Consider the following 66,641-nt stretch of genomic DNA (forward strand, 5'->3'; position numbering starts at 1 on the left):
AATGGGGAGAGATTGAAGGAGAAGAAATAAGATTAGGTGCGGTTGAGAAAGGATATGCTTGAAGGTGATAATGGAGTCGATGCTGGGCCAGATCTCCGGTAGGATTGCCACCGGAAGAGCCACCGGAGAAGATGAAGAAGGAGACAAGATCCAGATTCTCTCTCTCTCTCTCTCTCTCTCTCTCTCTCTCTCTCTCTCTCTCTCTCTCGCTCTCTCTCTCTCTGTTTTTCTCTTCTTTTCTCAGATCTGAGATTTCAGATCTCAGATCTGAAATCTAGCGATGATCAGCTGGCTTGGAGGTGGGAGAGATGGGTTTGGGAGAAGAGAAGACGATGGTCGGTCGGAGCTTGTGGTGGATTCGCAAAGATCTGAAATAGAATGGGTTTGGATGGAGATTAAGAGAGAGGGGTTTCCATGGGGATCAAAATAGCAAAGGTTTGAGGGTGAGGGTGGAAGAGGGTTAACAGCTTTAATGGAGATTTCGGTCGGAGCTTGTGGGCTTGCCGGATTCCGGCCGGAGGTGTGAAGATGGCAGCTCCCTCCCTCTTTTTTTCTCTCTCGCTCTGCACATTTCCATTTCTCAGCGAAAATGAAAATTTTTCTCTTTTCTGCCATTTTTATACTAAAAAGGAAACTACCGATTTTTCATCTCTTTTTCTCCCACGGACAACCCCCTTTTCAGATGTTTCACCCTCCTTCTGGTTCGCATTGCGCTCGCTCTCTTGGCTCGTTCACTGAGCAAACGCGCCCGGATCTCGACGAAATTTTACGGACACCTATGCGAGACCTTAAGCTATCCCAGGGTTCAATTTGGGACCCCAGCTCACTGATTTGACGAGGTTTTGCACAAACAACACAAACTTGGGTCTGGTCAAAATGGGGTGTCTACAGTACTTCAGATTTGAAGAAATTTTATTTTAATATCTAAATTAGTTGACGATGGATGGATACTTTTTTTTAGTTAGTGTATTCTGGGTGGACCTTTGTATAAGTAAGCCAAAAATACCTTCATATATTCATTTATTGACAGAAATGAAATAATAACACAAATATAATAGTGTGAAGGAGCATACCCCAATCACAATTATTAAAACCATATTACAATAACTCCATTCTACAAAAGGACATGAAGGAGAAACATGAGACATGCATTACAAAGTAGATATTATTTGTAGAGACCTTAACTCTGTAAGATCTGCAGAAAGCTGAGAGACAACAGAGATTACTTTATTAATAACACTAAACTTCTGTTAAAAGTTGAGTGTAGATCTCTGGGTTCGATAATCGTGGGGTTGGGATCGCAACAATTGGGTTCAATTTCTTTATAACCCCACCAAACTTGTCGGCGAGATCAATTTTTGTCTCCTTTGGTAATTGCCAGTTGAATGAATGCAAGAGCGAACCCAATACATAGTTTAGCGACCTTTCAGCCAAAGGTATCCCTGGACATATCCTCCTCCCTGACCCAAATGGGAAATAACGGAAATCGTTGCCCCTATAATCCCATTTGTTTCCTGTGGTATTCAAGAACCTATCTGGATCAAACTCCAAAGGGTTGTCCCAAACTGAAGGATCCCTTTGTATTGCCCATACATTGACGTAGATACCGGAACCTTTGGGGATTGTGTACCCACCGACGATACATGACTCACTGGGAGTGTGTGGGATCAAGAACACATTGGGTGGGTGCAAACGGAGTGTTTCTTTCACCACTGCATCTAGATAAGGCAAATTCGCAGCATGATAATCTTCTAGGATGTTATCCTTCCCCACCACCGCATCTAATTCCTCTTGAACTTTCTTCATTGTCTCCGGCCTGTGCATCATCTCAGCCATGGCCCATTCCAATGTGGTTGAGCTAGTGTCGACCCCACCCGCTACCATGTCCTGCGCCAACAAACAGAATCATAAGCTTAAACTTAAGTAGGTGGTGAATTACATGCATGTTTAACAGTGAATTCATGTGAATTGTACTTGTATCAAGAGGAACTATATGTTATTGGGACCTACTTCAACAAAACAAGGTTGGGAAATAATTGAACTAGTTATCACTTATTAAATAATCCAAACCATTCATTTGTTTGTTCCCACCCATACTTGGGCGGGTGACACCCTAAAAGTCTTTCTAATTGCAAAAATCCTAATTAAGACTTGCGGCCTATAAAATGGACTGTTCAAAAAATAAGTCATACTTGTCAAAAAAACCTATAGATCAGTGTTAAGATTGTCCTGTAGAAAGACACAATATAATTCCTCTAAACCATAGAGGGTGTCAGCATTTTCTAAAGGAAATTACCAGCAAAAGGGCCTTGACATGGGTCATGGTCAAGGGAGTTTTGGGATCTGCTTTCTCCTTGAGCTTCAGTAGGATATCCAGGAAATCCTTTATTTCATTCTCCTCGCCTGGCGCTGCATCCAATTTCATCCGTTTCTCTAAGATCGACACGAAGATACGATCAAACCATGACATTAGCCTTCTTGTTTGGCGTTGCACGCCTTGTACATCGAAGCGAGTTAGAATAGGAAAAAGATCAGAAATATTGGGTTGGCCTACAACTACAGTCATTTCACCCATCACCTGCCGAAATTCCGATGCAACCTTAGAGGCTTCTTCCCCCTTGAGGGAAGCACCCCATAGCGTGCTCGTCATAGTGTTGAAAATTGTTTCAGTTATCTTCTCGCCGATATCCACCTGGGTTCCAATTCTAGCATACAAGTCCCCCAATGTCTGGAGAACTTGCTTTCGTCTAAGGGCACGGCCCGCGTCAAGGCTCGCATTGTTAAGAAGCTCTTGGATGCATACCCTACGGAGCATGCGCCAAACGGGCCCATACGGGCTCCACACGATGTCCGAGCCACCGTAGGTGGCAATGAGTGCACTAACTATCACATCATGGTTAGCAAATGTTGAGTCATGGTCCTTAAGGACCTCTTTTGCCATTGATGGGGAACTCAATATGATCATGACTTTGCGTCCGAGTCGGAGCTTGAAGATGGGGCCATAGATCCCTGATAATTTGACGAAATAACGGTGAAGATCTGGTTGAAGAAACGGAAGATTACCGAGCAAGGGCAATCCTCTTGGTCCCGGCGGCAATTGCACCGAACCCTTTCTCGATTTCTTAATCACCCAAATGAACCAAGAAATTATAACGATTGCAACCGTGAACACAATGGCTGCGTCTTTCTGATTGCTCCCTTCCATAGTTTTTTTACTGATAAATCAAAATATCAATGCAACTTCAAAACTTCGTTCTGGTTGAGTATGATTATGTAGATAGATGGCCCCTATTTATACTGCCAGCCACCTAAATAAACACAATATGCTTTGCAAAACTAGAAGCTAAGGAAAGTCTGGTGTGAGTTTATGACCATACCAAAAAATGAACAGCATTCAATATTAGTCTACTGGTCAAAATAACTACGCCAGTACTCCAAGAAATTAATCACGGTTGAATCTGTCAAGAGTCCCATTATCAATCCTTGTTCTTCTTACTGTTGGAGAACGTTCATACATGAAAATTATCTCCCTTGTGCTTCTTACCCTTGTCTTTCATGTACTACTCAATTACTTTTAAACCTCATGATAAAAAAATGAGTATAGTTTCAAAGTTTCTCGTTGTGGAATACTTCTTTTATTTCCATTGGTGGAAGAGCATTTATCTTACCATTACGCCTATGAAATATGAACGAAAGATCAAAATTTAGACGTATTCAATGGCCAAAAACACACTGTAGATTTGATTTTATATGCCTTCCAACACCGGTTCTATGGGTGGACGATTAAGATAGAAAAGGTCGGGCCCTATATGTAAAAGTGGACTTGCCTTTTTTGTAACAATGAAGTTTCGTACATATTTATATGAGGAAAGCCAATGGGGGCGCCCTTTCAGCTGATTTTGGCAAGGGCGCCCTTGAATTTAGCATGCCTCTATTTATACTTATAAATGGAGGCTAGATTAGGTTATAACCTTAATCATAATTCAACAAGGCATCCACATCATTACAAAGTAGGCTCCTCATGGATTCCATATCTCAATAGTAGGGGTGTCAACGGTTTTCCGACCCGGGTAGAACTCACCCTTAAAAGCTAACCGTTAAGGGGATGCGCCTAGAGTCCTTACATGGACTCCACATTAGTTACATCAGTTTCTCTTTTCAGATGTAGGATCGTTGGTTCCGCATGGAAACCCAACAATCTCCTCCTCCATGCGGGAGCAACATAGGAACTAAGAGAATTTCCCCGAGGGTTTTTTTGTCACGCCCCGACCCCACTGTGTAAATATTTTCCGATTCTAGGTCTTACACCCGCCTCGGCCTTCTTTTCCAACAGCACTAACTATGCCTGACTCACTCCGTAGGGACCTGCCCCTTGGAGATGTTGAAAACGCATCTACACGGGTAGGAGAGTTCGCATATATAGCCTAGGAAAACTCTCTCCCTTTCCGATGTGAGATGTTACAATCCATCCTCCTTAGGGCCCAACGTCCTCGCTGGCACACCACACTGCGGGAGGTACAAATTTGATACCATTCTGTCACGCCCCGACCCCACTGTGTAAATATTGTTTGGTTCCGGTCTTCCCACCCTCCTCGGTTTTGTTTTCCAACAGCACTAACTGTGCCTGACCCAATCCGCAGGGCCCACCCCTTGGAGATGCTAAAAACGCGTTTACACTGGGAGAAGAAGAGTTCGCATATATAGCCCATGAATTTTCTCTCTCTTTCCCATGTGGGATCATCTGGACTAGGGGCATTTGGCTTCGGATGAGAGCTAACCGTGCTGGTATGGGACGGTACGGTGAGCTCGCATGCACCAAAAGTATTTGGTCCAACACGTGACTTAGTTTTGCTAGTATGAGACATCAGAGTATGCTCATGTACACTCAAAGTATCTGGTTTAACATGTGAGCTTGTTGTGCTGGTGTGAGATAATATGATTAGTTCGTGTGTTCTAAGGAAGGAACTCGAAAGTTTAGAGTGGGGTTTCTTGGAGACGTATTGTATTTCACATTTGATTTTATGTTCTTATCCATACTTGTGTATTTATCAATAAGAAAAAGAGGAGAATGTTCAATTGATCAGAGTAGTGCAGTGGAAACCTGAACAATCAAGTTTAGAGAGGCAAACCGTTCATTTGTTGAGATTGATCAGTAGGGTAGCCATTCCGAGAGGAAAGAGGGAAGGCACTAGGTATGTAAATTTCGAGGACAAGGGGAGGATGTAATACCCGGCCCCACAGGGTCCATACACTCACATAGAAATTTCAAAGTTATAAATTGGTGTCTTTATTAAAATGCAAGCATGTGACTTTAAATGTTTCTTCATGAATGTGCCAAATACTTTGATTTTTAACCAAAAGTAAAGGAGAAAGAGAGGGGACTTCTTGGAAGATGGTAAAGAAAAGGGCATAAGATAGAATTATAGAAAGAGGAAAAAATAGAAAGAAGAGAGATATTTGGTGTATCGCCACACAATTTTTAAAAGATGTAAATCGGTTTTTGCGTTGAGAATTAGAGGTAGATTATATTTTTCCACACAAGGGTAGAAACTTTAGAATTTTAACCAATGAGGTGAGGAATTGGCAAGGGAATAAGAGAGAAAAGTTTGGAGATCGAAACTAAATGAGAGAGAGAGAAGTTCAAGGAAATAAATGCTATTTAATAGGGGAGGAGATTTCTTTCCCTCTTAAATTCGTTAGAGAGAGAGACTGGTTGGACGTAAGGGTGTCAATTTTGGCTCGGGCTCGGAAGCTCGCTCGAGCTCGGCTCGAATCCTTAACGAGCCGAGCCCGATTTAGGCCAGGCTCGGCTCGTTAAGAATTTAATATATTTAAATATATATATATATATATATATATATATATATATATATATATATATATTAATATATACACTAAAAGGGTTGTCCAGGGAGTGAAAGGGGGAGGCAAAATATGTCACTTCATTTTAGGAACCCCATTTGTTACTTGGACCACCCCCCATAGTGTAAAAAAAGTAGTGAAATTACACTATATAGGGCTGTCCAGGGAAGATGAGGGGTGTGAACTTATATAACCCAAGCTCGGTAAGGCTCGCGAGCCTGGCCGAGCCTGACCGAGCCGAGCCTGGTTCAAGCCCGAGCCGAGCTTTTGAGCTTAACGAGCCGAACCGAGCCTGGCCAAGCTCGGCTCGGCTCGGCTCGTTTACACCCCTAGTTGGACGTTTTTGGAGAGAGAGATTTTAGGGGGCAACACATTTTAGGACAAAATGTGTGAAGTGAACCCAATTTTCTTTCCCGCTTAACCTGATGACGGTTTCTTGTAGGATAAAACAACTCATGCGCGGTTAATGTGAACTCTCGAAACCAGTGGCCTAGTAAACATGCCTGATGTGTCATGATTACTTGTAAGAACGAAAAAAGGAGAAATGGAGAATGATGAGAGAAACTATTGGAGAAAAGGTACATTTGGTGGTGAGAAAAAAAGAAATTGATTTGCATCAAGGCGTGATATCACTCTCCTTAAGACAAATTTCGCCCCCACCAGAAGTGTGCAAAGGGGATCCGCGAATTGCATCCATGATACAATAAAACATTGTAGGAAAATCTTTAAAACATTTGACGATGTTTCACACAAGCGGAATCAAACCCGAAAAGCCCTTTGAGAACTTCAAGCCTTAGATAAATTTCTAATTACTGTTTCTGCAGAATAACAGTAACCAGAACTAAAATAATGAACAGAATGTGAAAACGACTGTTGGGATCTTTGAATGAGAGTAGAAGTAATCTAGAATTGTTTTAATAATTTCACAGTAGAATAATTTTGCTTTTATATCTAGAAAAAGAATTTATGCTCTTTCTATAGAGCCTCTGGTGAGTTTTTCCTCTACAAAGCACCTTTCCTGATCGGTTTGAATTATGACCGTCAGATCACACCAATTCACATTCAACGGTTCAGATCAATCCTGAAGTGATTGTTAGGTTATGAAAATATCTGTGACCGTTGGTCGGGGGGGGGGGGGGGGGGGCAAAACGAGAAGGAAAAACCTCAAAAATTGGCTAAAGAAAAGCTAGTTGTTTGAGTCTCAACGGCTCTTTTTTCGAGGAGACACGGTCGACAGGGTGAGTCGGTTGACCACCCCATATTGCTGGAACCTTTTAATTATGTTTATCTTCTTCTTTTTTTGGTTTTCGACGAACCGCGGCCGACCGGCCCTACCATGTTGGAAATTATGGAATTTTCAGAACCAATCAGCAGTTCTGGAATTTTCAGAACCAATTTGATCGGTCGGCCCATGAATGCTGAACTTTTCCTTTTTCGAAACACTTTGAGAAAACATTTTCAAAACACTGTTTGTGATTTGACCCAAAACACTAGATTTTGATTAATCTCTAAGAGAAGCCAATTCTTAAAAAAATCCATGTTCAGAAAAGAAGAACTTAAATTGAAAATAATGTAAATATTCGCTAATGGGACAGTTCACAGAATGAAAGGTTCAAAATTGTGTTCAATAAGAAATTGATCGTTTGACTTAAACGTGTTCTATCAGTAAAACGATGTGAATATTTGCGATTGCAAATAACGGTCATTGTCACTTGAATTTGATTCGATGCACAGATTTTTCTTGTCCAAGGCTAGCAGAAGGGCGGTTGCCGGTCCTAATGGCCTCCATTTCGAGTTTGAGTACATTAGCTTGGGTTCAAGGTTGGAGAGGGCAGTAATAACAGTTCCATTACAGTCCCTCAATAGATCCACAAGATTAGCGAGCAAGACATCAACATTGGGCTTTAGCTTAGAGGGAGACAGTTTGATCCAGTAGGGTGTTGGTTTCTTAATATTAGGGAAGAGGGTGCATTGGAAGTTGCCAAGGATCTCTCTACTCATGGCATATTCTACTACTTTATTCTGAAGAACAGATAGAAAGATAGATAAATCTCTGCTGATTATAGATTTGAGGAGGGCTTGCTTACGTTTTGGTTTGGCTTCAAATATCCTGCGATTTCAATCACACCAGATGTAGTTTGGAGCTGATGCAAAAGCACATTTGATTTTGGTGGAGATTTTTCCTTCTCCATGGAAGTTCTTGTTGGAAAATATATTGTTGTGGAGATGGGGAGAATAGAGAAGAAAAGAGATGCTTCAAGGCGCGATGTCGCTTTCCTTTAGACAAGTTTCGCCCCCACCAGTTGTGTACAAAGGGAATCCGTGAATTTCCTCCAAGATAAAATGAAGCCTTATAGGAATATCCTACAAATGTTTGATGACATTTTGCACAAGCAGAATCAAACCCAAAACACCTTCCAAGAACTTCAAGCCTTATAGAAAATCACCAAAACTGTTTCCTGCAGTTTTTAGTGTACTGTTTTATGAACAAATTAACTAGAAAACAAGAGAGCGGGAGATTGCTAGAGAGAAGAAGAAAGTACAGCAATAACTGTTTTTCCATTATTGCGAAGACAGATTTCTGCTATTTTTATAGAGCACTAGATGTCTATTCACTAAGAGAAGCATTTCTTCAAGACATCCCTTGGATTGGTTTGAATAATGACCATTCGATCACAACTATTGATAATTTAAGTGTTTTGGATCATCCACGAAGTGTCCCTTGTGTTTGAAAAACATCCATGACTGTTGGGAAGCAAAAGACATAAAGAAAGGTTGAAAAACGGAAGTGAAAAGCCATGTCTATTTTCTCCCAACGGATAGTTTTTCGAACATCCGCGGTCAACCAGGCTACCGCGGTCGTCCGCCCACACCTTTCTGGAAATTGTCTACATTTCCATAAACCAATCCGTGCTCGCCCAGGAACCCCCGATCGACCGGCCCTGTCTGAAATTTGTTTTTATATTTAAAATATAACTTGATAAAATCACTTTAACTTTACAATACCATTTTGAAAATCTCTAACAGTTCTTAAAGTATATGATTAGCTTCTTGGAATTGGCCTTCAAGGGGTTTTCACATGAAGGGGACTCTCCAAAGGATAAACTCCAAATCCAAGAAGAGTGGGAATATTTAAAAAGTTACAGAACAAACAAGGGTGTTAACTCTAAGGCCTAAAACTGTGAGGGTGTTTGATGTAGTTATTTTTCCCTGGATCCTTTGTGTTGGGTAAAAACATAGCGTCCGTGAGATAAGTTTTGGTTTCTCTAGGTGATCCGACTGTAGTGGTGGTGATACGCGTCGAGAGCATCAATTAATACATCGTAAACATGCAATCTGCCTATGTAAGTCTGAAAAGGCATCAACTTGGATGTGCCTTTGAGGATCTAACGATTCTAACCATTATTTGTAGTTTTAGAAACAAATGAAAGATATAAGTAGGTTGGAAGGACCTTCGAATCAATTAAGCAAAGATGAGCCTCTGACTATAACAGTCAGAACTTGTGAAACAAATGCTTCTTATTATACTGAGTTACAATTACAGTATTGTAACTGGAATTGTGGCTCTTGTTACAGGGTAACTTTAGATCAATAGATTTAGCTCCAATCTTCACAACACCTCTCTGGTTCTAGAAGTGCTATGGCATATTAGATCAAAATTGTAGGCCTCAAGGCAAAGATCCTACAGGAAGATCATGCTTATTGGCAAATATTAAGCAAACTCCACTCACAGTACACCTTAGTGCAAAGGAAAAATATTTACTGTTATTTCTCCTCGTGCTCTACTCCTGACAGTTGATAAGTTGAATTTGAATTTTGATTGGTTCTGAGTTTGAATCGGATCTGAATTTCTTAAACCAAGTGTTTGTTCAAGCCTATGTTTCTGGAGCAAATTCAGCATATAGGATTCATAAAATTCCAAGCTTTTAGGTTAACTGGTCTTGCTGTTTGGAACAGTATCCTGATGTTTCGAAATAAATTCTCGTTCTCTGAGTTCAACTAGTCCAATCAAGACAGATATTAGTGGCATTCATAAAATTCTGTACTGACGCTAGAACTGGTATGCATCAACAAGCCCTTAGATGATTTGACCAATTATAGGCATGTTTGTAAGTGTTTTCTAAGGCCCTGTTTGTTTTGGATTGTGAGAACCGATTGTGAGTCCAAAACTGATTATGCACTCAAATTTACTTTTAATCAGTTTTGAACTCACAATCAGTACTCAAAATTCAAAAGAAACATGATCTTAATTTTGAGTCTAATAATCGGTTTTGTGCTTGCAATCAGTTCTCAAAATCCAAAACAAAAAAAAAATTAAATAGCTACCCATGAGAGAATAGTCATTTTCTCCTACGCAGCATTTCCACGAGCACTAGCAATGAAAGGGTAGGGTCAGTTTCACCTAAGCAGCACTCCAATGCGGACTACTAATGTGAGAGCAATAATCTCCTAATGGCCACTCACATGAGCACTAGCAATAGACAGAGATTGTCATCATCGCCAGGATATGTAGGAGCCTCTTTTTCTTGCATCAATTGATTACTAAGCTGAAGTGCCCTTCTAGTGAATTAATGGCTTGGTTTAAGTGCCCTCTAGTGCGCACTTATGAAACATACGGGATTATGTAAAGGTGAGTTTTTTTTTAAATGAGGTCAAAAATGAGGCCCACCTTGTTTGAAGATCTAAACCACTCATGGTTTTGGCCCCAACTTAAATAGGTCATGCCCCAAAAATGATTGCCATCGGATGTTCCTAACTATAGGATCTGTAGAAAGACAACACATTATAGAAATATCAACACATAAACGAATATCTCCTCTAAATGGGAGAAGATCCTCTTTGAAAAGCAGTTTGGTCCAAGGTTGCCAAGGCGGGAATCGAAAGCGGGAATCGAAGACTCCTGGGATGGTTGAAAGCGGGAATCGTGGGTTTGCCAGAGAGTCGACGGAGATTCGCCGGGGAATCGTCGGGGATTTGCCGGGGAATCGCCGGGGATTCACCTGGGAATCGCTGGGAGTCATTGGGGAGTTGAGATTCGGTGGGGATTCGCAGGGAATCACCTGGGAATCGGGGTTCCTATAAAGTGGGAATCGGGGTTTTCATAAATTGGGAATCAGGGTTCCTAAAATTGGAAATCGGGGTTCTGACGGAATCGATTCGGGATTCCCCAGAATCGGGGAATCGAATCAAATCACGAATCCGATTCGCGAATCCCCACCCTCAGGTACGAATCCTGCTTCCCTGGTTTGGTCCCATCCGCTAGAGCTTGAAGAATTCCCAAGGGACGAAAACCATGCACCACCTGTGTCCGCATTCCCGAAGGCACCCTCTCTTTCAAGAGTATTCATGACATGTCAAGAGATATATTTTACATCCCAGAGAGGCTATAATTGGAGATACCATTGTTTCTACCGATAAACTCAGACTTTCGGTTAGCCCGGCTCCAACTCTTCGATATATTTCTTGCCGTTCTGTGGAGGGATGGCAGATTAGAAACCTCTAGATATCGGAGGGTTAGGATCACCCTATGACGATGATTTTTAGGGTACAACTAATTTATGTTGGGGCCCAATAAATAAATGGCTTGAATCTTCAAACTAGGTCGGTCCTACAAGTTTTTTTGAAGATACGTGCAGCTATATAAGAATATAATATAAAAACTCTGAAAATGTTGACGTCCAAAAGAGAGGTATTTCCTATGTGAGGAATGCTAAACTCAGGGCGCGCTTGCGAAAGGGGGATGAAAGGTCGTCCCCAATGGTTGCACCTCACTAAAATGCAATAACAGTTGCAGCTCTTATATTTAATATTCCCGGTGGCATTCTTTTATATAAAATAATAGACCATAATAAGTAGAAAATAAGTCTACCATCCGATTTATCTTGCAATCTCATTATCCCTTAAATTACATTTCTTTTAGGGAGAGAGAGTGGGAAGAGAGAGATGAATGGTCCTGCACTTCTTATCACTTGAGGGAGATGAATTGATTGTCTTGCACCCTTTTGGTAAGAAACATACTTGGTAAGACTTCTTCACTCTCTTCTCTCAAAGCTCTGCAAAGGAAGCACGTTTTTGGTCTAATTTTTAGAGATACGATAGTTATCCATGATAGCCTCAATTCTGCGTAAGTGAAATTTCATCTTCCCCCTGGAATTTCAGTTGCTTTAGTTTTTTAGAATAAATGACTAATAAGGATTGTTAAGATCTGGGACAAGAGTCCACCAAATATTGGATAAGTATTTATTTGGGGTTTAAGGATAAGAGCTTATTTGGGATAAATCCTATCCTAAAATCAAAACAAGCCCTTAGAGGCTAGCTGTTTGAATGTATGGAAAAAATTTCCAATAATCTTTCTTTCCATATATAGAAAATGAATTTTCCAGTATTTGGTAAACTTATTTTCCATGGAATTTTTTCCAAAATAAAAACTTCTTCCTGTTTTCAAGGAAAAATTCAAATCTAATAGACAATGAAAATTTTTCCACAATTTTTCCCTATATCCAAGCACCCCATTAAAGAATGGCTGTCTTTCAAATAGTTTATTTGTCTTTTTCTTCATTTTCATTGAAAAGACCAGTAGAGGAGGGGTGAAGATGGAGACAAAATGGGTGGAAATGTCATTTCAATGAACTCTCTGTGGAAAATCATTTCACTAAACTTTCTATTGGAATAAAATTAGATTAGCATTTATCGTGGTATAACCGTTTAGCATTGTTTGGCACAAAGGCAGAAGACTGGGCTGCGCTAAAGAAGAACTCGCCTAAAGATATCATCATCTGCCACCCATTTTAGAAGATCAAGATGCACACCTTTCTTTCGTTTTCCACCATCAAACTGATGGCTGCTTAAAATCAAAGCCTATATATTATAAAACTTCATATAGAAAGTAACATGAAGAACCCGCGTTTTTCCGAACGTAAAGACTCAGAAAGAGTCACGCGTAGTGGAAAACGATATTCACGGTTCCATGTATATAGTGTGAAAGAGTAGACTTCCATGACTACATATAGGGTTTAGTTAGTGGGAATTAAGACTTCGAGAAATGATAGAATGAAGGGCTCCCTTACAAAAATCAGCTTCAAGGGCGCCCCTATTAGTTAATTTTTGAAAAATGTGGCCCCGAAAAAAGTAGATGGCGCCTAAAAGAGTGGAAACCGTGGGGACTTTGCATAAATCAACCAGTAAAGGTGCCGCCCTTGAAGCTGATTTTTGCAAGGGCGCCCTTCATTCTATCATTCCTCTAAACGTATCTTGCACTTGTAGGTTAGAAAAAAGGACAAGTTCATAAGGTGGTGTCATATGTGGAGCCAAAATTCAAGAAAGAGACTACTAACCACATGACTCTTAAAAATTTGACGAGCCCACATGTTTTGACCCTGACTATGTCTTTCATATTTAAAATTAAATACTTAGACCACATCATTTATTAGACATGGCTTTCTTCTCATACTATAAATAGGGGTCACCTCTTTTTGACAACCATGCACAATCTGGTGAGCTCTTCTCATAATTTGAAGAATTACGAGACCAATCTTTTCCCATTTCACTAGAGAAAATATGTCTTCCATTTTGCTGCAGACAGATGGAGTCCTCTTGTTCTCAATTGCAATTGTTACAATTTCCTGGCTTACATGGATGATCATGAAGTCCAGAAAGGGTTCAGCATTCCCGTTTCCGCCGGGCCCACGAGGCTTACCTTTGATTGGCAACCTTCCATTTATCGAACCCGAACTCCACCGCTATTTCACCAAATTAAGGGAGATCTATGGACCCATCTTCAAGCTCCGAATGGGCAAGAAGATGTTCATCGTATTGGGTTCCCCGTCCATGGCTAAGGAGGTCCTCAAAGACCATGACACCACCTTCGCCAACCATTATGTAATGTCCGCAGCAACACTTGCAACATATGGGGGCTCAGACATAGTGTGGAGCCCCTATGGTTCAAAATGGCGTATGCTTCGAAGGGTTTGCATCCAAGAACTTCTCAACGCTGGGAGCCTCGATGCTAGCAGTGGCTTCCGACGAGAGCAGGTTAACCAGATGTTGAGCGATCTCTATACCAAAATCGGAACTCCGGTCGATATTGGTGAGAAGTTAACTCAAACAATCTTCAACAGCATGACCAACACTCTATGGGGTAGCACCCTCAAGGGAGATGCAGATACTGGAGTCGCAGCGGAGTTCCGTCAGGTTGTTGGGGAAATCGGGAGCTTAATGGGACAACCCAACATTTCTGATCTGTTTCCAGTTCTGCAAAGGTTCGATATACAGGGCGTGGAGCGTAAAATGAAGGGTGCCATCTCTTGGTTCGATCGAATCTTTGACACTATCTTAGATCAACGATTGAAAAAAGACAAAGATGCCGAGGAGGAAAATGAGGATAGCAACAACAAAGATCGCAAGGATTTCCTTGATATCCTTCTGAAGATCAAGGAGCAAGCAGACCCCAGAACGCCCTTGACCATGACCCACATCAAGGCCTTGCTACTGGTAAGTGGTAACCCACAATCACTATAGCCCAAACCCATAATTTAGGGCGCCTACCGAGTTTAGATACACCTGCAAATCATTTACATGTATTTTTATCAGACCCCATAACGCCCTTGTTTGCTTATCTTTCATGCCAATAATTATTGTAATATATTTGTTCTAAGTTAATTGCTTATGCTTGTTTTTGTTTATTTCGTTTGTACAGGATCTAGTAGGAGGTGGAACGGATACGAGCTCGACGACGTTAGAGTGGGCCATGGCTGAGATGCTGTACAAGCCTGAAACAATTAGGAAAGCACAAGAGGAATTAGATGCAGTAGTGGGCAAGGACAACATTATAGAAGACCACCATTTAACCCAATTGCATTATATAGATGCATTGGTGAAAGAAACACTCCGTTTGCATCCGCCCAATCCGTTCTTGATCCCTCACACTCCCAGTGAAACATGTGTCGTGGGTGGTTACACCATCCCAGAGGGTGCCGGTATCTTCGTTAACCTGTATGCGATACAGAGGGACCCTTCTCTCTGGGAGAATCCCTCAGAGTTCGAACCCAATAGGTTCTTGGCTCCTGGAAACAAATGGGATTATAGAGGCAACGATTACAGTTATTTCCCATTTGGGTCAGGGAGGAGAATATGTCCAGGGATATCTTTGGCAGAGAGGTCACTTGTATATGTATTGGGTTCGCTCTTGCATTCCTTTGATTGGAGATTACCAGAGGGGACCAAGATCAGTCTTTCCGACCAGTACCTTGGGGTAATAAAGATTGCAAACCCAGTTATGGCCATCCCCACTCCAAGATTATCGAAGCCGGAACTCTACGCTTTACAGTAATAGTATTATCGACCATAGATGAACCTCTTGTTTTCTCTCGTTTTCAGCCTTGAACAATATATATCTAGCTTGTGGTGAGTATGATCATATGGAATGGCATAGGCATGCCTTTTATTCTGTCATCTTTTACAACTACTTCAACTATTTTTCTAATAAATGAATGTAATTGTTTAATTATTGTGAAGGATCACATTAGAAAGAGTTCTACTTAATTCTCTTACATGCCTTTGATTGTGAGAGGAGTTGTGTTTCTCATTGAAAGGCTGTGTTTCTAAAAAAAAGGTGAATAAAAGAAACCCTTATTGGCCTGTTGAGTGTAATGAAGAAAGACTCTCTCTCTCTCTCTCTCTCTCTCTCTCTCTCTCTCTCTCTCTCTCTCTCTCTCTCTCTCTCTCTCTCTCTCTCGCAAAGGAAACGAATCCTTTGAGTCGAATAATCACTTTTGGACTCCGAAGCCAAAGGATCAAATTCAATGAAGGTGACGAGTTTAGAATATATTCGGGGCAGAGGATTAAATTTTGGTCTCACACACGGTATGAATCAGATGCTCCATTAAATGAGGTATTTCCAGATTAGTTCAGGTGGTAGAGAATCAAGAAGCTTGGTTTAAGGAGTGTTTTTAGTAAGGGAAAGAGGGTATAACATAGAAGATCATCATCAGAAGGGACCTTTTTGAAAGGAAGATGGAGAGCTTAACGAGATTAATCAATTGCTCATGTCCAATTACATATAGAAGTCATGTGAAGATTAAAAGGTTCGGATTCGATGCTCTTCTGGCTCTATTAGTGTCACATGCATCATTCTACAACGCAATTGCATCCAAGCATGCTGTCTCGACAGTGGATAAAGTTAGGAAAAATACCGACTCCTTTAAGGGTTTATGCCTTCTCAAGAACAACAGCCTTGGACAAGATATCCTTATAGTGGATCATCCATGGAACCAGCACATGCATGTTTGCATGTTGATCATAGATCATTGTGCTTTGTGTGTGGGGAGAGAAACAACTGATCACTTGTTCCTGCCAGGGGCGGAGGCACATGACTTGCAAAATTCCTTTTAAATTGCATGCATGTACATGCTTTAGGTGGTTTAGTGGCATGCCCGCCCCCCCCCCCCCCCCAACCCCCCAAAATGTAAATTCCTAGCGCCGTCCCGGGTTCCTGCATTGCAAAACAACAACGTATGTATGAAGAAAAATTCTAGGTAGATTTGACATATCATGGGTGTTCCCAGTTAAGCTACCAAAGCTCTTAGAAAGTTGGTCTCGATACTATGGAACAGTAACCGTAAATTTGGCATGTGGTAATACTAACTGTCACCTGGGTGCTGTGGAAAGAGAGAGCTGCCATAGTATTTAGAGGCCTAGTAAAATCCTCTCATTTCCTCTGCATTAAGATAATAGCACTAATTAACCATATCTTGGGTTAGATCTTTGCCTAGCTTCTAATTTGTTTCAGCACATGATCTATGGGAAGGATGGTCAAAGGTGTGTCTTAGGAAGGCAAGGCCGGGCATCTAACAGGATTGGAATGTCTTGGTGTAGCGGTCATTTCAAGTTAAACTTCGACGGCTCAAGCTTGGAAAATCATGGGCCTACGGGAGTTGGTGACTCCTTATATATGAGAGTGGGCCGGAGATACGATATGGGTGTTCTCAGGCCCATTGGATTCGTAGACTTCAATGATCGGGCGGAGATTAGAGTGGTACACCTAGGTATAAAGATGACAGAGAAGATATTCTAGATAAGATGATAGTGGAGGGGGGATTCCCTAAATGTAATAAAATGGTTTGAAAGGAAAGCTTGTCCCATCCTTGGCAGTTTGCATGGATTGACAAGATCACAAATCGTGTGGCTGGATCCTTCATTTCATTTCATCATGTAAGAAGATCGACTAATGGCAAGACTGATAGGCTTGTCCGGGAGGGTGCCTCTAGTTTTGAGATGGAAATGTTTGACTTTCTCCTTATGATGTCTTTGTGCTTGGTTGATATCTTTTCTTTTGTTTTCTGTATTGCTTTGATCATCTCTGTTGCCAGGGGCTTCCCCATGTTGCTTTTCCCGATTAATAGAATTTTTTTTCCATTCATAAAGGGGAGTGATAAATCGACTCCCCAAATTGATAAATCGGCTCCCATGTGTCTTTCTCTCTCCTCTAGGTTAGAGAGAGAAAGAGGAGAGAGATAGACACATGGGTAGTCGATTTATCCATTTGGGGAGTCGATTTATCACTGCCCTTCAAAAAATACAATCAAATTTAAATAGCAATTTCGTACTAGGGTCTTTTATGACCTCATTTTCTCCTAAGCGGCATTCCCATGCACGCCAGCAATGAGAGAGCAGTCCTTTTCTATGGGGCAATCTCTCGATCACTAGCAATTACAGAGAATTTCGTCGCCAAGAAATGTGAGAGCTTCTTTTTCTTGCATCAATTAATATTGACTGAGCTCAAGTACCCTTCTAGTGAATTGATGACCGGGTTGAAGTGCCCCTCTCGTGCGCACTTGGGACGAGAGATGCAAGGGCGAGACTCTATGTCGCTTGTATGGATCATCTTTTTTGGGCCTATTAAGATTTTTCTCCAGCACTATGTTGACTGAGGGACAAGACTTTTGCCGTGTCATCTCATTCCGGCCACTGATGCTATGGGATTATGTAAAAGTGAGTTTTTATATGATGTCACAATGGGGCCCACCTTGTTCAAAGATCGAAACCATACATGGGTTGGGCCCCAGACGCACTCCGCGGGGCCCGCCCCTTGGAGATGCTGAAAACGCACCTATATATGGAGAAGGTGAGTTCACATATATAGCCCAAGAACTTTCTCTCCCTTTCCGTTGTGGGATCTTACAATCCGCTCCACTTATGGCCAAACGTCCTCACTGGCACATTGTAGACACCATTCTGTCACACCCCGACCACAATGTGTAAATATTGTCTGATTCTGGGTCTTCTACACTCTCTGAATTTTGTTTTCCAATAGCACTAACCGTGCTCGACCCACTCCACGGGCCCGCCCCTTGGATATGCTGAAAACGCGTCTACATATGGAGAAGGAGAGTTCAAATATATAGCCCAAGAAATTTCTCCCTTTTCGATGTGAGATCTTACAAATTCCCTAGCAAATCCCATTTTAATTAATGTCTTTGTTAAAATTTTATATTTATTTACGTTTGCATCGAACCGTAGATCAACATCTTCACAACATTACTAGGATCATAAATATATTACAAAGGAGATGGGCACCACCTCCACAATGGAGGTGGCGTAAAAATATGCACCATTACCGTTTTGAGAAGGCACTAGGATGTTCCCATTATTTTTCTTACTAGGGGCCAAATTGAAATCAAGGTGGAATTGATAGGGGAAAATTCTGAAACAATCTTCTTTTTTTTGCCTGAGAGGTAGTTTTCTAAGAATTATCGACCATAGATGAACCTCTTGTTTTCTCTCGTTTTCAGCCTTGAACAATATATATCTAGCTTGTGGTGAGTATGATCATATGGAATGTCATAGGCATGCCTTTTATTCTGTCATCTTTTACAACTACTTCAACTATTTTTCTAATAAATGAATGTAATTGTTTAATTATTGTGAAGGATCACATTAGAAAGAGTTCTACTTAATTCTCTTACATGCCTTCGATTGTGAGAGGAGTTGTGTTTCTCATTGAAAGGCTGTGTTTCTAAAAAAAAGGTGAATAAAAGAAACCCTTATTGGCCTGTTGAGCACTTGAGTGTAATGAAGAAAGACTCTCTCTCTCTCTCTCTCTCTCTCTCTCTCTCTCTCTCTCTCTCTCTCTCTCTCGCAAAGGAAACGTATCCTTTGAGCCGAATAATCACTTTTGGACTCCGAAGCCAAAGGATCAAATTCAATGAAGGTGACGAGTTTAGAATATATTCGGGGCAGAGGATTAAATTTTGGTCTCACACACGGTATGAATCAGATGCTCCATTAAATGAGGTATTTCCAGATTAGTTCAGGTGGTAGAGAATCAAGAAGCTTGGTTTAAGGAGTGTTTTTAGTAAGGGAAAGAGGGTATAACATAGAAGATCATCATCAGAAGGGACCTTTTTGAAAGGAAGATGGAGAGCTTAACGAGATTAATCAATTGCTCATGTCCAATTACATATAGAAGTCATGTGAAGATTAAAAGGTTCGGATTCGATGCTCTTCTGGCTCTTTTAGTGTCACATGCATCATTCTACAACGCAATTGCATCCAATCATGCTGTCTCGACAGTGGATAAAGTTAGGAAAAATACCGACTCCTTTAAGGGTTTATGCCTTCTCAAGAACAACAGCCTTGGACAAGATATCCTTATAGTGGATCATTCATGGAACCAGCACATGCATGTTGATCATAGATCGCCCCCGCCAAGTGTAAATTCCTAGCGCCGCCCCTGGTTCCTGCGTTTCAAAACAACCACGTATGTATGAAGAAAAATTCTAGGTAGATTTGACATATCATGGGTGTTCCCAGTTAAGCTACCAAAGCTCTTAGAAAGTTGGTCTCGATACCATGGAACAGTAAACGTAAATTACAATGGCATGTGGTAATACTAACTGTCACCTGGGTGCTGTGGAAAGAGAGAGCTGCCATAGTATTTAGAGGCCTAGTAAAATCCTCTCATTTCCTCTGCATTAAGATAATAGCACTAATTAACCATATCTTGGGTTAGATCTTTGCCTAGCTTCTGATTTGTTTCAGCACATGATCTATGGGAAGGATGGTCAAAGGTGTGTCTTAGGAAGGCAAGGCCGGGCATCTAACAGGATTGGAATGTGTTGGTGTAGCGGTCATTTCAAGTAAAACTTCGACGGCTCAAGCTTGGAAAATCATGGGCCTACGGGAGTTGGTGACTCCTTATATATGAGAGTGGGCCGGAGATACGATATGGGTGTTCTCAGGCCCATTGGATTCGTAGACTTCAATGATCGGGCGGAGATTAGAGTGGTACACCTAGGTATAAAGATGACAGAGAAGATATTCTAGATAAGATGATAGTGGAGGGGGGATTCCCTAAATGTAATAAAACGGTTTGAAAGGAAAGCTTGTCCCATCCTTGGCGGTTTGCATGGATTGATGAGATCACAAATCGTGTGGCTGGATCCTTCATTTCATTTCATCATGTAAGAAGATCGACTAATGGCGAGACTGATAGGCTTGTCCGGGAGGGTGCCTCTAGTTTGGAGTTGGAAATGTTCGATTTTCTCCTTATGATGTCTTTTTGCTTGGTTGATTTCTTTTCTTTGGTTTTCTGTATTGCTTTGATCATCTCTTTTGCCAGGGGCTTCCCCATGTTTCTTTTCCCGATTAATAGAATTTTTTTCCATTCATAAAAGGGGAGTGATAAATCAACTCCCCAAATTGATAAATCGGCTCCCATGTGTCTTTCTCTCTCCTCTAGGTTAGAGAGAGAAAGAGGAGAGAGATAGACACATGGGGAGTCGATTTATCACTGCCCTTCAAAAAAAAACAATCAAATTTAAATAGCAATTTCGTACTAGGGTCTTTTATGACCTCATTTTCTCCTAAGCGGCATTCCCGTGCATGCCAGCAATGAGAGAGCAGTCCTTTTCTACGGGGCACTCTCTCGATCACTAGCAATTACAGAGAATTTCGTCGCCAAGAAATGTGAGAGCTTCTTTTTCTTGCATCAATTAATATTGACTGAGCTCAAGTACCCTTCTAGTGAATTGATGACCGGGTTGAAGTGCCCCTCTCGTGCGCACTTGGGACGAGAGATGCAAGGGCGAGACTCTATGTCGCTTGTATGGATCATCTTTGTTGGGCCTATTAAGATTTTTCTCCGGCACTATGTTGACTGGGGGACAAGACTTTTGCCGTGTCATCTCATTCTGGCCACTGATGCTGTGGGATTATGTAAAAGTGAGTTTTTATATGATGTCACAATGGGGCCCACCTTGTTCAAAGATCGAAACCATACATGGGTTGGGCCCCAGACGCACTCCGCGGGGCCCGCCCCTTGGAGATGCTGAAAACGCACCTATATATGGAGAAGGTGAGTTCACATATATAGCCCAAGAACTTTCTCTCCCTTTCCGTTGTGGGATCTTACAATCCGCTCCACTTATGGCCCAGCGTCCTCGCTGGCACATTGTAGACACCATTCTGTCACACCCCGACCCCAATGTGTAAATATTGTCTGATTCTAGGTCTTCTACATTCTTTGAATTTTGTTTTCCAATAGCACTAACCGTGCGCGACCCACTCCACGGGCCCGCCCCTTGGATATGCTGAAAACGTGTTTACATATGGAGAAGGAGAGTTCAAATATATAGCCCAAGAAATTTCTTCCTTTTCGATGTGAGATCTTACAAATTCCCTAGCAAATCCCATTTTAATTAATGTCTTTGTTAAAATTTTATATTTATTTACGTTTGCATCGAACCGTAGATCAACATCTTCACAACACTACTAGGATCATAAATATATTACAAAGGAGATGGGCACCACCTCCACAATGGAGGTGGCGTAAAAATATGCACCATTACCGTTTTTAGAAGGCACTAGGATGTTCCCATTATTTTTCTTACTAGAGGCCAAATTGAAATCAAGGTGGAATTGATAGGGGAAAATTCTGAAACAATCTTTTTTTTTTTTGCCTGAGAGGTAGTTTTCTAATTCAAACCTGGTTGAAATTAAAATTTATTGAAATTTTTTATTGCAATTTATTTTTCCATTCTATTTATAATTAAGGGAATGGAAATATGAATCGCAATAGAATGCTGATTCTGATTCTTGATTCCAACAATCCCAAATGTCCAAACGCCAGAATCATAGGCAAATTTGACACCACTATCTGCTTGGATTGCCAGAATCATTGGATTGCCAGAATCATTGGATTGTCCGAATCATGAGGCAAAATTGACACCTGGCCCACGTAAAGTGGGGAAATGTTGGAAAAAAAAGGGGCAGTGGAATCATTTTTTCTACAAATTAATTATTTTCATGGAATTATTTTTTCCAAATTTTTCCCTTATATGATGCCCGACCGTGAAAATCAAAAGGGCAGGGTTTCAAAAATCAAGGCGCAGGGTTTTGACACCCTGCCCTTTTGATTTTCGCGGTCGGGCATCATATAAAAACTCATATTAAAGGATGGGTGTAGGTCAAATCGTTTGATTTGTCTTTTATTTCATTTTCAAAGAAAAGGCCAATATAGGAGGGGCGAAGATGCAGAGAAAAGGGTGTGGAAATATCATTTCATCATATCCCACCCATTTTAAAAGAGAAAGACTTCTCTTTCCCTGCGACTAGGTAATTCATCGGCAGAACTTTCTTTCGTTACCCACCTTTAAATTAATGGCTCTGCTTGAAAGAGAACCCACTATATATTATTAAACAGAATATTTAAGGAAACTTGAGGAAAGCGCGTTAAGATATCATCTTCCACTTGCTTTAGAAAATCAACACTCAAAATTCACGCGTATTGCCAAACAGTATTCACGGATCCGTGTCTAGTGTGAAAGAGAAGACTTCCACCACTACGTAGCGTTTACTGGGAAGAAGACTTCACCTGTACTTCCTATATATAAGATCAACCCCACTGATATTGGCACTATCATGTTTTTATAATTGCACTAAATCATCTTGACTTTTATTATTTAACAAGGGTTTTTGTTTTTACATAGTGTAAGCCCCTCTAGTCAAGTATTTTTGAAAAAAAAAAATTATTGTACGATTACACCATAGGATGATCCAAACCGTCCATTTGTTGGACGACAACATGGCTAGAATCATCCTATGGAAATGATTTTTTTGGCTAGAAACTATTTAGGTTGTGGCCCATCAAGTAGTGGACATTTTGGATCATGCTATGGTGTAAACAGTAGAGTACTTTTTGAAAATTGCTGAACTATAAAGGCTTTCACCATGTGAAATCTCAATTAACTAGATGTCTAAGTTTATAACAATTCCCAAAAATCTTTTATATGCTAATTAAAAGAGAAAAGACAAGGTGAGTTTGTGCAATCATGGTAGTGCCGATCCCTATAGATCAAAGGACTACTTCAACGGGTCGTGTCATGTGTGGAGCCCAATTCAGGAAAGAGACTAATAACCACATTCCTGTTAAAATTTTGACGAGCCCACCTCTTTTGACGTTGACTTACTATTTATATTATAAATAAAGTCTTTAGAAGATGTAACATTTATTAGACTTGGCTTTCTTCATTTTAGTATAAGTAAGCGTAGCCTCCCTCCTTTCAAAACCACACTCAGTTCTGGTGCAATCTTCTGTTTTAAGAATTCCCATAGCTTTCTTTTCTCCTTTCACAAAAGAGAAAATATGACTTCCAACCCACTTTCATGGTTGCTGCAGCCAGATACAGTCCTCTTGTTCTCCATTACAATTGTTACAATTTCTTGGTTCACATGGATGATCATCAAGTCTAGAAATGGTGCAACCTCCCCGTTGCCGCCCGGCCCACGAGGCCTACCTTTGATAGGTAACCTTCCATTTATCGAACCTGATCTCCACCATTATTTCACCAAATTAACTGGGATCTATGGACCCATCTTCAAGCTCCGAATGGGCAAGAAGATCTTCGTCGTATTGGGTTCCCCGTCCATGGCTAAGGAGGTCCTCAAAGACCATGACACCACCTTTGCCAACCATTATGTAATGTCTGCAGCCCTACTTGCAACATATGGGGGCTCAGACATAGTGTGGAGCCCTTATGGTGCAAGATGGCGTATGCTTCGAAGGGTTTGCATCCAAGAACTTCTCAACTCTGGGAGCCTAGACGCTAGTAGTGGCTTCAGAAGACAACAGGTTCATAACATGTTGAGAGATATATACGCGAAAATTGGAACCCCAGTAGATGTTGGCGAGAAGATAACTCAAACAATCTTCAACAGCATGACCAACACCCTATGGGGTTGTAGCCTAAAGGGAGAAGCAGATAATAATATTGGGGCGGAATTCCGGCAGGTTGTCGCACAAATTGGGAGTCTGATCGGACAGCCCAACATTTCTGATCTCTTTCCTGTTCTAGCAAGGTTTGATATAATGGGTGTTGACCGTAAAATGAAGGGTGCCGTCTCATGGTTTGATCGAATCTTCGAAACTATCCTAGATCAGCGACTGGGAAAAAATAAAGACACCGAGGAGGGAAATGAACATAGCAACCACAAAGATCGCAAGGATTTCCTTGATATCCTTCTCAAGATTAAAGAGCAAGCTGATCCTAAAACGCCCTTGACCATGACTGAAATCAAGGCCCTATTGCTGGTAAACCTCTATCTATATACCCAAAACCGATGATTTAAGGCCCCTATGGAGTTTAGATACCCCTACAAATTATTTACACATGCCTGCTTATATTTCATGCAGATAATTGCTATATGTTCTATGTTACTGCATTGGGCTTATCTTTGTTTATATTGTTTGTGCAGGATCTAGTATTAGGAGGAGTTGACACAAGCTCGACAACGTTAGAATGGGCCATGGCTGAGATGTTAAACAAGCCTGAGACAATTAGGGAAGCGCAAGAGGAATTAGATGCAGTGGTGGGCAAGGACAATGTTATAGAGGATAAACATTTCAGCCAATTGCATTATTTAGATGCAGTGGCAAAAGAAACACTCCGTTTGCATCCACCGAATCCGTTCTTGATCCCTCATAGTCCCAGTGAAGCATGTGTAGTGGGTGGTTACAACATCCCAGAGGGTTCCAGTGTGTTTGTTAACCTTTATGCAATACAGAGGGACCCTTCTATGTGGGAGAATCCCTTGGAGTTCAAACCCGAGAGGTTCTTGACTCCTGGCAACAAATGGGATTATAGAGGCAACGATTTCAATTATTTTCCATTTGGGTCAGGGAGGAGAATATGTCCAGGGATCTCTTTGGCGGAGAGGTCGCTAATATATGTGTTGGGCTCGCTCTTGCATTCCTTTGATTGGAAATTACCAGAGGGGACCAAGTTCAGTCTTTCTGACCAGTTCCTTGGGGTGATAAAGATTAAAAACCCAGTTATGGCTATCCCCACCCCACGATTATCCAACCCAGAGCTCTATGCTTTACATTAATCGAATGACAAGGATAATTCTCTTGTATTCAGTTTTGAATAATATCTACCTTGGAGTGAGTATTACAATATGTAATTTCTTAGTTATGCCTTTTATTCTACCATCTTTTGTACCTATTTCAAATATTTTTAATAAATAAATGTATTTGTTTAATTACTGTGAAGGATAAAATTAGAAAGAGTTACGCTTAATTCAATCACATGCCTTTGGTTGTGAGAGGGATTGTATTATCCTTGAAAGCCTTATTGCGGCTACTGATATTTCCACAACTTTGTTTTGATAATGAGACAAACTCACTGTGTCTTTTCCCTTTTAACCGGCTGCTGCTGAGAGCTTTTGGGGAATTGTAATAGCTTTTGACAGCTGGCTAAATAATAAAAGACAAGGTGAGTTTGTCGCATTATCAAAGCATGGTAGTGGGAATATTAGTAGCCTTAACAAGGTGAGTTTGTCACATTATCAAAGCATACATACCAGTCTATGGACGAAGATTATTCAATTACATATTAAATTAATTAATTCTCCTAGTTCATTAACATGCATCTCCACAATTATGCAATAATAAGTAGTAATAAGCTTTCACATATTAAGCAACCACAATGACAATTATCAATATGCTTAATGTAGCTCACATTCAACATCCAAGTAAAATTGACTAAAAGATCATACCAATGTCTAACAAAGCTGGTGTTGGTTGATTTTCAGTTGATGAGAATTCTTTCAATGGATGCAACCAAGTAATTTTAGCAATCGTGTTAACTAATCACTTGTATTTAGACTTTCTTCTTGATCAAGTTGTCTGTGAGAACTAGAGGAAACAAGATTGGAGCTGAGGCAAATACGGTTATGAAGACGCCACGGTCAATGAGAATGGAATGCCAGATTCATGGTGAAATCAAGAGGAATCACTGGAAAGTTCACTCACCCCCACTCAATCTCTTTCGTATGTGAGCTAAAGGTGTGAAACTACTGATTACTCCAAAAGCTTAAGCTGTTGGAGAAGGCATTATTTTTTCTTTTATACTTAACTCTTCCCTCATGTGTGGCCCCTCTTTCATTGGGTTGGCCTACAGATGGCACATGTGGCCAAACTTTTGGGTTGACCATTGCATTTCGATTTTTGACACCAAGGAGGTTTGAACTCAGGACCTTTGCGCTCTGATACCATGTGAAACTACCGATTACTCCTAAAGCTTAAGCTGTTGGAGAAGGCATTATTTATTCTTTTATACTTTAACACAAGGAAACAAGATTAGGGCTGAGATAAATGGTGCTGAAGATGTCACAGTGGTTGCGAATGGAATGCCAAATTCATGATGAAATCGAGAGGAATGACTAGAAAGTTCATTCACCCATACTCTTTTTCCTCTACAAGATCTGTTACACTGGGCTTTTCTACCAAAACAAAGCATCACCAGAATCCGGTTCGGAGAGTCAATCTGAAATGAATTGGGGTCATTCAGTACACTCGGTTGCCGATCAAAGAGCTCGATCTTCACCATCTCAGCATTGTCAATTGAAGCACGACCTCTACCATCCTAGAATAGTTGAGTTGTTGTCGGTCGTGTCTTTACCACCGAGAGATAGGATACTGAATTGTGGAAAGTGTTCTTCTACGTGAGGTTGTGAGAATGGCTGCCATGTGGGATTTCATTTTTTTTTTGAAATAGCGATTTGTATTGATTAGAATAAAAAGACAAGGGAGCACCCGAGAAGGGGCAACCCAGAGAACAAAAACAAGAAAGAAGAAACAGAGAAGAAGAAGAAAAAATACAATAAAAATAACAAAATTATATTACGGGGGAAGATGATCGAACCAGAGAATACTCTCCCTCCCAACTCCCTGCTTGGCTAACACATCCGCCTTTTCGTTTGCCAACCTCCAAACGTGATTAAAGACAATAGCTGAACCCGCAACAAAATCCCCAATTTCATCAAATAACGCCAAAAATCTCCAAGGAGGAGCTACACCACCCTTCAACCACCGAATGACGTTCAATGAATCCCCTTCAACAATAATATGGTTTAATACTTCTCTACTCAACTTCTTGATCTCAAAATAGGCAGCTTTGACTTCCGCCTCAGAAGAATCACACACACCAATAGGACCAGAAAAAGCCCAAAGTATCTCACCAAACTCATCACGGCAAAGACCGCCCACCCCCGCTGGACCCGGTCTTTGCCATGTGGGATTTCTTGAATAGAAAAATCTTAGCTTTCTACGTGACCTTTTGATAGGTGAACGGTCGGTTTTCTAAGCGGCCTTTTTTTCTCTGAGAGAGAGACGGGGGTGACTTTGTTGATTTTATGAGAGGTGGGATTCTGATTAGAGAGAGACGGGAGTGACTTTGTTGATTTTATGAGAGGCGGGATTCTGATTAGAGAAATACTACTCAAAGTGAAAATGGTGCTGATTTTAAGAGATTTACGAGTTGGAATGTGAAAGGGGCACATAGGACTAAGGGGAGGAAGGGGAGACTGTCCACCTCAGCGGCTAATAGTAAACCCCCATTCTACTATATAATGTAGATTTATATAGGCATGCCTCTGATGTATCATCGATATGTTGGCCAATATATTGTTATATATTGGTGACATTTTAGAAGATTATTTTAAGGTATGATAAGCCATGATATTTTATTCCACTGAGAGAAGAAAAACTACTGAATTTTAATAGTGGGCTTTCTTCCTATTAATGTGATGCATGTTTGGCATGCCATTGGTAAGTTTGCAACTTGGGTTAGGTTTTATCAGACCTGCATCGGCCCGACCCGAAAATAACATGAGTCGGGTTTGGAAATCATGGGTATTAGGTTAGGTCGGGTTTTAGATTGATAAACCCGACTCAATCTTAGGTAGGGTTGGGTTTGAAGAATAAATAGCCGAAACGCGAGGGATTTGCTTTTCACATAAAGTCATTCCACGGCTCACTTTTGCAGGAGAGAAAAGCCACCTCAGATGACTTAAATGATAAGACAAAATCAGGTAAAAAGTGAGCCTGCCTGGCTATGAATTAAATGAATAAGACAAAATCGGGTAAAAAGTGAGCCTGCCTGGCTGTTCTCTCCTTCAAAAGTGAGCCGCGAAATGGCATTCCACGAAATTGCCTAGCAAATCCTGATTATATATTATCTAATCTTTGCTAGGAAGATATACACACATTTTGTGACTCGTGATTATATGGGTGATTAAATTAAGATCCTTCCATCTCCATGGTGTATACTTTTCACATTGACCATGGACATTCATCTATGGACAGCAGCATATCGAGCAGTCACCATATAGGTAATTCTAGGCATTGATCTAATGTTGTATTTTTTGGACATTTTCTATTTATAGTCTAACCTTTAATTTTCTGTCTTCATCTATTTAAATATAACCGCTCGAGAGGATAGCATTCCTCTTTAAATAAATCTCGGATCTCCTTCAAGCGTTGGACTAAATCAATAGTCCATATATTATATCATTTTCAATTGGTTGTTGATAGTAATTTTTATTGGCATTATCCCAATAGTCAAACTCGAGATTTGTTTTAATAGACGCCTTCTGAAACGGTAAACGGGGAGACTCATTCAAGGCTGTAAGGAAGTTTCTTAGCGTGTGGAGACCGTCGTCGGGAAAAGGAAATTCTAATCTTCTGGAAGCCCTTGAAAGAAAGTCTTAATGGAGTGGGTTTTCAAAAGTAGCAAAGTTTGACAGCGTGAATGTCATTTCTCACTTCATCTATGTAATAAAATTTATCAAAGGTAGTATGCATCTTGTTGTATTCCAAAATACGATAACTTACAAATAAAATTCTACTATAAACTCTCTGTTTTTTAAAGTTAAAAGGGCTTTGCTAGGCAATTTTGCAGAGAGCCTTTTCGCAGCTGGTTTTTGCATGCGTGGCTCTTCTCACATGCAAAAGCCAACCGAGAAATGGATTCCCGCAACCTCTTTTTGAAAATCTCTTATTACAGAAATGAAAATAGCATGTCCTCAAAGAGGTTGAATCGTGGTAGGAGATGAGAAGAAAGAAGTACTCTTCCATTCTTCAAAGAGGATTCCCCCTAATGGCCGGTTAGAAAAGAGGACAAGATCACAAGAAACAAAGGACACAATATTGAAGAAAACCCACCATAAGCTGAGGAAGAGCTAGAGAATCACGAAATTGAGTCAGAGGATGATAGACGTCTTGAAACATTAGAGGCATCATTCATCAAGTTCACTTAAGCTATCAATCCCATGGAAAAACAAAATTAACGGGAAGTTGACTACTACGAAATATAGTTTAGCAAGGGGTGAGAGGGGAAAGGAGGAAGCAAGAGGGAGAGACTTGAGAGTGGATGAGTGAAGTGAGGGTGGATGAATGGCTGAAAAATAGGGGGAAATGAACAGCATTTTGATTAGAGTTTATTTTCCCCTGAAAGCAGTCGTTTCTCACCCTCTCTTCACTCCCTCCCTCCATCCCTCCCAAACCTCTCCATCTCCCACCCTCTACTCTATCAATTTATAAGAAAAAGAAACTCTAAAATCTAACTTAAGACCTAAGCAATTAATCTCAGTCATTTATTATAGTAACCTAAATCAAAGTTTTAAACTTGACAAAAATAACCCTTCAAAAGAAATCAAGTAATAGATGTGTACTATGTCTGTAAATCGCTCATAACTTCCCCAAATCATGTCCAGATTGCATGGTCTTTGGCTTGTTAGATTGGAAATCGAAAAACATTTCTAATATACCAAAATCAAACCAAACTATAAATATTTGATGCCTGAAAAGTAAGCTACAAATAAAATGAAGAAAATAAAACTTGAAGAATAATCGACTTGTTCCATGCTTTATAATCAATGACACCCGCACATTCTTGGTAGTTTTCATCTACATTAGTCTACCTTAATTAAAAAAATCTTGTCCTTAAACTCCAAAATATCTAAGAACATTCGTCAATTGAAACTCTCTAGGATCAACGCTTGCTCACTAATCTTAATGACGAACCGATAATCTGTCTTGATCTTTAATTGGATTGAATTCATAAATATACATGGCATGCTTCAATAAATGATCTAATAAAAATGGATTGATATAAACTGATGAAGGAATTGATTTAATATTTTTTCAGTCACCCATCTCTTCCATCTTCATTGATTCACCTAATATGTTGTTAGATCTAATTTCTTTTGATTCTTCATTCATGATTTTATAGGGCATATCAATCATCACTTCAAGTGATTCATTGATCACTCCGTCACCATCAAATGCCAAAAACTCATTATTTCAACTTTTAGCAACAATTAAATATCTATCATCTTAATATTCATCATATATGAGGGTAACTCCCAATCATGGTTTAAAATTTCGGTTTCGGTAACCGTTTCGGACCCCACCAAAAACCGAAATTTCAGTCCGAAATTTGGTAATTTGGTTCCAAATTTCGGACCGAAATTCCGAAATTTTGTAACACTTTTTTTTTTAATAAATAATTTCATTAAATTGAAATTTCACAGAAATTACCGAAATTTGGTAAATGGCGAAAAATTGAATTTTGGGAAATTTCGATTTCGGTCCCCACCGAAATTTCGGATTTTGGTCGAAATTTTAAACCATGCTCCCAATTAATGATTCCTTGCTCTAAGCATGGTTTGAAATTTCGGTTTCGGCATATATTTCGGACCTAGCCAAAATCGAAATTTCAGCCGAAATCCCAAAATTTCGGCCGAAATTCAATAAGGAGGAGCGAAATGTAGGTCTTTTGGGCTGAAATTTCAGTAATTTTGGCTGAAATTTTGTAAAGGAATAAAAAATTAATATTTTTTGTAAAATTTTACCGAAATTACCGAAATTTGGTACATTTCGGTAATTTCGGATTTCGGTCATTTCAGTTTCAGTGTTGACCGAAATCCGAAATTTCGGTCCGAAAATTTGGATCTTGGTCAAAATTTAAAACCACGGCTCTAAGTAATAATACAATACTTTCATGTCTGGTATTGCCTCTCACAATAAGCAACTCTACTTTGAAGTGATCAAAGATACTCTATTGCCATCGAGAATCCATACAAAGAAAAGGGGCCATTCGATCACTATCGAAGGAGATGGTAGGAAATACAATACTTTGATCACTGTCGAAGGAGATGAAATTTACTTTGATCATGTTGAAGTTGAGTTTCTCAGAGCGAAACTAGAAAATACTCTTGTAGGGTCTAATCCTTGAAACCAAAAGTTCTCAATGAACTTAAAAGCTTAAAGACGACCTAAACAACCAATATAAGTTGTTCTAAAGTAATCTAAATAAAAGTTAAAAACTTGACAAAAATAACCCTAAAAAGGAAATTTATTAATAGATATGTACGAAGTCCGTAAATTGTTTATAACTTCTTCAAATCATGTACAAATCAAGTGTTCTGGGGCTCGTTAGATAGGTAATCTAAAATTCTTCCTAATGATTCTAAAATCCAACCAAATGAAAAGATTTGATACCTAAAAATTAGGCTACAAATAAAATGACGAAAATATAACTTGAAGAATAATCGACTTGTTCCACGCTTTTTACTCAATGACAAACTGCACACTCTTAGTAGTTTTCTCTTGCATTACTACTGATATTCCCACCACCATGTTGTGATAATGATATGAACTCATATTGTCTTTTATTATTTAGCCAGCTGTAAAAAGGTATTACAATTCCTAAAAGGGAAGTGATATATCTGCCCCTTTTAATTACTTGGGACACCCAGCAGCAGTGTACGTGGCAATCAGCCCCATTGAATCCTTACATCAGCCCCTCTGCAGTCATTGATACACTGTTGCTGGGTGTCCCAAGCGAAGTCAAGAGTTTTCTTGAAAGGGGGCAAATTTGCTTGAGGGTGGGGGCCAAGAGGATGTCTGTTGTAGCATGTTAAGGGTACAACAGGTTAAGGGCCCACCGCTTTACACTGCACTTCATATTTTGATGTAATGGGGCCCACTATTTACACCATGGGTGGAGTCCACTATTTTACACCCATGCATAGCATGGCCCAAGAATGCTAGTGTTTTAATAAATTCCAAGCCCTTCTAAAATAAAATAAAATAGAATTGCTTTTTACTTTGAAATTTTCAATAATTCCTAAAATTTTACATGTTGCGATGCATGTGAAGTATTATATTTTTTTAAAAGTTACTATGAGGCCCACTTAATAGGATAATCCAAATAGTTCATTTGTTGGGGCTACAACATAAATAGGCTACACCATGTAAATCATCTCCACAAGATCATCCTAACCCTCCAATCTATAGAGGTTTCTATAACAAGCAATCTAATGGACTATTAATTTACACGTATATAAAATGTCATTGGGGTGCTAGTAAAAGGGGATTACGTTTTGCAAGATAGAGATGAAATTATTTGTTGTGAGTCTTGTGACACCTCCACAAAAGAAAAGGTAGTGAACTCGTATCCTCACAAAATTTAAAAATACCATCTCTTTTTTACTTTTGCCCTCAAACCTCATTATTACATGTACCTTTACTTTTTTTTTGCCTTCTGCCCCTGTTCACTTGTTTTCCCGGAAAAGGAAAAGAAAAGGTTTCCCGGGAATCTGACGTGGCATTAGGAAAAGAAATCCAGGGAAATTGTGCAGGAAAAGGTTTCCCGCGCCTGTTCACTTGCGCAGGAACTGTGCAGGAAAAGGTTTCCCGAGAAACTGCTTGCCCACTTTTTTCACTAGTTTTCCTGGGAAAGCAAATCCGACCAAAATAAAGGGAAAATGAATCTCACACTTGTGACGAAAGACTCATTTCCACATCATTTTTCCTAATTTCCATGTCAGATGTGACATTTTCCACCTAGGCTCCTTCAAAATCCCGTGAAGACAAGTGAACATGCGAATTTTAGCTTTCTCGGGAAAAAGGGGGTGTTTTCCCGGGATTTGGTCTCCCGGGAACACGAGTGAACAGAGCCTTAATGTAGAATTTCCTTTTCTTTTGGTATTTTTTACTTGGTCAGAGGAAAATAAAAAAAAATGAAGACTTTAGTTGGTAAAGAGAGAAACAGGAGGGCATTAGAAAGAGGGAAGCAAGGTTTTTAATTTCGGTTTCGGTACCTATTTCGGACCCCACCAAAATCTGAAATTTCGGTCCGAAATTTGGTATTGAGCTTTGAAATTTGGAACCGAAATTCCGAAATTTTGTAACATTTATTTATTTATTTTTAAATGCCATTTTCTCAAAATTTCGAACCAAAATTTCGGACCGAAATTCTGAAATTTTGGGAAATTTCGGTTTCGGTCCCCACCGAAATTTCGGATTTCAGTCGAAATTTAAAACCATGGAGGGAAGGGGACCAAGGGGTGCAATTGCCCATACCAAACAGGTACTCAGGAAAATTTTCAGATTCTTAGGGGGGCAAGTGCCCCCTCTTGACCACCCACACACCCCCCCCACAAGATCCGCCCATGCTCCAAAGTAACCAAAAGAGGCGGATATATCACTTCCCTTCCTAAAATGCTCTCAACAAGGGAAAAGACAAAGTGGGGTTTGTCTCATTATCAAAACAAAGTAGTATATAGATCAGTGGTCATAATAAGGCTTTGAATGATAAATGCAATCCCTCTAACAATGAAAGGAATGTAAGAGAATTAAGTGAAACTCTTTCTAATCTGATCCTTCAGAATAATTAAACAAATATATCAATTTATTAAAAATAGTAGAAATAGATGCAAAAGATGACAGAACAAAAGGCATAACTAAAAAATTACATATTGACATGCTCATTACAAGGTAGATATACTGTTTAGAACGAAAAAACAATAGCATCATCTATGGTATTTCGATTAGTGTAAAGCATAGAGCTCTAGATTAGATAATCGTGGGGTGGGGATGGCCATAATCGGGTTTGCAATCTTTATTACCCCAAGGTACTTGTCGGAAAGGTTGAGCTTGGTCCCCTCTGGTAAACTCCAATCAAAGGAATGCAAGAGTGAACCCAATACATATATTAGCGACCTCTCTGCCAAAGAGATCCCTGGACATATTCTCCTCCCTGACCCAAATGGGAAATAATTGTAATCGTTGCCTCTATAATCCCATTTGTTGTCGGGAGTCAAGAACCTCTCGGGTTTAAACTCTAAGGGATTCTCCCACAGAGAAGGGTCCCTCTGTATTGCATAAAGGTTAACAAAGACACTGGAACCCTTTGGGATGGTGTAACCACCCACAACACATGTTTCACTAGGAGTGTGAGGGATCAAAAACGGATTCGGTGGATGCAAACGTAATGTTTCTTTTGCCACTGCATCTAAATAATGCAATTTGCTTAAATGATGATCCTCTATAACGTTGTCCTTGCCCACTACTGCATCTAATTCCTCTTGAGCTTTCCTAATTGTCTCGGGCTTGTGCAGCATCTCCGCCATGCCCCACTCTAAAGTAGTCGAGCTTGTGTCAACTCCTCCTAATACTAGATCCTACACAAACGAATGAAACAAAGATTAGTCTTAGGCAATAACTTTGAACATAGATAGTATTACAATTATTTGAGTGTAAGATGAGCAAACAAGAATATATGTACATAATTAGTAGGGGTATTGAAACTCCATAGAGATAATTAGGGATAGATATAAAGTATTACCACTAATAAGGCCTTGATTTCGGTCATGGACAAGGGCGTTCTTGGATCTGCTTGCTCCTTAATCTTGAGAAGGATATCAAGGAAATCCATTTGATCTTTGTATATGCTATTCTCATTTTCCTCCTCGTCTTTATCTCTTTTCAACCGTTGATCTAGGATAGTATCGAAAATTCGATCGAACCATGAAATGGCACCCTTCATTTTATGCTCCACACCCATTATATCGAACCTTGCCAAGACAGGAAAGAGATCAGAAATGTTGGGTAGTCCTATCATAGTCCCAATTTGTGCAACAACCTGTCGAAACTCATACGCAGCACCTGTATCTGATCCTCCCTTAAGGGTGCTACCCCATAGAGTGTTGGTCATACTGTTGAAGATTACTTGAGTTATCTTCTCACCGACATCGACTGGAGTTCCAGTTTTGGCATATACATCGCTCAACATCTGGTGAACCTGTTGTCGTCTGAAGCCACTACTAGCATCGAGGCTCCCGGCATTGAGAAGTTCTTGGATGCAAACCCTTCGAAGCTTACGCCATTTTGAACCGTAGGGGCTCCACACTATGTCTGAGCCCCCATATGTAGCAACAAGTGCTGCACGCATTTCATAATGGTTGGCAAAGGTGGTGTCATGGTCTTTGAGGACCTCCTTAGCCATGGACGGAGAACCCAATACGACGAAGATCTTCTTACCCATTCGGAGCTTGAAGATGGGCCCATAGATCCCACTTAATTTGCTGAAATAACGATGGAGCTCGGGTTCGATAAATGGAAAATTGCCTATCAAAGGTAAGCCTCGTGGGCCCGGCGGCAATGGTGATGTTGCTTCCTTTCTCGACTTCCTAATCATCCATGTGAGCCAAGAAATTGTAACGATTGCAATTGATAACAAGAGGACTGAATCCATATTTTCTTCAAAAATAAGAACGCAGCAAATTGATTATGGTTGTGAAAAGAGGCAACCGCAATTTATACTACAAAAGAAAGCCAATCCAAATAAACTTGTACATATAGTAAAGATTTGTTATATATGAAGAAAAAATCGTACGTGATCAAGACATACTGCCACATCAAATATTTAATAGAAATTTGGTTATTAGTCTCTCTCCTAATTATGGCTCTACATGTGACACATGTGAGTAAGGGTGGCAATCCAACCGATACCGAACCAAAACCGAACCAAAAATTCGGTTTCGATTCAAATTTCGGTTCGGTTTCGATTCGGTAGAAACAAACAGATTCAAATTTCAAACCGAACCGAAACCAAACCGTTGCCCCCGATTTTCAAAGATTATGAGTAAGGGGTGGCGAGATTGGGCGAACCGAACCGAAAATTCACTTTTGGTCCGGTTTCAGTTCGGTAGAACCAAACCGATTCAAATTGCAAACCGAATTGAAACCAAACCGTTGCCCCCAATTTCCAAAGATTATGAGTAAGGAGTGGCGAGATTGGCCGAACCGAACAGAAAATTCAGTTTTTGTCCGGTTGCGGTTTGGTTGAACCAAACCGATTCAAATTTCGGTTTGGTTCGGTTTGGGGGTCAAACAGAAACCGAAACCGAACCATTGCCACCCTTACATCTGAGCAAGCAGCCCTTTGATAGAATAAACACATATCGGGCCTGTGCCGTTGGTCAAGTTGACACAATAATCCTAGCCATTTGATCGTTTAGGTACTTGAATTGACTAAGGGTTTAAATATCAGAAAACAGTGTTAATATATCAATATCTTCAATTGGTAGACACGCAACGAGTCTCGTGTGTTGATATGGACACAGCAACCCCTCAAAACTTAGAAATGGACACACGAAAAAAAAAACAGGGGGAAAACACAACCACATGTACGGTGCGTGTGCAATGGACGCCGCCTTATTCAAAGATCCAAACCATTCATTTGTTGGGCTCTAGCGTAAGTGTTGGGACTCTTAACAGGGTAGAACTCGCCCCTAAAAGGTAGCGGTTAGAGGGAGGGTGCCCATCCCTTATAAGCAAATCCACATCCATTGACTTTTCCAATGTGGGACTATTTTTGCTTTAACGTGGAACCCCCAACAATCTCCCCCTCCACGTGGAAGCAACGTGGACAATCTCGCCCATCCACGAGGGTGCAACGTGGGAAGTACAAGATCTACCCCGAGGGATTATTCCGTCCTCGCAGGCATTATTGGGGTTACTGAGATCTTCACTGAAGGAAATTCCCGCCCTCGGAAGCAAACCGGGGTTGCCACGCCCTAGCTCTTATACTACTTGTTGGGACTCTTAACAGGGTAGAACTCGCCCTTAAAAGCTAGCTATTAGAGGGAGGGTGCCCATCCCTTATAAGCAAATCCACATCCATTGACTTTTCCAATGTGGGACTATTTTTGCTTTCATGTGGAACCCCCAACAGTAAGTTGTGCCTCAAAAATCATCTCAATAGGATGATTGTAGCCCTCTGATTTGTAAAGGGATGGCTCATAGGTGAGCTTTTATTTAAAAAAATAAAGTCGGACTCACCTTGCTATATTCTGAATGGTACGACCTACCTTGTTTGAACATCCAAACCACTCATTTATTGGGGCCCAGCATAAATGAGTTGTGCTTGAAATCATTTCCACCTTATGACCTAGAGAGGGAATGGCAGATAGCTGCGCGTGTTTGTTTTAAAAATTAAGTGCAGACCACTCTACCTTATTTGAAGATCCAAACCATTTCTTTGTTGGGCCCCAACGTAAATGGGTTGTGCCTCAAAAAAACATCTCAATGGGATGAACTTAGCCCTCTGATTTGTGAAGGGACGACACATAAGTGCACGTATTTTTAAAAACTAGCAGGACCCACCTTGTCTGAATATCCAAACCATTCATTTGTTGGGCCCAAAGTAAATGGGTTGTGCTCCAAAAATTGTCTCCCGAGGATAATTCTAATCCTAGGTATGTAGATGGCAGCACATTAGGTGCTTGTATTTTTTTTAAAATGCAACGTACATAGCCCATCACCTAGTTCGAAAATCCAAATCATTCATTTATAAGGCCCCAGAGTGGATGTGCCTCGAAAATCATCTCCATATATAGGATGATTTAATCCTAAGGTCTGTAGAGAGACAACACATTACAAAACCTTAATTGATCGAGGGTTAGGATCATCTTCTGGAGATGATTTTCAAGACATACATCGAGACCCGACCAATGAATGGTTATGATATGCGAATAAGGTTGAGTGGAGCCTTTTTTTTATTTTAAAAATATCCGCACAGACATCATAAAAAAATTGAAAATATAGACATAAGAAAAAAAAATAAGGAAAAATGTGGACAAAACTGCCGGGCAAAATCTGATAAGATCACGCTCAAAGAGATGAAAAATTACAAAAGAAGCAAACCACAAGACGCGCACACCAAGATTGTACATGGTTCAACCAAGATGCATAAGTCCACCGGAGAGATCACGATCTTCACTATTAGAAATCAAAATACAGGGATTACAACAGGATTAACCTGAAAACTGCAACCCTTTCTCTTTCTTCTCCGTCAAAAGTGTACACAAGAGCAACCCAAGAGAAAAAGATCACTTATGTTTCTCATCACAAGAAAAAACCAAGAAAACTCCTTCTACTCTCACTTTACATGGAGATCGAGATGATCAAGTACACTGCAACCACTAAAAATACACAGAATAAATCAAAGTGAAAGGAAATCGAAGGTTTCCAAAATCACTCTTGAAAGTTGCTCTTCTTATGTGATGGAAAGAGACAAATGATCCAACCACTCAATCCATGATCTCATCAATCCAGTGAGCAAACCTCCAAGGATGGTAAATGTCACGCCCCAAACCAAGGTCCCTGTAATAGTGCAACATGCCCACAAACACAACCAACCATATGGGCATGCAAGGCCAGATTAACAACTATCACTTATCAAAATTTCAGAGCAACTAGCAGAAAAGCATTTAATTATCCAAAAGAAATCCATAAACTATCCAAGATATTAGATATATCCACGGGCCAATTGCTCGACATACGACGACAATGTAAAAGAAAATCCCTACCAACTACATAAAGTAGATGTCTACGACTAATGAAATATATAATTCCCCAACCGACTACCGGAGCTATAAAACAAACTATAATTTTCTAATGCAAACTAATCCTTTCCTCAGGCCCAATCCCGCGATCTACTAAGCTATTCTTCTATATCTATAAACATATAAGACAATCTGGAATGAGCTTTTACCCTCAATACACAATACATAACAAGGATTCTATATAAGATAGATCAAGTACACAAGGACAAAAGCATAAGACTGCAACAGTTACTTGAAAACACGCAATGTATCATGGCATAAAAATGAGAGCAACATAAAATACAACTTGTAAATAATCAACAAGTTTTCATGATACAAAACATGTAACGATTCTCAATCCACTAGATATAACTATGGCCACAATCACCTGACGGGCTACTAGGAACACCAGCTTCACATCTCCTACTGACAATGGTTGTCGATCGGCCCCACGTAGTCATGGCTAAGTTTCACAGCCCTTACTAAAATAGGTAACGATGCCATAGGTACCTGGGTAATTCCCACAATTGCGTAACCTCACTCGGGAGGCAAAAGACTGATCTTTCATGACTACGCACCTTTTATCACCCACCAACTGGTTTAGGTCAGGATACCACAACATAGCTATACTAGTCCCCTTGCATATGGCACCAACCGGTCCCATCGGACCCAAAAATATTTCCATGGAATATCTGCAATCATGTTATAAAACATAATCAACTTGAGATTTGCATGCAACGAGAATCCAACAGATCACAAAGACGTAAATCAACTTCCAAATTTTATGCAACAAAACATATGCAAACAACAGCGTACTTGATCCAAGTTTTCATGTGTTTTAACATCCTAAACATGCTTTTCAAATAAACATAGATATATCAATACTGAATCATAGATTTCAGTTCACTAACATAGCTTGTAAACCACAATCTATATGTAGGAAAAACTCATATATAAAAGCACAAGTTACGTACCAACACTTATATATCCTTCATGTGAATCCTCATGTTGAATCACCCAAATCACCTAATCAATCAAGTAATTTTAATTTAGAAAGTTGGTAACACTTTTAAACTATTTGTCAGGTTTACACAATCTCTAAAGAGCCGAAATACAATTCTGCAAACCAAGCCACAGTACTCGGGGGGGGGGGGGGGGGGGGGGGGGGGGGGGGGACCGACCTCTGCTTGGTCGACTATCAAAATCGACCGAGTAGTGCTGGGACAACTATCCAGAACCCTCTCCGGTTCTATGTTTTGCACGAGTTAGTTCTCTTTCTTGCACATTAACCCTTCAAAAATCCTTGTTTTCAACCCTTTAAATTACACAAAACACTCTCTTGATTAACCTTGATCCAAACCATGATTTGGATTTTTAAAACACATAAAGATTATCTAAATCTTCTCTTGGAGACAAATGAGTTTCATACCCCTAATCTTTTACCAAATCAATCCCTACTACTTTTCTTTTCTTTTCTTTAAACCTATTTACCTCTTCGAAATCGACATAAGATCACCAAGATTGGTCTTGGATTTGTGAATTCCAATACTTACACTTCGACCCAACCCAAGAATTCATGAAGAACTCGTGGATTGGGTTTAACAATTCAACATTCTCACAATCGATTCACACCTCCAAAATCAAATCTTGTTTCTCCCATCCACTATCATTAATTGCTGATTTGGGGAGGATCTTTAAGATCAAAAATAAGAAATTAAGTGAACCTTTCAATATAAATTAAGTGACCGTAATTTAGTTTAACTAAAGAACCCTAATTCAATATAAACTAGGAAACATTCCTTTAACTTTGTTTGTAACTAGGAGACCTTCTTTAATTGGGTTGCTATTTAAGTTGGGACAAAAACTCCCCCACCTCTAGACGAATTTCGTTTGGGGTTATTTGAGGAAAGACTACCCTTCACCTATTTTACTACAGTCAAGGGATCGCCTTCCACTGTAACCTAATCGAACATGTTGCTCTCAATCATCCTAATTCCTTGAAGAATCACTCTAATCTCGTCCTCATTGTAATCTGCAAATCCAATGGGGCCAGAGAACTCCTATCTTGTTGTACTATCGTTTCTTCACGGGAGTCCTCCTACTCCAACTATCATGACTTCTTCAAAGGCAAGACATCAATGTTGATCTTCACTTCGTTTGAGGGCAGTGGGCGATGGCAACTCAATGATGTTAGAATGTAACGGTGAGGGTCAACTCAAAGAAGCTGTAGGGTGACAACAATTTCGGGAATCGAGGAGGGGAATAACTATCATCAACAAGAACGCAACGAGCGCAGACATATAGAGAAAATAAGGTAAATTTGATATTTTTAACAATACAATGCCCTAATATCTAAATATTTTTTACATGAGAATTTATATGGTGGCCGACCGTCAGATTTACAACGGCAGGGACCCTGCCCTTTGATTTTCTATCTAGTCAAACCACCTTTTTTTCCTTCTCTTTTAGATCAAAAATTAAATGGGCAATGTTTTGCCACCCTGCCCTTGTAAATTTGACGGTCGGGCGTCATATAAAAACTCTTTTTACATAACCTTTATGCAATCATTTTACCAACTTACTGTAATTACCTAATCAAAAATCTTTATATAAAATGATGTATTGTCTAATGTTTGCTATGAAAAATACATTTTGTCACTCTTAATGATGGTACAACTTGCTGATGAGAATTTACATCTCACACTTAAAGATCCTTCCATCTGGATGGCCACAACAACACCATCCATTGTTGCCTGTTCTACCTTGGCCGTGGTCAGTCATTTATGGACAGTTGCATTGGGTTCTAATAAAAGCGAAGTCACCATGTGGGCTAACCCTAGCCCTTGATCTAAAGTATTTCTTGGACATTTTCCATTTAAAAGTTGGAACTAAATCAATAGCAGGTATTTACCTCGGAGATTAGTGGTGTACATACAGGAGAAGAGACAAGCATTGGATTTACCTGAAACTTACCAGGGGAATACTGGTATATATGTAGTGTTTTTTTGTCAAACTCGGAGAATAGTTGTAGGGGTTCATCACCAAAGAGAAATTATATGATGAACAGGCGTGCAAACCCTTATCCGTGGTATGACGGGAGTACCACCCTTGATATTTGATCCAAAAGCAGCATGCTTTTTTCAGACGCTGATGTTGGATCAAATATCAAGGGTGGGATGATGAATTAGTGTTTTTCGGCCCATTCATCATATAATTTCTCGTCATTACCAATGGAGAGAGAGAGAGAGAGAGAGAGAGAGAGAGCACCATTCCCAAAGATACAAGCAAAATTTAACCTTTTTTATGGATTTTGGCTTGAATTTCATATTTATGGGACAACGGTGACACATCTTAACTAGGAGACATCCCAAGAGTCTCCAAGGATTTCAATGCTATGTTTGCAACCAAATAAGGAATCTTGCTGGCGTGACACTCAAATTGGAAGAAAAATCCCTAAGCCTCTCTGCCTGTTGTACAACCAAACAATGGGGTCCCAGCTGTACACATAATAAAAGAGAGAAAAAAAAGATAACAGATTCCCATTTCTTTATTCTCCTTCTTTTGATTGAGTGGAAACTGGAATTGGAAAGTCCCTTGCATTTGAAAATTTTACCCGACAAATACTTTCATGCCCTTTTATTTTTACTTTTTTTGGTGCAAACAAATTGCCCTTCGTGAATGTGCTTCGACATTAACTTAGAGGTTGGCACTATCCCAATAGTCAAATTAGAAATAAATTGTTGGTAAGTGATATATCTGCCCACCTTTCCTTCCCTGGGACACCCCCTCCAGTGTATTTACAAGGGATGGCTTGGGGAAGAAAAGGGGGCGAATATATCATTTCCCTAATTTGTTAAACAAAGTTTACTTCCTGCTAAGAATCATAAAGCATCCTCGTGTTGCACCCCTCTAATTTTAAAAGAACCAATATAAAAAAAAGGAATCATAAAGCACAAGAATCCAGAATTGCCCTATGAAACTGGAGACGGAGAGAAGTCAAACAATTTTTGCAGTTGGGAAGTTTCTTAGCTTGGGTAGACCCAAAAGGAAATTCTTCTCTTCTGGAAAACCTTAAAATAAAGTCTTTACGGGAAGTTTTTCAAAATTTATTAAAGGTAATGTGCATCTGGTTGTTGGATTCCAAAATTCAATAACTTTCAAACTAAAATTCTACTAAATTAAACCTTTCGTTTATAAAAATCTCTTTTCGAAGACAGGAAAATAACATGTACTATGCCCGAACATGATTTACTTAAGTAGCCCTTTGATTAATATTTCAGGCAGTTTTGCCAAAAAAAAATATGAATCTGAAAATACCAGTGTTAAAAATGCGGATGCAGCGCGGAACGCGACCAAAGAAAATCCTAGTCAACTTGGCACGAGGTGATCGAGTACTCGGTTGAGGCGGCTGAGTAATCGGTTGACACGATCATAATTTGAGAGTCAAAGGAATTTTTATTTACTCCGTAGGGCAAAACGTGAAATGCAGCCATGGTAAATTTACTATTATCATTAAAAGTTTGTTATTGAAAATTTACTATGCACAACCATGATTTACATAAGTTGTTCTTTGGTTAATATTTCAGGGATTTTTGCCACTAATCTAAAAATTTCATCCATAAAACTCACCACCGTCACTCTTTGTTCGTTTTTTTTTTTTCAAGTTACAAATTTCCCGTTGCATTAAGATTTTAATTTCATTTTATTAAAAGTCACACCTTCTCGCTTTCCCTCGCCTTCCCCTTGGCACACTCCTTAAAATAATAGCCTTTTCCTAGCCCCAAAGTGAGTATAGTGGATAGCTCTTGAAAATTGATCCTTTTGCTGAGCTAGAGAAGATAATATAACATAATTCCAATTTGGATTTGGCGTAGCCGGAAGCGCGAAGAACGAGTCGGGGTTTGATTGCCGTCGACCTTCGATCGAATAAACCCTTGAATCCACAAGGGGCTGTTCTTTGAATCCACAAAAGCACTAGATTTTCTTCCAAGAAGAAAACAGTATATTCAATTTCAATAAAAATAGTCAAGCGTGCAACAAGCCTTGCACGTAGCTGTTTTATAGAAAAACTTCTACTCCTAAAAGTTAGCTATCCTAACCCTACTAAAACCCAACTACCTAGGCTTTTAAACTCAACTCCTATTCGTATATGGACTCATATACTCGTCTACAAAGCAAAACGTTAAAAAAAAAAGTAAACTAACCTGTAGTCGTGAAACATGCATATACATAAGGATTTTGTGAAATCCTTATCCTTATCTAATAAGGAAAGCTGTGAGTTTTGGATACGTCATTCCCCTCCACTTGAAGATAACTCGACCTCGAGATCAACTGTGATATTGTCATAGCATCTCCAACCTCAAAGACTTTGACACATCGATGCTTGGCTTCTTCGACATTGTAATTAGAATTGGAGTCGGCAATCTTCTTTTTGACACCCTTATATTTCGGATTCCTCTTGGATTTGTGTGTATGCTCCTTTATCGCCAAACATGATTGCCCCTCCACTTGAAAAGCTTTGGGGTTCTTCTCATTCGCCAAAGGTTGGAGTGCATAACTCTTGTTGTCATGGCGAACAACGAGGACGTTATCTCTTCCCTTATGAATTGAATCCCTATCAAATTGCCAAGGCCTCCCCAACAAAAGATGACATGTATCCATATTGATAACATCACAAAGAATTTCATCTTTAAAAGCGCCAATTTCAAAAGGGATTTGACATTTTTTAGTTACCTTTTTTTCGTTACCCTTTGAAATCCAACCACGCTTGTAGGGAGTAGGGTGTTTCTCTGTCTTTAACTTGAGCTTCCTTACCATGTCCTTTGACACGTAATTCTCCATGCTACCTCCTTCAATGATGACATTGCAATCCCTTTCTTTGACTATACACTTGCATCTGAAGAGATTGTTGCGTTGTGTGAACTCCTCTACCTTTGATGTGCACATAACACGATGTATCACAAGAGATCGTCCAGGACCACAAGTAGTAGGGATAGGATCTTCTTCCGTATTTTGTTCCTCTTCATGCTCTTCTTCATCTTCTTTCTGTTCGTCACCAACGACTAGATTTGTCGTACGCCAGCCACCTTGGGGACACTGATTGGATTTGTGACCCACTTGGTTGCACTTGTAGCATATGATCCGTTGCTCGAACTGTGACTCGTACGGATCCCATCGTGGAACTTGGGTCGCTGACGAAGTATTAGGGACATCACCACGTTCTCTTCCTCGTGTCGAGAATGCTTGAACAAATTTACCCACCCCAACAGGAAGATCCAAAACCACCTTCTCTTTCACCATCGAAATCATCGTCTGCGATGTCTCTACCACGGTCTGACTCACGTAAAAATCTCTCTGAGCGAACGGTTGAACATGGTCTCAACTTGTTCCGCCATCTTTACTGCCTCAGACAACGTCCAAATCAGGTGGAGAGCAATTTGATCATGGATCGCTCGATGAAGGCCTCCTTTGTAACGTGCTACTCGTTGTGCCTCGGTCTCCGAAATATCGTTTCTAGACGATAGCCGGTAGAATTCTTCCGTATAATCTCGAACCGATCTACTACCTTGGCAACAATTCTGGTACTGTTGAAAGAGTACCTAATCATAATCAATGGGAAGAAATCTTTCATGAAGGATTTGGCGGATCCGTGCGCACATCCGGATTGGTCGCTTTCTCATCCTTGTACGAGAGTGTTGAAGTTATTCCCACCATGCCGAAGCACCACCCTTAAGCTTGATGGCCACAGGTTTTGTCCTTTTCTCCTCTGGAACCTCCATGTGGTCGAAAAATCTCTCGACCGCCGCAAGCCAGTCAAGAAAATCTTCGATGTGTAGCTAACCATTAAATTCGGACAAATCCACCATAATACGATATTCGCAATCACGGGCATGGTTTTAAATTTCGACCGAAATCCGACCGACACCGAAACCCATAAAAACCGAAACGGTCATTTATTTCGATTGCCGAAATTTCACCAAAAAAATCTTTTTTTTTAATATTTCACCGAAATTTCGGCCGAAATTACCGAAATTTTGGTTGAAATTTAATATTGAATAAAATATTACTTTCGGGGTTTTGTACCAGATTTCGACCGAAATTTTGTTTCAAACTCCGAAATCGATACCGAAACCGAAATTTTAAACCTTGATCACGAGCCGCGGTTTGCGGAACACGACCATAGGCATATCTTCGGTGGACGATGTCATCGAATTCCTCCTCGCTAGAGCAATCATCGTCGGCATAATACGTAACTCTAGGAACGGGGGGTGGAACTCGTGGTAGAGCTTGAGCTTGCCGTCGTCGATTTGGGGTTGGTCGCGCTCAATAGGATTAAACCATGCCAATTGCTCCACCATTTAATTAACGGTAGCCTGAAGAGTGTTAAACATCTCCACCGTCACGGTTTCTTAATTTTTTCATTCTCCGTGGGAAGCCATGTATCGAACGTAGCAGAGCTCTGATACCACCTGGCGTAGCCGGAAGCGAAAAGAACGAGTCGGGGGTTGATTGCCGTCGACCTCCGATCGAATAAACCCTTGAATCCACAAGGGGCTGTTCTTTGAATCCACAAAAGAACTAGATTTTCTTCCAAGAAGAAAACGGTATATTCAATTTCAATAAAAATAGTCAAGCGTGCAACAAGCCTTGCACGTAGCTGTTTTATAGAAAAACTTCTACTCCTAAAAGTTAGCTATCCTAACCCTACTAAAACCCAACTACCTAGGCTTTTAAACTCAGCTCCTATTCGTATAAGGACTCATATACTCATCTACAAAGCAAAACGTTAGAAAAAAGTAAACTAACTTGTAGTCGTGGAACGTGCATATATATCAAGATTTTGTGAAATCCTTATCCTTATCTAATAAGGAAAGCTGTGGGTTTTGGCTACGTCAGGATTCTTTTGGGAAGCAAAACAAAATAAACATAAGGAGGTCTATAGGGTATATATCTCTGGTTTGATAGTCTTGTTCATGATTAGTGTTCTTTTTCTAGGTTTTCTGTGATGTTTCCAATTTGTGTCTCCTTGGAGTACTTAAAAACTCTTCCAAGCATAAAATATTATCTGAACTCTCATTGGTGAACCCCTCATGCATGTTGGAATTTGGTAAATCAAAATCAATGTATCTTGGTAAATGTAGTGTTCTTGGAGGGGCGAAGCTACATGTTGTTAGAGGTAATTAGATCAAGCAAAGAGTGCTTGAAGCATTACACCCAAGGTATCTAGTTTGGAATACCAAGTTTGTTGCCTCCAGCCCCTATATATAGAGATACACTAGGGTTAATGATTGGTTAATGGACTCTAGTCCATGTAGGCCCACTACACCGGTCCATTATCTTATTGGGCTTATATTAGAACATACATGGGTTATATATTATATGCCCAACAATCTCCTCCTATGTTCTACATATAGCACAATCTAATAGATAGTTAATGTGATGTTCAAACAAAATATTGAATCATCCATAGCACCATATCAAAAAAGATCTATAATCCAACTGAAAACAAGAATACTTTTAAGACTAACCAAGAGTTTTAGAAATAATCTAAACTCAAACAAAAAGGTTTCACATGTAAGTGAACTATTTTTCCAACTGAAAAGAAAATAATTGTCTCCCACATCTCTATAAGGATTCCCTCATCAAGTAAGTCATCCTCATCAAAATCCAGATCGAGGCAAACTCTTCTATTTTCGCCAATTCCTGTAAATTACCAAATATGAATTTCATGTAAAACGAATCCAATCATTTGTGTAAATACGAAAGTATCTAGTTCTACCAAAAGAACTTAGTACAATTTCATAATGGCTGAAAAAACAAATATCAATAAGCATCAATGTCAAGTTTCATTCAAGAACAAGACCTAAATAGTTTCTTTTGCAAAGAACCATTCACCATGGTCAAGTTTCAATACAAGAACAATACCAAAATAGTTTCTTTTACAAAGAACCATTTTATATTTTCATTTGGAATGTTAGAGCCATCATATCCAAATTGAGTTAAGATGTATCATCAAGTTTGGAATGAAACAACCTTTCCCAAGAAGGATATGTCATCAAATGTGGAATGACATAAAGACAATTGTAAACATCATTGAAACATATCAAGTGTTTGTCTTGGCCAAAAGAAAGAGATTCGAAAAATTCAAAATAACATGGATGTAGGTTAAGACATGTCTACACAGTCTTTAACCCCATCTCCCCCACAGTTTTGAATATTCGATATTTGTTCAATCCCTTCGTAAAAACATCGGCCATATTATCATTCGATCTCACATCAACCACAGTGAAAATACCTTGTTCTATAAGATAATTCAGCGTGGCATGTTTCAACCTAACATGTCTCCTCTTACCATTAAAGAGTGAGTTTTTCGCAATCGTAATTGTAGCTTGATTATCACAGAACAAACTTAAAGAGTTAATCTTTAAACGGGTCAATGGAATGTCCATGATCAGATTTCTTATCCACTCTGCTTCATCGCTTGTAGAAGCTAGATCATAAAGTTCTGATTCCATAGATGACAGAGCAATACAAATTTGTCTCTTTGACTTCCATGCAACAGCGGCTCCGCCCAGTGTAAATACATAACCATTGGTAGATTTGATGTCTCCTAATTCTGAGCCCCATGATGCATCAGAATAACCTTCCAGGATAGGAAGATGGCCACTATAACATAGAGCATAACCTTGAGTACCCTTAAGGTATCTCATCAGCCTCATAAGGGCATCCCAGTGCTCATGGCCAGGATTACTAGTGAAATGACTTAGCATGCCAATTGTAAAGGCTATGGCTGGCCTAGTGCAACTCATCGCATACATGAGACTACCAATCAGTTTAGAATAATCCAACTGATTCATGCTGGGTCCATCATTAGGTCTCAGTTTTTTGGTATAATCAAATAGTGTCTCAATCGGTTCACACTCACTGTATCCCCATGTAGAAAGTAGTTTCTCAATGTAATGAACTTGGTTAAGAGTGATCTCTTGCCTTTTAAAACATTACTTTCATACTAAGAATGGTGTCGACCACACCAAGATCATTCATGTCGAATTCTTTAGCCAACATTGATTTCACGTCACTCACTACAGAGAGATTGGAACCAAGAGTCAACATGTCATCTACATACAGGCAAATAATTGCAACCTTATTCGACACAGAACGAAAGTAAAGGCATTTATCTAAGTAACTGGTCTGAAAACCAAAGTTCTTTACTACCTTGTCAAATTTTTGATGCCACATTTTAAGTGCTTGTTTAAGACCATACAAAAATTTGTTTAACTTACAAACTTTGTTCTCTAAACCTTTCATGACAAACCATTCAGGTTGGTTCATGAAGATTTTCTCTGTGAGGTCTCCATTAAGGAAAGCCGTCTTTACATCCATTTGATGCACAACATATTGTTCAACAGATGCCAAAGCAAGAAGAATCCTTATCGTGGACAAATGACAGATCGGTGAGTAGACATCAAAGTAGTCTATCCCACTAACTTGAGTATAGCCCTTAGCTACTAAACGTGCTGTATACCGAGCTATTGATCCGTCAGAATTAAGTTTCTTCTTTAAAATTCATTTACAGCCCACAGTCTTAGCCCATTTTGGCAAATCAACTAGCTGCCAAGTTTGATTTTGTAACAGAGAGCTCATTTCATCATCAATGGCTTCTGCCCACAACAAAGAGTCCCTAGATCTCATCGCTTCCTTATAGGATGATGGATCATTCTCTAAATGGTAGGTCACAAAGTCCTCACCAAAGTTCTTAGGTACTCTATCTCTTATAGAAACTCTTAAAGGTTCTGATTCAGAAATCAGTGTAGGACGAGTGTCAGAAATATTTTGTTCAGACTCTACATGCGATTTTGTAACCATCTTAGTATCGCCAGGTCTGGTCAAACCATGATCTCTAAGAAATTTATTCTCAAATAATACTACATCTCTAGATTCTATAACCATATTGGTAGATAGATCCAAAAATCGATCAGCAGCACTATCTTCTACACCACCTAGATAAACACAAGTGTTGGTTCTAAGTCCTACCTTAGATCTCCTAGGGTCTTATATCCTCACATAAGCATTATTGCCCCAAGTCTTCTTCTTAAAGATAGTCTTTTTTGCCTCCAACTTGAGATTGTCACTTTTAGGTGACTTGGATTTCTTAGAAAATTTCTTGGGATTTGATACCGCATTAGCAGCAAATTGTTGCTGTCTAACTATCTCCAAGTTATTCCTGGCTCGATTCTCATCTTCAATTCGAATGAATCGTTTGAGATCATCCAGTCTCACTTGCACCTTTGTCCTATACACTTCAGTTTGAAAAGAATGCCATTGAGTTTCATCAACTTCTTCAGTCGAGTTAGCAAAGGTACTCAAAACGGTGTCAGAACAATTCATATATTTTAGACCGAATTGAGTCTTTCGCTTCCATGAATTAAACTCAGATCCACCAAAGGATTGAAGTTTGACCATCTCAATTGGAATAGAATTCTTTTCCATTGTATTATGTAGATTAAAGTAAAAATTAGAGAGAGTGCACTTGATTTCTAGCAAATAGCACCAAACGGAGTTCGACGATAAGAACTTTCCACAAGAATTCGTCTCACCAAGATGGATCGGCAAAGCCAAAGTCAATTCGGCTCCAAAAGATGTGGCCCCAATAGAGGGTCGGGCCCAAACAATTTTCGACCTCAATTCTACCAACAGCAGCCGTTGGATCCCTCTCAACAAAAGCCAGATTAGAGAGTAAGAAGGTGTGACTTCTTACTGTAGTGCTCCTCCACCCTTTGAAAAAACGTGAGAGAGAAACCGAATAGCTAATCCTGAACGTGAGATCGATCCAACCCGAATTTTGGAACGCCATTAGAAAACCCAAAAACGAGTGTGAGAGCCCTCTACCAATTAGAAATCCCGACAGATAGAGTTACTAAAATTAGATAGTCATCCCAATCGACCCTTGTTTCTGCAAGATGGATTTCAACCCACCAAGAACAACCCAAAAATTGGTATCTGCAAGATGGGTATCAACCCAAAAAGAAAATTCCAGAGTGAGATAGAGAGTGGGTTTGTCTACTCTGCAGATATGGAGAGGGTGAGAGAGGGGTGCAAGTTGGGTTGCAGAGAGAGGCACATAAAAATAGAAAAGAGGCAAACTTCCTTGATCGTCCCTTCTTGAACTTTTTTTTTTTTTTTTGCTAATTCTGCCGTGAAACAGATCCAAGAGCCCAATTGAAGTTTCGTCTCTTTTCCAACCACAAGCCTCCAAAAAATGTCTGAAACTAAACCCATTTCACATTGCAACTCCTTTCACAATCAAAACAAGAAAAAGTTGAGATAAAAGAGGGCGATGATATAATCTAATTCCCAGAGGAGAGGGCCGACCAAGGTAGAAGAATATAGAGACAGACGTTTCCTTTTTTCTTTTCTTTTCTTTTTTTGATGATAAAGCTGGGGTTGGGCAAGACCCCCACCAGATCTATTAAAAGAAAATGAGAAATAGAGAGAACGGGCCACCAAGGACCTAACTCAGCATGCTGCTGCAAGCCACCAAGGGCTAATGAAAAACAACAATATACAAGCTACAGGAGATCACCAATCCTAAACAGAGAAATACATAAAAGAGGATTGAGTTTTGGGTTTCGATCAAACGTGATAGAAAAAGACGATCCCAAAAAAAAAACGAGAATCAGAAGTAGCAAAATCGTATTTTGGGATTTGCTAATGCTTCAAGATTGTTAGAGGTAATTAGGTCAAGCAAAGAGTGCGTGAAGCATTACACCCAAGGTATCTAGTTTGGAATACCAAGTTTGTTGCCTCCAGCCCCTATATAGAGATACACTAGGGTTAATGACTGGTTAATGGACTCTAGCTCATGTAGACCCACTACACCGGTCGATTATCTTATTGGGCTTATATTAGAACATACATGTGTTATATATTATATACCCAACACATGTAGCATAACTAGGGCAGCTGCCCCTCTTGAGTTGGGCCAAACTCCTTAATAGGTCCAACTCAATTCGGCCCAGCCCCCTTTAAATTTTGAAGCCTGCCCCCCTTATGAATAAATCCTGGCTCCGCCACTGGTTCTTGGGTATTTATGATGTACTTAAAATGGAAAAGTCTTTGTATGTTCTCCAGAGTCTAATGAGAATTTCTATGAAGTTTGTTTTGTTATATATCTAAAAGACTCATGGGGAACTATGACTAAAATATTTAATGTGGTTATTTATTTTAAGAGTTTGTTTACATATTCATTTGTGTAGAGAAAGATGAGGGGTAGAAGAAGGTGTAGCCGTGTAGAGATCTGAGAAATGAAAGAGAAGAACATAAGTTGTAGGGAAAATACTTCGAAAATGAGATTTTACTTGGAAAATAAAGGCAAAAGTGGAAATGACTGACGATTTGGTCAATTCCACAGGTTCTTTTGTGCATTTCGTGGGGATGCGAGTGTATTTTGTTCTTGCATTCCATCAGAGAATAACCAATATTGTGCAATAAGGGATTTTTTACATCTTTTTATTACTCACAAAAGGCCAGTAAAGTTTTCTTTTATTTTAATTTCTTTCATAAACAATAACAAGGCTTTCAACGATAATTACAACTCGCCCGTCTCACAACCAAGGCATGTGAGATAATTAAGTGAAACTCTTTCTAATTTGATCCTTCATCACATTTAGACAAATACATTTATTTATTAAAAATAGTTGAAATAGTCAGCAGAAACAGAATAAAAGGCTTGACTGTGAAATTGCATATGAACATACTCATTACAAGGTAGATATTACTCAAAACTTAAAAAACAAGAGGATCATCTCTGGCCATTTGATTAGTGTAAAGCGTAGAGCTCTGGCTTGGATAACCGTGGAGTAGGGATGGCCATAACTGGGTTTGCAATCTTTATTACCCCAAGGTACTGGTCAGAAAGACTGATCTTAGTCCCCTCTGGTAGTCTCCAATCAAAGGAATGCAAGAGTGAACCCAATACATAAACTAGTGACCTCTCTGCCAAAGATATCCCTGGACATATTCTCCTCCCTGACCCAAATGGAAAATAATTGTAATCGTTACCTCTATAATCCCATTTGTTTCCAGGAGTCAAGAATCTATTGGGTTCGAACTCTGAGGGGTTCTCCCAGAGAGAAGGGTCCCTCTGTATCGCATACAGGTTAACGAAGATACCGGCACCCTTTGGGATGGTGTATCCACCCACAACACATGTTTCACTGGGAGTGTGAGGGATCAAGAATGGATTCGGTGGGTGCAAACGGAGTGCTTCTTTCACCAATGCATCTATATAATGCAATTGGGTTAAATGGTGGTCTTCTATAACGTTGTCCTTGCCCACCACTGCATCTAATTCCTCTTGTGCTTTCCTAATTGTTTCAGGCTTGTACAGCATCTCAGCCATGGCCCACTCTAACGTCGTTGAGCTTGTGTCCGTTCCACCTCCTACTAGATCCTGCACAAACAAAATAAACAAAAACAAGCATAAGCAATTATCTTAGAACAAATATATTACAATAATTATTGGCATGAAAGATTAGAAAACAAGGGCACTATGGGATCTGATAAAAAATACATTTAATGATTTGCAGGTGTATCTAAACTCGTTAGACGCCCTAAATTCTGGGTTTGGGCAATAGTGATAGTGATAGTGGGTTACCACTTACCAGTAGCAAGGCCTTGATGTGGGTCATGGTCAAGGGCGTTCTGGGGTCTGCTTGCTCCTTGATCTTTAGAAGGATATCAAGGAAATCCTTGCGATCTTTGTTGTTGCTATCCTCATTTTCCTCCTTGGCGTCTTTGTCTTTTTTCAATCGTTGATCTAAGATAGCGTCGAAGATTCGATCGAACCAAGAGATGGCACCCTTCATTTTACGCTCCACGCCCTGTATATCGAACCTTTGCAGAACTGGAAACAGATCTGAAATGTTGGGTTGTCCCATCAAGCTCCCGATTTCCCCAACAACTTGACGGAACTCCGCTGCAACTCCAGTATCTGCATCTCCCTTGAGGGTGCTACCCCATAGGGTGTTGGTCATGCTGTTGAAGATTGTTTGAGTTAACTTCTCACCAATATCGACCGGAGTTCCGATCTTGGCATAGAGATCGCTCAACATCTGGTGAACCTGCTCTCGTCGGAAGCCACTACTAGCATCGAGGCTCCCGGCGTTGAGAAGTTCTTGGATGCAAACCCTTCGAAGCATACGCCATTTTGAACCATAGGGGCTCCACACTATGTCTGAGCCCCCATATGTTGCAAGTGTTGCTGCAGACATTACATAATGGTTGGCGAAGGTGGTGTCATGGTCTTTGAGGACCTCCTTAGCCATGGACGGGGAACCCAATATGACGAACATCTTCTTGCCCATTCGGAGCTTGAAGATGGGTCCATAGATCTCCCTCAATTTGGTGAAATAGCGGTGGAGTTCGGGTTCGATAAATGGAAGGTTGCCTATCAAAGGTAAGCCTCGTGGGCCCGGCGGAAAAGGGAATGTTGAACCCTTTCTCGACTTCATGATCATCCATGTAAGCCAAGAAATTGTAGCAATTGCAATTGAGAACAAGAGGACTCCATCTGTTTGCAACAGAAATGAAAGAGGATTTGAAGTCATATTTTCTCTCTAATGAAAACAGGAAAAGAATGCTCACTGAATTCAGAAGCTCTCACCAGATTGAGTATGGTCGTGAAAATGTGGAGACCTCTATTTATAATGCGAGAAGAAAGCCAACTCTAAAAATGTTAGGTGTCCTAAAGATTTATTTAATACTTAAAGACTTAAGTCTCGGTCAAAACATATGTGCCCTTCAAAAGTTTAAGAGAAATATTGTCAGTAGTCTCTTTTCTAGACTTTTGACTAGCTAAAGGGTCTCGAATCCTTGGCGGAAATGTTTACACTTATACACCTCTTTTCATAATGACACACTATACTTTATTAACCACTGGCGTTTTTTTAATTGGGGTGCAGGTATGGCGTTCGCACGATTGAGAGTATTGTAAGTTGTATGTCTCTTTACACGGTTTCCACACGGACATGGCTGCATTTGATGAGTCGTGACTATTTCTATACTAGCAAATCCCTTTATACATTTCTGTATGACTAAGTTTTTTTATTATAAAGAAGCAACAGCAACAGCAACAGCAACAGCAACAGCAACAGCAGTAAATAAAATAATTGAAATTCAAAACAAAACAAGCTTATCTGCTTTGAAAAAATCACAGCTTTTTTATTATTATTTTTCTCAAAAATAAAACAAAATATTCTTATCCACAAATAATCAGGCTTACTTCTATACCACGGCAAAACAATTAACAACTTATTCTATTCGACTAGATGAAATTACTTAAATACCAATTCTTGTAACCCTCGGCAAAAATTCTAATACGTAAATTTATTTCCCTATGTGAGGACTTGTTTAGCAAGACCTCCCCTGATTATGCTTTCTCTGATCCATACATGTATATGGAGATCCTAGAGTATCAAGAGTTTGTAACAATTGGAAGAGAATTTATATGATGCCCCCCAAACCGTTCATTTGTTGGGCCCTGGTGTAGAGAGGGTGTGCCCAGAAAATCTTCTAGATAGGATGATCCTAACCCTTCTATCTGTGGTAGATTTTATAATTTGTACTTCAACAAGAATAAACCCCTAATACGTCCTAAAATGTGTTTCTTTCCTTGTTATTCGTTTTCCTTCCGTGAAAACTTTTTGTTGTAAATTTTTTTTATGGAAATTTTTAACTGAAATTTTGTATGGGGCACAATATTTTACTAGACCTGGCAAACCCGACCCGTGCCCCCGGGTCGACCCAACCCACCCGCAAATTTGCGGACACGGGTCAGGGTTTTAGTGACCCGCCAAAACCGATCCGCGGGTGACCCAACCCGCAAATACACGGGTCGGGTCGGGTCAACCCGCGGGCACCCGCGATCTTTTGAATTTTTTTAACACTTTTTATTTTTAAATAGAAAATGAGATCAAGGGCTAAGAGCATCTCACTTTTTGAGCTGGAATAGTGCACTTGTGTCTACAAATCGGCCCTTCTAACAGCATCTCACTTTTTGAGGACTCCCAACTTCTAGCAGCTCATGGGCATTACTAATTTACTATGCATGAATACACTCCCTATTTTTCAAAATGGAGGATTGGAAGGTACAGCCCACACCATAGGATGATCCAAACCGCGCATTTGACGGGCCATAATGTAAATAGGTTTTGCCCAAAAAATCATTAGCATAGGATGATTCTAACCCTCCGATCTAAAGACGGACTCACAATATGGAAACTTGTATAGATCGAACGGTTGAGATCGTCCTATGGCAATGATTTTTGGGGCACGATCTATTTACATTGTGGCCCATCAAATGGACGGTTTGGATCATCCTATGGTGTAGGTTGTACCATCCATTTTGAAAATTAGGGGGTGAATTCATACATAGAAGGGGGTGAATTTATCACCGCCCAATAAAAACTCTGTTTTGGAAAAACATGCGGGTAACCCACGGGTCGACCCGACCCACCCGCACTGGGAACGGGTCACCTGGTTGCTGACCCGCAGGAATGCGGGTCATTTTGACCCGCAACCAGCGTGACCCACACCCGCATGACCCGCGGGTCGACCCGACCCACCCGTTTGCCAGGTCTATAATTTTACTACAAATGTTTTGATAAGGTGAGGCCTATCATTTGGGTGGGGCCCACCGTTTTACACTTCATGTTTTGATATGGTAGAACCCACCATCTCCAACCAAATTTATCCACTCATAAGGTGGGCCCACCAACTGCACTCAAACCCTTACCTCAGGTGGGACCCACTATTTTACCTTATGTTTTGATGAGATGGGTCCCACAGTCTCCCCTCAATCCCAAGCATAGGACTGGGAATGGGATCACCAATTTTATACCTCATGTTTTAATGGGGTGGGACCCCTTATTTTACACCAAGAACGCTGGTAATGTAACATAGCCTCTCTTTCAAGGAGCCATCCATCAAGGTAGGAAAGGAAAGTTGCCCACTGCTTTTGGAATAGTGAAGATTGTTCGTTCCCCGTTAAACGACGCTTCTATGAAGACACAGAATAAATGGAATCGTGAATATCGTTTCCCACTATACGCGCCAAACTCCCGAGGAGCCATCCATCAAGGTAGGAAAGGAAAGTTACCCACTGCTTTTGGAATAGTGAAGATTGTTCGTTCCCCGTTAAACGACGCTTCTATGAAGACGCAGAATAAATGGAATCGCGAATATCGTTTCCCACTATACGCGCCAAACTCCCGTCATGCATCTTTAGTCTCTTGACTTTTCCAACTAGATTGTTGTCATGATAAACGCGGTTCTGATTTCAAAGAAAATTGGTGATATGGTATATCCACCCTCATTTTCTGCATCTCCACCCCCTCATGTTTGCCTAATCTTGAAAATGAAGAAAACGACAAATAAACTGTGAAACTACCGGTTACTCCAAAAGCTTAAGCTGTTTGCATTATTTCATCTTCTATACTATAACACTCACCCTCACGTGTGGCCCCTCTTTGGGTTTGACCTACACGTGGCACATGTGACCCTCTTTTGGGTTTGACCATTGCTTGTGGATTTTTGCTATCCAGGAGGTTTGCACTAAGGTCTTTTAGATACCATGTGAAACTACAGTTACTCCCAAAGTTGATATTAGAGCCCATGCCTCGGGTTCAAATCTCACAACTCCCTATTATTAAAAAGTCCACAAATGGCCAGCCCAAAAAGAAGGGCCACATGTGCCATATGTAGGCCAACCCTAAAAAGAGGCCCCACAAGTGAAGGAGAGTGTAAGTATAAAAGATTAAATAACACCTTCTCCAACAGCATAAGCCTTTGGAGCTACTATTATTAAGAAAACGCCAATAAGAGGGGGTGAAAGTATCATTTTCTAAAAGGTTGTTGTTATATTTTAGCTTCCAAGCAACATGGCGGCTTCTCTTTTTCCGGGATGAATAAAAAAGCCACAGCAAATGTTAATTTAAGTTTATCATTTTGGAGCTTATATATGATGTCATATAATAAAGAATGATAAGGTGGTGGTCACTTCAGCATCTTTTTCTTAAAATTTTTATTAAAGATTTAGGGCTTTCAATCATCTTTGGTTTTTTAGTCGATGGACTCTTCTTCTTTTATCTTTTCCTTTTTTTTTGCCTCCAATCATCTTAGTTTTTTTGGTCATTGGACACTTTCTTCTTTTTCTTTTTTGTTTCTTAATGGCAAAGATTTCTTCTTTTTCTTTTTTTGTTTTTTTATGGCAAAGATTTATATTCATAAAGAAGAAGAAAACCCAAGAAGCATCCCCGAGATCGAGATAATCAAGTACAGAGATACAAAAAGAAAGAAAAAATTCTAAGAATACAAGCCCAAAAACCATCAAGGAGAAAGGAAATCAACAGTTTTCCAAAACCGCCCTGGAAACACCCTCTAGCTAGCCCATCGGCCTCTCCCTGTTACATGATAGAAAGAGAGAGATTCTCTTGATACTTCTCTAGTTGTACATGTATCTCCAATGTACACTGCATGATCAAGATCATCCAGTAATTAGCCATTGTAAATAATATAGATATAACCCCTCTCACTGTCAAATGCTTAGAGAATTAAGTGAAACTATTTTTATTTTGATCATTCAAAATAATAAAACAAAAACATTTATTGATTATAAGGAGTTGAAATTACATAACATTGATTGAATAATTAAGAGGAAATACTAAGAAATTGCATAACCACATGCATTACAGGGTAGATATGAATTTGATTCAAAAACAATTGCATCATCTATGGCCATCCTGCTACATTAAAGCATAGAGCTCTGGCTTCGATAAACGTGAAGACTAGTGGAGATATCCATAACCGGATTCGAAATCTTTAATTTACTACCCCAAGGTATTGATTGGAATGACTTAGCTTGGTCCCCTCTCGTAATCTTCAATCAAAAGCATGCAAAAGCGAACCCAATACATATATTAGCGACCTTTCAGCCAAAGAGATCCCTGGACAGATTCTCCTTGCATCTAAATAATGCGATTTGGTTAAATGGTGATCTTCTATAATGTTCTCCTTGCCAACCACTCTATCTAATTCCTCATGTGCTTTCCTAATTGTCTCAGGCTTGTGCAGCATCTCAACCACGTGCTTTCCTAATCGTCGGCCTTGTGTCAACTCCACCTCCTATGCTGGATCCTGCACAAACGAAATAAAGAAAGACATGATAACGTACAAAAATTATACTATAATAATATAATAATTATTGGCATGAAAGATAAGCAAATGAGAATGTGTGGAGATAAAAATACATGTAAATAATTTTGAAGGGAAATGTGGTCGACATACACCTAGCCCTCCCCTTGCGATGCACAGGCCGACAAAGAACTGTACATCATAGGTTGATCCAAACCGTCCATGTGATGGAACACAACATAAATAGGTTGTGCCCCAAAAATCATTTCCATAGGCTGATCCTAGCCCTCCAATCTATAGAGGTTTCCATATATGGTGTTCCTCTTAAATCGGATGGTTAAGATCACCCTATAGATTTTTTATTAAAAAAACATAAAGGAGGGGGGTAAGATTAAAATTGTGTGGCTTTATAGGTTGATCCAAACCGTCCATGTGATGGAACACAACATCAATCGGTTGTGCCTGTAAAATCATTTCTATAGGTTGATCCTAGCCATCCAATCGATATAGGCTGATCCTGGCCCTCCAATCGATAGAGGTTTCCATAATTGTTGTTCCTCTTCAGGTGCCCGGAATCCGTCAATATTTTGCAAGTGTCATGCATGAGTAATATAAAGTAGTCTTTCGTCATTGTCATATGTCTACCTCTTCTCGGTAGATTTTTTCCGTAATTGTCATAGACAGGTATCCTGTGTCGGTACTTTTCGTATGTAGATTATGATTTTACCCTCACATAAATAGTATGTACAGATGTGGGGAGGGCAAAAAAAGGTAAAATTCACCCAAACTGACGTGTTAAATGGACAATAATTCTCCATTTTCTCTTCTGCTATATATATATATATATATATATATATATATATATATATATAGAGAGAGAGAGAGAGAGAGAGAACGGTTCCTACACATGTGTAGATAAGTTATCTACACACTAGCTTAAAATACAGTGGGGGCCACATTATTTGGGTGATCCAAACCATTCATTTTTAAGGCCCTCACATAGATAGGGTGTCCACAAAAAATCAGATCCATAGGATCATCCTAACCACTCGAACTGTGGAGGTAAAAAATGGACTAATTTGTGAAGGTTTAAAGACATCCATTTTACCTCCACAAATCGTAGGGTCGGAATGATCCTATGGATCTGATTTTTTGTAGACACCCTATCTATGTGAGGGCCTTTAAAATGAATGGCTTGGATCACCCAAACAATGTGGGCCCCCACTGTATTTTAAGCTAGTGTGTAGAGAACTCTCTACACATATGTGTAGGAACCGTTTTCTCATATATATATATATATATATATATATATATATATAAGGGTTGATGCGCTCGAGCACAGAAACAGAGGGTGGGGCCATTGGGGGGGTGATCCTAAGCATTTATTTGGAAGGCCCCATCATGAATGGGGAGCCTACCAAAAATCAGCTCCATTGGATCACTAATGGGTGTCCATTTGTGGGGCCTAAAATGGACAGATATTGTTTGTCCACAAATCTGTCCATTTTTTGCCCCACAAATGGATACCCTAAGGTGATCCAATGGAGCTGATTTTTGGTGGACACCCTACCCATGAAAGGGCCCATCAAATGAATGCTTTGGATCCCACCCAAAATGTGGCCCTACCCTGTTTCTGTGCTCGAGCGCAGCAAATGCATGCTATATATATATATATATATATATATATATATATATATATATATATATATGGAAAATTGAATATTTGTTTCCCACTCAACGCTATGTAGTAATGGATGTCTTATATTTCATACTACGCGTGAAATTATATGGAAGCCAGTATTGATAATATCTTTGAAGGTGGAAAACGAAAGAAAGTTCTTATGCATGTGAAATTATATGGTGGCATAGGAAGTTTTTCTCTTGTCCACTATTTGAACCACTAAACCCTAGAGGCGAGAAGGTTCTGCATCTTGACTTCTCAAACAGGTGGCAGATATCAGTTAAGCGGGTACTTTATAAATGCTGATCTGATTCTATTTCATAAAAAGTTTAGTGAAATGATATTTCCACCTCCTTTTGTGCTTCTCTGCCCATCCTCCTTGTCTTTTTTTTCCTAAAAATGAAGAAAACGACCAATAAAACCTGATGAAATCTTACAATTGTGTCCCTACACTAAAGAGCCCACTTGTGAAACGACCAATTACTCCAAAAGCTTAAGCCGTTTGAGATGGCGTTATTTAATCTTTTATACTTTAACACTCCCCCTCACTTGTGGCCCTCTTTTTAGGATTGCCCTACACATGACACATGTGGCCATTAGATGTGGATTTTTAATATTAAGGAGTTTTGAACTCAGAAGCTTTGCTCTGATACCATGTGAAACGACCAATTACTCCAAAAGTTTAAGCCGTTGGAGATGACGTTATTTGATCTTTTATACCTTTTTTTTTCAAATGTTGGAATTTTGTTAGAAAAATCAAGCCATGACCGAGACACTCATGGAAAACAACCTGTTAAGACAAAAAATAGTTCTATAAAAACATTTGGGCTCATGGAGGTACAGATTCGAAGATTTCTAGGGCCGTTCTAGTCACTCCAGCCCGAGCTAGCCGGTCCGCCTCTCCATTCGCGGTTCTTCTCATGATGGAATCTAACCAAGTGACCCTCCACTCTTTTATATTTTAACACCGCTAAAAGACCATTTGATCGGTATTGGAGTCACTATCGGTGGTCAGAATCTTAAACGAACAGAGAATTAGATTTCACTTAGGCCTTATTCATTTAGATTACAAAAATTGGTTTTAGGAGTCCAAAACTGTTTATTGGACTCAAAAAATTCTAAAAATTCAAAACGAACAGCCTCAAACATAAAAATTTATGTAATTTTCTCAAGTAAAAAATACCCTATTTTGAGCTTTCATCAGGAGAGTGGTGCTGAGGAATGAGGATCCTCAGTGATGCAGCCCACACCCATGAGGTTGACAAGTTTGAAGCCCAGATGAACCATCCTAAGCAAGTGAGAAGGGCAGCCCGCATCCAAGTCCAACACAAGGCCCATGTCCAACTTGAATCCATTAAGCATAAAGACCACCATAGACAAGCTGATCGAGCTGGAGTCACGTATTAATGAGTCTGACCACTTTTTAGAGTCCGTTTTTGGACCTCTAGATGGACGAATCAGAGAAAATGCTTAACTAGGAAGTTGTAGGTATTTGAATTATCTTTCCAACAGATATTCATGGTCCTAATTTGGCTCAGTGGTTGAAGAGTTATGGCTATTTTGGTAGACTGTGTTTGCTAGTTTTGACTAGTTAATGTGTTTAGAGTTCCTAAACTATTAGTGATGTATGTGAGTTCCTAAACTAGTTAGTGGACTAGTTTGAACGAATTTTCTCATGTATTTCTCTATTTAAAGAGTATCAAACATATGTAATGGAGTTAATTGAATATTTGAATGATAATTTGCTTAGTGCATTTTCTCTTGAACCTTGAAGAGTTCTTCCTTGAAACCTAGAAGAGTTTCACTCCTTCCTTGAAGAGTAGGAGCTTTCCCCTATTGTTTGCATCCTTGAAGAGTTGCAACCATCAATCTAGAAGAATTGATGTTACCTATCTTCCTTGGTAACCTAGAAGAGTAGCCATTGAAGTTATCTTTCTCTATTTTGCCCCGCTCTATTTTCAGAAACCTGTCTATTCGCATTCATCCACTTCCATCACCATTTCAAGCCCTTTCCAGTATTTTTTTGAACAAACTTTTGTCAGCAAAGTTGTAGATCTTTGAGTCCTTAAAATTTTGGCTTTTGAATCAAGTCATTCCGACCTATATCGAGGGAGATACGCTCATTTTACCGAACTTGCGCAAATCTGTTTTTCTTGAATCCGAATTCTTCAACATTTGAGTGTGTGTCTGTCACTCTCCCGATCCTTAGTCCAAGAAGCCTGGGAGAGGCTTGCATCACTCAGCCACCCCATTACTTCCCGGCTAGGACCCCACCTAACCACACAAGGGGGAATGTACATGTGATAAATTAGGAGACATAAATATAACAAACACTCCCCTTTTGGAGCTTAACTTTTTCAATGTTTTTTTATATTAGGTCCGCAAGTGCGCATTTTATATATAAAAAAAATACTGGGTCCGCTTGGTTAAAAGATTCAAATCATTCATTTCTCCCCCCACAAGATGATGCTAACCATCTGATGAAAACCTCAACATTATCTGAGGATTAGGACCATCACCTTCCTATCTGTAGATGAAAGGCACATTATAGAAACCTCTATATATCAGATGGTTAGGATCGTCTTATGGTGATGATTTTCCGGGCACAGCCTGTTTGCATTGGGACCCAACCTATGTATGGTTTGGATCTTCAAACAAGATGGCCCCATATTGACATCATATAAAATCATATAAAAACTCACTTTTACATTACTTTGCAGAAGTGGCCTCCAACACGCCAGAATGAGTGACACCCGCGAAAGTCTTGTTCCCCAGCCAATATGGAGAGGGAGGAAATTCGCCGGCCCAATCTCTTATCCCATGTGAGCACTGGAGGGCAGTTCAACCTAGTCATCAATTCACTAAAGGCACTTGACTTCAGTCATTAATTGATGCTAGAAAATGAGGATCTCACATTTCTTTGGTGATGACCATCTGTGTCATTGCTAGTACTCATTAAAGTGCCCCTTTGGAGAAGACTGCTCTCTCATTGCTAGTGCTCATTGGATTGTGGCTTAGGAGAAAATGACTACTCATGGGAGTAGGCTTAGGCCCTCTTCGTTTTAGATTTTGACAACCGATTGAGTCCAAAACCGATTATTGGACTCAAAATCAATCTATAATCGGTTTTGGACTCAATCATGGTATAGAGCTATTGCCTCACGGCAAGTCCTGGGTTCAAAACCCAACAACTTGTGTACGACTAACCCTAAACGAGGGGCCACATGTGCTACGTGTAAGCCAACCCAAAAAAGAGGGGCCACACTTGAAGAGTGTTGAAGTATAAATGATTAAATAACACCAATTCTAACAGCTTAAGTTTTTGGAGTAATTGGTTGTTACACAAATCGGTTGTCAAAATCTAAAACAAACTGGGCCTTAGAAGAAAATTAACGACTACTCTCTCATTTCTAGTGCTCACTAGAATGCTGCATAGGAGAAGATGATTCTACCCTCTCATTGTTTGGTTGCTACCTCTTGCTCAGGAGGTCGTGAAGAGCTGAGTGCAAATTTGCTACTTAAATCTTCTATTCAAAAACACTTTATTTTTTTAGAAAGATACCATTAACTCATTAATTAAATCACAAAAGATTACAAATGCACTTCGGGGGGCTGAGAATGCCTTGTATACAAATGAGTTCTAGAAGCTCCTGTTTTGGCAATGTTATGGAAAACCCAAAATAGCAATGTGCGATTTCATTGGCAAGACAAAACGAAAGAACCAAATACAAGCAAACACACAAAATATTTGTTGAGTTGGGTGTCTTGAATTTAACCCTCTTGGCCCAGCACGTTTTAAGTGATTTCAGGTCATTTTGAGGAAGGTCGAGTCCTGCCACATGGTCACTCTTCTTAAGAATTGTATCCGAATATCTGCCACCAATCAAAAGTTCGAAACAATTGGGACTTGTTCAGAGATTGGATGCAGTTACTAATTCATGATCACATTTCTACCAAGGTAAAGCCCTCTTTATGATTCCTTTTATGCAAAAATATCCCTTTGGTTTTTGATACCTTACATTATTTCCATGATGAATCCTTTGTGTACATTGGTGTTCCTAACCGTCCACTCATTTTAACAACCTTAATCTTATCTTACATGAGAGCCTTTTTCCATCCATCCCATCCCCATGAAAACAAATAAATTGAATTTGTTTCTCGATCCATCTACCGAGAATTTATACGATGGGTGGCCGTGAAAACACGTGAAGTTTAAAAAAGTAGGTACGGCCCACTTTTTTTTATGCTGCTTTAAATCATTAATGATTCAATTGGAAAAGGAACATGGATTTCTCTTACAAACCATTCAAGCTAAAATTGATTGGTGTTCCTATACAGTTTGAACTATCTATGCATCAAAATTTGGATATTTGTAGATGATCAATAATGGGTCTTTCCTTCCCATTCTATAGTGCGATCACCCTAAGATGATCATCTCATGGCTATTGAGAACGAATCAAATGGTTCTATTTCTCAATCTTTCTTACTTGCTCCTACGGAACCAAGGTCGAAAAGATTGAAAAAGTCAATCATTCACAACCACTGATGAAGGAGTTGAACTCTATGAGATCTAATCTCCCGTTGTTCCTTAGTAGCTCAGTGGTGGAGCGGTTGGCTGTAAACTGACTGGTCGTTGGTTCGAATCCTACTTGGGGAGATTTGATTCATTCCTAATTCTTTAATTAAGAAATTAAGAATGAAAGGGCTCGCTACCATATTATCTAATATACTACTGATTCCAATCCGCTCATTTCATTTAAAACTTAAAATTTGAATCTCTTTCATTTATTGAATCATTGATAAGAACTAATCAATCAAGTTTCATTCAAATTAATCATTTTGACTGACCCACAGAAACACGTATGGGTTCGGGTAAGGGATCCCCCGAATATTGGGTATCCATCGTTAAACCGGGTCAAATACTTTATGAAATGGGCTGAGTCTCAGAAACTGCAGCTAGAGCAGCTATTTCAATAGTTGCGTGCAAAATGCCTATACGAACTTAATTCGTTATTTCGGGATAAGGATGTGAAACCAAAAGAAAGGAGTATTTTTGATGAAAAATACAATTGCATATTTATTTATTTCTGGACAGACAATTTTTCTTTCTTTTTTCCTTCACAACTAGGATCTGTGAATCCATGCTCCAAGATAAAACATCCCAAACAGGCTCCAGTCCATGTGTACTCACTGATTGGTCCACTTCGAACCACCTTGAAACTGTGCTCAGACCTGGAACGGAACGGAGGAGGAAGATGGAAATAATAGAAGGAGAGAAATATATAGAACAATATGTTTCTGGAACGAAACAATGTGCAAATCCTTTTTATGTAAATCTATAAACTTCTCTGTGTTATTTTACGTATAGAACAATACTGCCTTATCCCTCTTTTATAGAGACAAAAAATATAAGGGAAAACTACTAAAAACCCCCTAGATAAAAATGTATCTACCAGAATCCCCTCAAAAAAAATTTAATTACCAATAGCACCTCGATGCCTTTTAAAATTTTCCTTTTATCCATTTTACTCCTAGTTCTAGATACTTAGAAATCCCTAAAATCTCTCATTTCACAGCCTAAAAGTCTCTCTTACGAAGGCAACATCTCTTGTAAGATTTTATATGGTGTACGCCAGTATAGTCCATTATTTTTCAAAAAGTATTGTAAGTGTCACACTGTGGGATGATGTGAACCGTCCATTTGATGGGCCCACCGTAGTTTGATCCAACTATTCATTTGATGGGCACACCGTTCTATGATCCAACCATCCATTTGATGGGCCACGATGTTAATAGGATGTGGCCCAAAAATCATTTACATAAGATAATCCCAACCCTCTGATCTATTGAGGAACTGCATATTATGGAAACTGCTATAGATCTGACGGTTGGGATC

General features: G+C 39.7%; 5 protein-coding genes across 5 annotated transcripts; 2 read left to right on the top strand and 3 right to left on the bottom strand.

Annotated features, from left to right (window-relative positions):
- Positions 1–1,086: 1,086 nt before the first annotated feature.
- On the bottom strand, positions 1,087–3,259 carry LOC143854909 (cytochrome P450 monooxygenase 76AD131-like). The gene is made up of 2 exons (XM_077365043.1): positions 2,297–3,259; positions 1,087–1,887 (listed from the first exon to the last, which is right to left on the bottom strand). The coding sequence occupies exons 1-2, from the start codon at positions 3,203–3,205 to the stop codon at positions 1,240–1,242; spliced, it is 1,557 nt and encodes a 518-aa protein (XP_077221158.1). The 5' UTR covers positions 3,206–3,259; the 3' UTR covers positions 1,087–1,239.
- Positions 3,260–13,319: 10,060 nt separating this feature from the next.
- Positions 13,320–15,498, top strand: LOC143855010 (flavonoid 3'-monooxygenase CYP75B137-like). The gene is made up of 2 exons (XM_077365168.1): positions 13,320–14,352; positions 14,558–15,498. The coding sequence occupies exons 1-2, from the start codon at positions 13,420–13,422 to the stop codon at positions 15,188–15,190; spliced, it is 1,566 nt and encodes a 521-aa protein (XP_077221283.1). The 5' UTR covers positions 13,320–13,419; the 3' UTR covers positions 15,191–15,498.
- Positions 15,499–23,411: 7,913 nt separating this feature from the next.
- LOC143855061 (flavonoid 3'-monooxygenase CYP75B137-like) lies at positions 23,412–25,398 on the top strand. The gene is made up of 2 exons (XM_077365228.1): positions 23,412–24,448; positions 24,613–25,398. Exons 1-2 carry the CDS (start codon positions 23,504–23,506, stop codon positions 25,243–25,245), a joined length of 1,578 nt encoding a protein of 525 aa, XP_077221343.1. The 5' UTR covers positions 23,412–23,503; the 3' UTR covers positions 25,246–25,398.
- Positions 25,399–33,875: 8,477 nt separating this feature from the next.
- On the bottom strand, positions 33,876–35,816 carry LOC143854559 (cytochrome P450 monooxygenase 76AD131-like). Its single transcript, XM_077364587.1, has 2 exons — positions 34,833–35,816; positions 33,876–34,668 (listed from the first exon to the last, which is right to left on the bottom strand). The coding sequence occupies exons 1-2, from the start codon at positions 35,739–35,741 to the stop codon at positions 34,036–34,038; spliced, it is 1,542 nt and encodes a 513-aa protein (XP_077220702.1). The 5' UTR covers positions 35,742–35,816; the 3' UTR covers positions 33,876–34,035.
- Positions 35,817–52,399: 16,583 nt separating this feature from the next.
- On the bottom strand, positions 52,400–54,558 carry LOC143854312 (flavonoid 3'-monooxygenase CYP75B137-like). The gene is made up of 2 exons (XM_077364196.1): positions 53,538–54,558; positions 52,400–53,326 (listed from the first exon to the last, which is right to left on the bottom strand). The coding sequence occupies exons 1-2, from the start codon at positions 54,480–54,482 to the stop codon at positions 52,694–52,696; spliced, it is 1,578 nt and encodes a 525-aa protein (XP_077220311.1). The 5' UTR covers positions 54,483–54,558; the 3' UTR covers positions 52,400–52,693.
- Positions 54,559–66,641: the final 12,083 nt, after the last annotated feature.

The sequence above is a fragment of the Tasmannia lanceolata genome, unplaced genomic scaffold (genome assembly GCF_043159265.1).
Source record: "Tasmannia lanceolata isolate RefF3 unplaced genomic scaffold, GAP_Taslan_0.1 ptg000020l, whole genome shotgun sequence".
Taxonomy (NCBI): domain Eukaryota; kingdom Viridiplantae; phylum Streptophyta; class Magnoliopsida; order Canellales; family Winteraceae; genus Tasmannia; species Tasmannia lanceolata.

Excerpts from the sequence above, each read along its gene's own strand:
- LOC143854909 (XM_077365043.1), bottom strand. The coding sequence starts at position 3,205 with ATGGAAGGGAGCAATCAGAAAGACGCAGCCATTGTGTTCACGGTTGCA. Across the intron at positions 1,888-2,296 it reads ATGTCAAGGCCCTTTTGCTG|GACATGGTAGCGGGTGGGGT; the intron begins GTAATTTCCTTT and ends TTGTTGGCGCAG.
- LOC143855010 (XM_077365168.1), top strand. The coding sequence starts at position 13,420 with ATGTCTTCCATTTTGCTGCAGACAGATGGAGTCCTCTTGTTCTCAATT. Across the intron at positions 14,353-14,557 it reads ACATCAAGGCCTTGCTACTG|GATCTAGTAGGAGGTGGAAC; the intron begins GTAAGTGGTAAC and ends TCGTTTGTACAG.
- LOC143855061 (XM_077365228.1), top strand. The coding sequence starts at position 23,504 with ATGACTTCCAACCCACTTTCATGGTTGCTGCAGCCAGATACAGTCCTC. Across the intron at positions 24,449-24,612 it reads AAATCAAGGCCCTATTGCTG|GATCTAGTATTAGGAGGAGT; the intron begins GTAAACCTCTAT and ends TTGTTTGTGCAG.
- LOC143854559 (XM_077364587.1), bottom strand. The coding sequence starts at position 35,741 with ATGGATTCAGTCCTCTTGTTATCAATTGCAATCGTTACAATTTCTTGG. Across the intron at positions 34,669-34,832 it reads AAATCAAGGCCTTATTAGTG|GATCTAGTATTAGGAGGAGT; the intron begins GTAATACTTTAT and ends TCGTTTGTGTAG.
- LOC143854312 (XM_077364196.1), bottom strand. The coding sequence starts at position 54,482 with ATGACTTCAAATCCTCTTTCATTTCTGTTGCAAACAGATGGAGTCCTC. Across the intron at positions 53,327-53,537 it reads ACATCAAGGCCTTGCTACTG|GATCTAGTAGGAGGTGGAAC; the intron begins GTAAGTGGTAAC and ends TTGTTTGTGCAG.